Genomic DNA, 72,089 nt, shown 5'->3' on the forward strand with positions numbered 1-72,089 from the left:
ATCCGGCAGTGAGTATGAATAAAGAGGGAGGAATTCATCTTGGCTAAAGGACGAAAAACTGCAAAAGCTCCTAACTGGAAACCGGTTAAGGCGCTGGAACATGCTACATCAAACACTGCTAATTCTTTTCAAGCATTTCCAATGGGACGATGAGATGGATAATATTCCAGATCCAAAAATGGAAGAAGCTATGGTTGCTTTTGTGTAAAAATCTGAACTTTCACTCAAACATGCACATGAGCAGCCCTCTAGGACGTTTCCGCAAACACCTAGGGTGCTCAGCCCAGGAACTGCTCTACTGCATGACCCAGGAGCAAACTCGGACAACCTCAAAGCTCGGGTCATGGAGTCGATTGAGGCTGGTGAGGAGATAGGTTTTGGGGCTAGAGAGGATATGGAGATTATGTTGGAAAAGGCTCCTCATAAGCCCTTTGAGGCTTTTTGTCAAACACCTAAGGGTCACCTTGCTGCTGATGGCTCTGCTTTGTCCTCTGGCAAGGCCGTCGATGGAGGTTGTACTTCGGAAGACTCGATAGCTGGGGACAACAAAACTGCTTCTAATGGTAATGTAGTGACCGTAACTCGCGGCCGTGGGCATCCAAAGGGTGCTAACTCATAGAAGGGGAGTGTTTCTGATTCCTCTATAAAGCACCGGCTTAGGCATGTGATCAAGAATGGTATGTCTTCGGATATTTCTATTTTTCAAAAAGCAAAGGGCCGTGCCGCTGGGGTCATTTTGTAGGGTGCAGTTCCTTTACCGGTGGAGTTTTTGAATAAAGTGCAACAGGCTCAGGCTGGAGGTGCAATTCGGCAAAATTTTATGATTCATTCCTCTTTCGACGCAACTCGATCTATGTCGCCAGTGGTTTCCAAAAAACGGAGAGATATGTTCGACGACGAAGATTCCTTGGACGATCACGACTCTTTAAATATTTCCTCATAGTCTTTGTTTTGATTATTTTTCGGTTATCTGTAGTCCTTTGCGGGTTTTTTAGACTATTTTTGTTTTGCTTTTAAATGGATCCTTTGTGACCCAGCTCCTTGTCTGCGTCTGTGCTCTCATGGGTTTATAGGTCCTGTTTATTTCTTTTTTCATTTTTTTAATAAAATTTCTATTTCAACAGTGTTTTTCCCCCTTAAAAACACTTGTATATGTATATTTGTAAGTGTAATTTTTAGACAATGACCGACTCTTATTAATTTGGTTGAGTGAGAATATTGGCAATCACTCACAAGTCACGCCCCACCTAAATCTCACGAGTAGGGGTGAGCATCGGTTCGGTTTGGTGCAAAACCGAACCGATGCTCAAATTTAGCACCGAATCGCACCAATCATAGATGCCAAACCGAACCGAAACCGAACCGATGGCGAATTTCACGTCTGAAGAGGGACGCCGGGAAACTAGAAACTGGAAGAGGGCCGCCGGGAGAGGGACGCCTGAAACTGGAAACGTCGGGAGAGGGACGCTTGAAACTGGAAATTGGAAGACGGCCGTCGGGAGAGTGACGCACCGGAAGGGGAGTCTGGGCTGTTGGCGACGCGGAGGAGTGGCAGACGGCAGGCTGTAGCGGACGAGGACGGCAGTAGGCAGTTGCACCTGGGCAGGGGCTGTCGGACTCGCCTGGGCAGGGAACGACTGACGCAGACGGCAGCGGGCCTCGCGCCTGCATGCGCGCCGACGATCGCCGGACTACCGGAGCCGGAGGGCAGAACTAGCGTGAAGAGCAGAAGAGATGAGTATGGAATGGAAGGGAGAGAGCGGCGGGTAGGCTGGGAGGAGAAATTCAAATTGTGAATTGTGAATTAGGGTTTTACTTTTAGGTTAAAAAATTAGAAAAATAATTATATATAATAAAATATTATATGTATCGGTTCGGTTCGGTTCGGTTTAAAATCGAACCAAAAAATCAAAACCGACACCAAACCGAAAATTTTCGGTTTTTACTTTTTAAAACCGAACCGAAAACCGAACCAATAGAATTGGGACCGAACCGCACCAATCCGGTTCGGTTCGGTTCGGTTTTCAGTGTCGGTTCGGTTTCTGCTCACCCCTACTCACGAGAATGATTGCACTTTTTTTCAAATAGACATTTGGTAGTCTATGTTTGGTTGTCTGTAAAGTAGGGAAAATGGATTGTTTCTAACCCTTTTATTGGACGTTGAAATCAATGCTACAATTACATATATGCTTCAATAATGGAAATTTTTGTGGCTAAGATTTTTGGCTTAATTTGCAATGTGTGGCAAATAAAATAAAGGGCTAATTATCATAAAATTTAAAAGCTTTTCAAAATTTCGCCATATTCTCACCAATTTAAAAATTGACGTAGAAATACATGAATCAATAATTTATTCTTAATGTTCCCAAAATTAAAAATTCCGACGAGATGACATGGCAAACACCTATGACATGTCAATTACATACTAATCAGCTATGCCATGTCATTATTATTATTATTATTATTATTATTATTATTATTATTATTATTATTATTATTATTATTATTATTATTATTTTAATAATCTTATTTATTTATAATTAATTTTTTTTTAAATTAAAAATCACCTACCCTACCCCAAACACCCTGAAACCCCCCCTCCCAAACCCCTCACACACAGTCTATGACACAGAAGTGCGGCGTCCCTCTCTTCTTCCCCGGCGAAGAGCGTCGTCGGCGGTCCCCCCCTTTCACCCTTCGTTCTCTTCAACTAGAAGGACACGCGCACCCATACCCCTCTCCCATCTCCTTCTGTTCTTCCACCATCAAATTTGCCGACGCCTCTAACTGGCGAGGACGGACGGCGCCCCCTCCCTTTCACCTCTCAACCACCACCATTATCATCCCCTTCAACCTAGGGCATGATTTCGGAAGCCGCAATTTACGTGGCCTAGGGCGCGATTTTGGAAACTGCGATTTGGGGCCTAGGGCACGAGCTGTGGTGAGCGGCCCAGTTATGGAAGGAGCAACGACAACGGCGGAAGTAGGGGTGTTCTGGTTTAGCGGGAAGGCTTGGCGCTGATGACTCAGACGAGGGAGGCAGATTTCACCTGAAAAGAAAGAGGGGTCGGGATCTATGAATGTGTGTGTTGTTGTTGTCAATTGAGGACATGGGAGATGGGCGGCGCCACCTCTCAAGATACGTGTGGCAGCGGGCGGAGATGAGAAAGGGATACGGTGGGAGTCCACAGCTCGGCGGCGGTGGTGGTCTGGTGGCTGGAAGTCCAGAGCTCGGCGGTGGTGGTGGTCTAGTCCAGAGCTCGCCCCAATTTTTTTTCCTTTTTTTTAAATTATAGTTGGAAATCAAAACAACGTCGTTTTGATTAAAATCGTTTAGTTGGCGGGCCGACATCGCCACGCATGACATTCTGGTGTCCATGTCAGCTTCAACTGGGGGGGGGGGATTTTTTAATTTTGAAAACATTAAGAACAAATTCTTGATTCATGTATTCATACGCCGATTTTTAAATTGGTGAGAATAACGCAAAATTTCGAAAATCTTTTGAATTTTACGGCAATTAACCCTAAAATAAAATGTACATTCGGAAATGGAAATAAAATAATAACAATAAATTAAGAAGGAATCGAGGTTAATATTGGACATTATCTCTATAAGATAGTATTGCTTTGCTATATTGCTTCTAAGATACTATAATTTAGGGTGAATTCTATTACGATCAAAACCGTATGTTGAATATGAATGATTCTAACTATATATTCGATGATGATCGTATTCTAACAATACTGTGGGCTCTATTTACAGGCAGGAGCTCGAGTCTTATCCACCCAAACTTTAAAGTTCCCATTGCGATGTATATAAGCACATGCTCGAATTTGAATGGTGCCGAGTAGGTAATTGGGCAAGCCATAAAATGACTAACACCAAAGGCCCTCTAAGGTGCACTACAATGGTGCACACTTGATTGTTCTCTTCTAATGAAAAAAATATTTATAAATAATTTGAGACTACTTAATTTTTCTAGGGTGGAATAACCACAATTTTCATGTTTCAAGTAGCAAATATTAGACATTAATAGCTCATTCATTCCAACTCTAAAATAACCTAATAAATGTACTAAATTTATATAGTTGAAATGTAGATTTCAAATCTATCAATTAATTTTAGCCAAAAAAATAATAATTTTAACAACTCCCAACAAATTATCATAATTAATTACTATTATTTTATTAGCTATTTATTATTCCCTCCGCCCGTCAAATAACTTCGTAGGGGAGACAAGCATGAGTTTTAAGAAGAAATTATTGAATGTATTAAAAGTGGTGAAAATGTATTATAAATAGTATTGAAAAAATATTATATTAGTATTGAGAAGGTGAAAAGGTAAAAAGTAAGCGTAAGTGAGATATTATTAGTGATGAATAATGTACTAAAACAGAAAAGAAAATTATTTGAATGATGATCCAAAAGAAATAAAAAAATTAATTAAAATACGGAGAGAGTACTAAATTTTTCAACATAGCCTCCCGTGCACATTGGACCATTGAAATATAGATTTAAATACGTTATACTGACGTACGAACAACGACTATGATTATTTAAGACAAATATAATTATTGGTGAATGATATGTGACTTGTGACATCACATTTCATATTCTTATCGTCCAAACCTCTAAATGGTTGAAGTCTTCATCTCTTTGCTTTATCTATCATCAAATTCAAAAAGAAAAGGATGGTACTTTCATTAAAGTTACGAAAGAGAGAAAGAGACTATATATTAAAAGATATAGTGTTCCTACGTTTAATATATCAAAATTGATGCATTGAACTTTGCGGTGGTATTTCACTTCGAAAGTAATACAAGATATTGCCATTACTTATTTACTAATTATTTTATGGATCGAGAATATAAATAACTATTTAAAACTTTTGTTCGATTTTTAGTTTGGTTAAACATAACCGTTCATACGATAAATGCAATATATATTATAGTGTGCGTCGATTTATCATTATGTATAGGAAAATTTCTTTTTATCCCGAGTAACAATGTGAATATTTCGCATATTTTTCTGATCTTCCTGATACACCATATATATATATATATATATATATATATATATAGGGTTGAGTTCAACAGAGAATTATCTTTTTCGAGAGAACGAACAAATCTATATATTTTACGAACAGATCAACATAAGTAATGAACAGATGTATTTAATAAAAATATAGAAAAACTCGCCACCAGCAGGATTCGAACCCGGGACAAATTGTTGTTCATGCAGTACATTGATCTGTTCATTAAAACTATAGATCTGTTCGTTTTTATTTTGCGAATTCTCTATTCTCCACAATATTTAGCTTCTCTGTTGAACCCTTCTCTATATATATATATATATATATATATATATATATATATATATATATATATAGGGTTCAATTCTAGTGAGAAGCTGTAAATGAGATTAATGAACTTTTCAATAAATTTTTTGAACTTTTCAATGTAACTGACGAACCCACAAATATATTTAATTTGTTAAAAAAGATGCTACAGCCAAGAATTGAACCCCAGATCAACCGCAAGTTCATAAGAATTTACAGTAAAGTTCATCAAAATGTACTAACTTGTAAATTCCTTCTCACTTCTCAACACATTTGAGCTTCTCAATTGAACCTTTACCTATATATATATATATATATATATATATATACATATATATATAGGGGAAGGCTAAAATAAGAACGCTTATTAAAATATAAATTAAGAACCATTTTCAGCCCTTAGATCATCAAGATCTACGATTGATTCGTCACCTTGTTGGATATACTCATGGTCATGAGTTCGAATCCCAAAGGTAGCAAAAAATTATTTTTTCGATATTCATACCTTTATACAGTTTATTCATGCGTGTTATACATAAAATTCATGCATTTTTGCTGGTTCGTAATTCTTAAAATAAGGGTGGTTTATTGAATAACCGCCCCCTATATATATATATTTATATATATATATATATATATATATATATATATATGTTTTGAATACTCAAGACGTCATTGCCGCTTTCATTGGGTCTTGTTTTGATAGTGTTCTTTAAAAGATTGTGAAAGATAGATTCTCTCTTTTGTTTACAATAGTTGAGTTGTAATCTGCTTTGTTATTTAAACATTTTACTGTGACATATATTTATTTATTTGTTGGAGTTGAATGGTCACGTCCAAATAGTGTGGTGTATGCATTGCTAGCTTTCACTGTTGGTGAAGTTTTCGAAAGTTGTTTAGGTTGGGAAAGATGGTTCTTTTGTAAATCATTTGTACTTAAGTGTTCGTTTGGTTCAAGTAGAGGAATGGAAAGGGAATGGAATCAAATAAAGGAATGGAATGGTAACAATGATCATTACTTTTATTGAGTGTTTGGTTTAACAATGAAAAGGAATCATTAGTAAGGGATTCTCTTTCTTTTGTTTCCCCTCTATTTTGAGGGGTAACAAATTGGGTGATTGGGTTACCCTCAAGTAAGGGTAATGATTATCTCATTACCCAAACCAAACAACAAGTAATAGATTCAATTATTTAATTTCCTTTCCAACCTCTAAAAACACCCAACCAAACGTGCGCTTAATCGGAAACATATAGTCTAATAATTGATTTATTCATAGGATTTTTAATTAGCATAGACTCACGATTAAATGTGAAAACTATGGTTTGAACACCTACGTTAGGAGAATTTTGTGGGTTTTGTGCAAAATTTTCACTTGCTTATTGATTTCCCGAGAAGATGATCCACCGCCCTAAAATCTTTAGTCCTTGAACTTTTGTTTGTTTATTATCTTGAATTTATTTCTTGTTGTTTTAGATACACTACTTGATTACTTGAAATATTGGTTAGAATGTGTAGGATTTATTGCTTTTACGTGTATAACACATAATTCAAATGCCCTGCTAAGTCTTCTTCTTGAAAGATGATTTGGATTAACTCATCACACTACGATAGATCTCGTTCTCTTGCGAGCAATCTATATGTACACTTGAATTGAACAAGTCTACTCAAAATCGTCAGAATTTTTCAAAAAAGTGATCAAATGTAATCTAAATGGTTTAATTATTTATGCACAATAATTGAGTACAGGAAAAAGAAAAAAAGAAAAAAAAAACCATTAAGTCATGGCCTTACTGGTAATGATGATTGAAACTAGCAAACCACGTCAAACAATCTTTGACCACAACTTTTCTTTTTTGAATGCGATATTTGTCTCTTGCCCTCAATAATTCGAGCTTTTTATTAGTGAAAAATGGTACCATAATCGAAGTCGTCCTTTAATTAAAAAATTACATATAGAAAAAGAAATATTTAATTAATATAGTTGATTGACGAGCCCTACACTAAACATTAATATCTAGATATTAAACATGCAAATATTAGTTCAATTTTAGGTTTACGAAGTCATTAGGATTGGTCGCGATGCGTTACAGAATCCACTAATATATATATATATATATATATATATATATATATATATATATATAGGGTTGGGTTCCGGTAGTATCCAAGCTTATAATAGATCCGTAGATCCAAATCTAGACCACACATTTATGACATGTGGCACATCAAGATGGTGACACGTGGCAAGGCATTTCAAGGCAAAATCTGGAGATGGGTAAAATTGGAATGTAATTTTCGGATTTAATAATTAAAAAAAAATAGATTTTTTCAAAATAAATATATTTTAGATGCATAAAGTTTAATACAAAAATGCATGAAGGTTCATATAAAAATGCATAAAGTTTCATATAAAAATGCATAAGATTTCACCCCACCCCACCCCACCCCCTCACACCCCTGAACCCCACCCCACCCCTGCCCCACCCCCCCCCCCCCCAATTTTTTTTTTCAAAAACTGATTTTTTGATTGCTGACCCACCCCCACCCACCCCCCAATTTTTTTTTTCAAAAACTGATCAGAAAATCAGTTTTTGAAAAAAAAAATTGGGGGGGGAGTGGGTGGGGGGTGAGGGGGTGGGTGGGGGTGGGGGTGGGTCAGCAATCAGAAAATCAGTTTTTGAAAGAAAAAAAATTTGGGGGGGGGGGTGGGTGGGGTGGGGTGGCGAAACTACCAGATTTATTAAAATGAAATGCATTTTTTGTATAATTTAATACATTTATATGTGAAAACTTTATGCATTTTTGTTTGATTTTATATGCATGTGAAACATGCCTATTTTTGGGGGTGGTAATGGGGAGGGTTGGGGGGTGGTATGGGGTGGGGTGGTGAAAATACCAAAACTGTGAAAATCAAATGCATTTTTCTGTTCAAAGTCATGCATTTCATGTGAAAACTTTATGCATCTTCGTGTGAAACTATATGCATCTAAAATATATCTATTTTGAGAAAATCTAAAAAAAAAATATTTTTTTTAATTATTAAATCCGAAAATTACATTCCAATTTTACCCCTCTCCAGATTTTGCCTTGAAATGCCTTGCCACGTGTCACCATCTTGATGCGCCACATGTCATAAATGTGTGGTCTAGATTTGGACCTACGGATCTATTATAAGCATTGGATACTACATGATCTCATTCATATATATATATATATATATATATATATTTGGAATTGTACTACTTCGCGCTCTCTAATTTACTACAATTCTTTATTCTTTTAAAAATAACATGAGTTTTAATAAAATAATTGAATGTAATATAAATGAAATAAGAGTTCCACTTGTATTACAGTGCTAAAATTATTAAAGTGGAGTAAGAATCTCATTTTTATAAATTGTGTGAAATAATTTTACTAAAAATTGAAAGAGGTAAATATTTGAGAGACAAATTAAAATAACAATAAAAAAATGATAAAAAGGTAAAGAATTAGGGTACGAAGGAAGTATCTAATTTTGTAATTGCCAATTGAAGCTCGATGAGAACTCTAAAAATAGTCGTCCACAAAAAGTATACAATTTTTTGTGGGCACGTGTTTTAAGAAAATACTTCATCCGTTCCAACTTGTAGTATTCATATTTCTTTTTTTGGCCGTCTCATATTTTGATATCAATTTCTATTTTTAGTAAAAATAGGTGGGACACTTACTCCATTTTAATTACTTTAACACTCACACATAAAAGATGAGACTCTTATATATTCCACTCACAACACACTCAACCATTTTATTAAAATTCATGTCACTCTCAAATGGATACTAAAAGCTATGACACAGAATAATTGGTAGATATGTTTTAAATTAAAATTAGTGGTTGTGGTCGAATTGAATGTAGAGTATGCAGAAATGAGCGATTGTGGTTAAAAAGAGAAAGTGAAATTATATTAAAAAAAATGATAGCATACTCTTTATAGGCACTAAATCGAATAATTATTATATATTTTTAGTGGGTGGAGGTAATAAGAGTTCTATTTTCTTTTAGGATTGAAGTTTTCAATGATTTTTATTTTCTTACCAACAAGCTATAGTGAAACTTAGTGGTATAAATCAATTATTTTTAATGTTCTAAAACTATTTTAGTTTTCTATTTTGATTAGATAGTATTTTGTAAAAGGTCTTTCAATAAAGAACGCAGAATGGACAACGAGTTCTACTTTTATGAGTTTAGCTTTTTTTGTTGCTCATGAATTGAAAAGGAACGGAGATAAAACATTCTTTTCTTTTCCTCTTAGGGTGTGTTTACTTTGGTAGTAAAATTTTTATTTGAAAAAGATGGATAAAAAAAGGTGAGATAATATTATCTTTCTCTCATTTTTTTATCATGTGTTTACTTTGTTAGAAATAGATGGATAAACAAATTGAAATGTTGGAAAATATTTTCACACCCTCAACATTCGTGAGAAAATGAGTGAAAAGGGGCTATCCGAATAAATTTTCCAGCCTGACCAGAGAAAATTATCCATCATAGAAAACATGTGAAAATAATGGAAAATATACTTTTTCTAACATTTTCTATCAAAGACCCTTATAAATAATTTGTGATTATTAAAACCTTTTGTTAATTCTAAGTATATCATGATTTGAAAAGGTTGAATGATTTGAGTAGTGCCCTTTGTGGGCCTTTTTCTTGTTTCGAAGGAACAATTTGATTGTGCAGTTGCATGCATGGTTGTTTCGGATCATTTTTATTGTAAAATAATATTCTTAATTAATACTAAATGACTCACTCCTTTCAAAAAAAGATTTATATTAAATGACTCACGTCGCATTTATGGTATGACTCTAATTCATCATCAGTATAGTATTACTTTAATTTATAATTAAAATTATTTCTAATTATGAATTTTAGCTTTAAAATTTGAATTTAAAATAAAAAATTATTTTTAATTGTAAATTCTAGTTTTAAAATTCGAATTTACAATCAAAACAATTCTTTGTCGTGAATTCTGACATTAGAGTTTGAATTCACATCCAATAATAGTCTTGGTTGTAAATACTATATTTAAAGCTAAAATTCACAACCAACACTAACTATTCAGTTGTAAATTCTAGGTCCATAATCTATCATGTGAATACGTTGCACCTTTTACAGGATTTTCAGTTGATCGTCACTCATATCTACCAGGAATGTCACGACCGGCCTTAACTAAGGATAGCTAATCCGGGAAATCGTGACTAGGGAAGGGATTTAAGAAGCGGGGTTAGAAAGGGCACATTTGACTCATTTATAACTTGATTATAGACATTGATATCTAGCATTAATTCTTGAAATAAAATTTAAGACATTGAAGGATTGACGCATATAATTAAAAAGGATACTCGATGAACCCGAGTAAGCATTAGATATTTCTTTGAAGAGTAATTCACATAGTTATAGACTTGACCAAAACATAATCAGTGTTTGCAGCGGAAGACATAACTGAGATACATGTATGCAGACATATATCTTTTCTGAGCCTAATTTCAAATTGACAAAAGCTCCACTCAGCAACACTTCATCATCCATCACAGCTCAACCTGCACATTCATAAACATATGCAGGGCTAAGTACAATAGTACTTAGTGGTAGTTGCCAAAACTAAAATATAAACTTAACATTTTATTAACAAACCACAACATCATATAAGAGACGTGAGTCTTCTTTCAAATCTTTTGCTTTCTAAACATTTCCAAATCTATAAATAGCGTGAGTGCATTCTTCATCATCGAAAGTCCTATTAAGAAGCATCGTGTCGTGAGGAAGGCCTTCCTCAACGAGCACAGGCATCGCGCCGTGAGGGAGGCCTCCCTCAGCGGACACAGCATCGTACTGTTGAGGGAGGCCTCCCCCAACAGACGCTAGCATCGTACCGTTGAGGGAGGCCGTCAAACGTCTCATTGACTCACGGTCGCGTTGCAATATATATATATATATTTCCTTGGCAAGATAGCTATTTGCTCAGGAATCGAATTCGTTAACATCATCACATAAGCATTTGATAATAAGCATAAAGCATTAAAGCGTAACTTACATAGACGTTAAATAATAAGCATAAAGCATTAAAGCGTAACAAAGCATGAACCACATAGGCGCGTAACAAAGCGTAACTCACTTAAGCGTAAATCACTTAAAAGCGTAACAAAGCATAAATAATAAATTATAAAAATTTAAGTCGTAATTTAAGCGTAAATAGCATAGCGTAAATTATTAAAGCGTGACAAGTGTAGATAATAAAGAGAAATAAAGTTTTAACTCATTTAAGCATAATAAAGCATAACTCATTTAAAAATCAAATTTTGCATTTTAAAGCATGAGAGTTGCATAGTTCTTCAATAGCATTTTTATTTTACGCATAATAAATGCCCACCTGGTAGTCGAGACTCACGACTAAGCCTTAAACTCTTGTGCTTGACCTTTAATACGAGAAAATAAACAAGATTTTAATTCGAGGGAAATTCTCAAATAAATGCGAATGCATAAAATAACTATGCATGACTCTTATTCCGTTAATTATTATTATGAGATAATAAACCGAGAAATTTCTAATAATAATCCAACTATAGGATTAAAGCTCGTTTTATGAAATCAGATAGTAAATCTTAATAATCTACTCATCTTGAATTAGTCTAACTTACTTATAAAAAAAATCACTAATTAAATATAATTAGGATTAATAGTGGGGCCTAAATTAATAAGTCTCATTGGGCTTAACTAAATAAATTTCATTGGACTTAATCAATTAAATTGTAGGAGCCCAAATAATATAAATTCGAGACCCATTATTATTAAATAATAGGAGTCCAAATAATAATTAATGTGAACTGGAAAGAATTAATCTTAGTCCAATAGACAATTTAATCGGCTCAAATGACGAATTAACAGCTGGGCTGAACTAAACAAATCTGAAACATGCCCAATAAAATTAAATAAATTCCAGCCCAAGAACATTAAATAAATTCGGCCCAAAAAGAAAGCCCAAAAGATGACCCAATGAATTAATCTCCGGCCCAACAAATAAAATGAACTAGGCCCAATAAGAAAGCCCAAAATCCTCACACTATCCCTCAATCTCGGTTCTCTCTATTTTTTTCTCACAAATCACTCTTATCTCTCACACCTCTCTCTTTCTACCGACATCTCTCTCTCTCTTTAACCTCACTATCATCGGTTCTCTCTATTTATCGAGACTCCCCTCTTTTTTTTTATAAAGCAGCACACACTATCTCTTAATTTATCAACATTGCATCTCTCTCTTTCTCACAACAGTGCTCGGCTCTCTCTCTCTCTCTCTCTCTCTCTCTCACCATCCTCCCATCTGCCTCCCCCATTCTCGCGCCCGTGTCCGAAGGCAGACGGCCATGGAGGAAACGCCACCGCCGCCGCTCGCCTGCTTCGGCCGAGTTCAGCGGCGTCGGGTGCCGCCTTGCACCGTCCTGCCTCAAACCGCGCCGCCTCGCCTGCCTTCACCGTGAGCAGCCACGGGCTGCCACCACTCATGCGGCGCCGGCCGCCGCATCATCGTCAGCCCGGCATCGGGCCTCCGACAACCTCCCCCTCTTCTCTTCACTCATTCCCAAACCAAAACAGCAAAATGAAATTCTCGGATTTGTAAAGATTTGATTTTTGGTGCATTGGTCAAGGTATTTCTTTAATAGAAACAGTTGGGTATTTGGATTTCGTAAGTTAATCTTTTGTGAAAATCATGTTGGTGTAAATCATGTAGCATGAACTAGAGTAAAATGAGATTAGCAATCACCTGTGTTTTTTTGTGCTTGGTTGGCTGCTGTGCTAATGAATTCAGGAATGAATAAACTGAAACATAATTGTGGATTTTGCTTAACCATTGCAGGCTGAACTCAAGAAGAAAATGGAGAAGTTTAAGTTGAGCTTACCTCTTGGGGTCCAGATTGCAGCTGAAATAAACTCTCTATGATTTTTGGTGCATAAAGGAAGGAGGGGGAATCGTAGTTGGTGATTTTCAGGCTACTATGAAGCCCTCAATTTATAGGCAGATTAGGCCGCAAAACTTGAAAACTATTTACAGCAAATGTGGAAATTTTGCTGCAAATTTTTGACAAAAATGAAATTGGTTGGTGGCTGCCATAATTTTTTTTTTTGACTAATAGTGGAATTTCATGTGAGACTTTGAAAAGTGGAGTACTCATAGGGTGCGTCTGATCCTAGTTGTATCTTAGCATGCTTCAAATATTAAATTGTGACTTTTGCAGGGAAAAGAGTATGACCTTAGCAGAGTTAAAGAAAAGGGGCTGCTATGCGTGTACTATCTATATTTTATTTCTTGATTTTGTATACTCTATTGATAGTGTAGGAGCGTAGGGAGTGTGAAAGAAAAATGATGATTGTAAGTAAATAGAATTGAGGTGACTAATAAAAATCTCTTGCCTTGATTAATTAATCAAGTATTTGTAAAACAAATATTGGGTTCTACTAAATAACGACACTTCGTTATAACTCTCTACGAATTAAATATCTAATTTAACTCGTTCTTAAATTCGGAATTATATCACGACTTCCAAGTAAATAATAGAAATAATATTTCTATCGCATATAAATTAATAACTTGACTTCGCTAAGTCAGTTATTAAACTGGATAATAAATTATTGAATGCTTCAATAATTCAATTGCGATCATATCACGCAATGGCATCAAATTCAGATTTCTGAGCTGAATTAGTTGATAACTAAACACTGGATTTACCATAACTGAAGATGCAATATAACAATTATTGCAATCACTGATCTTAATAAAAATAAATAAATAAATAAAAGAGCGGGCTACTACAAGGAAGGAAATCAACCTGCAGACATTATGGCTCACAATGATCGTACGGAAGGATGGTGGCCTTTTGCTATTGATGATATTAAATCGGCGGTGGCCAAGGACATGTCCACGCACAGTCATGTGCGAACTATTTTGGGATAGTTGGATGTTTTGTGTGGTTCTTTGGTGTTTTCTTTGCGGCTGAGGAGTCATTGGCGACGGCGTATAACCGGCTAATGTCTTCTCTTTTGCAAGTGTTCTCTTGTTTGTTTCTTTTTTCGGTGTTCGTGCCGAGCTTCTTAGGGGTGATGGTTAAGCCGGAATCTCTGAAGATGTCTCTTCTCCGCTCATGCGCCGAGTTCTGTCGTTTTAGACGAGTACTATTTTTCCTTTTAAGGTTTTCCCCTTCCGGGTTTTCTTAAAAGGTTTTAATGAGCCTCGGCCCTTAGTTTGCTTTCTTGTGCTCTCAAGGGTTTTTTGGTCTTTTTTCTCTTTCTTTTATTTTAAGCCATATTTAATAATAATCTGTCATGTACTTTCAAGGATTTTTTTTTGTTGGTTATTTTTACTTTTTATTTTATAAAATCTTAATTCATCGAGTATTATACTCCGTCATTCCCATTGATAATGGTTCATTACTATTCGGCACGGCTATTAAGAAAAAAGAGTAATTAAAAGATAAAAATGATAGAAAGTGGTAGAGCCTTCAACTTTTTGTGAGACAAGGTGATTTTCTTTTTTGAAATAGGCCATTATCAATAGGACAAACAAAAAATAAAAGTGAGCTATTATCAATCTAACGAAGGGACTATATTTGAAATTTGTACTAGAAAATCTCAATTGCAAAAATTATAAGTATTTGGTTTTATTTGCAAAAGATTAAAATTTACAAAATAAGTATAAGTTCGTGATTAATTTTATAAATAACCATTTTAATATGAATATGTTCATAATTTTTTGTTAAATAAATTTTCTTATTTTATTTTGTAAGGCATGTTTTTTATAGAATAAATGATTCATTATAAATAATATTTTTAATACATTTGCACAAATTAATGACACTTTTAATATCGAAAAATACTAATATTTTCTCTAGTTCGCTAGCTTAGAAAGGACAGGTGGGTGGGTGGGTGGGTGGGTGGGTGGGGAGGGGGAATGTTGGGCCCACGCCAAATATTATTTAATAAAAGTAATATATACTCTCTTTGTCCCCCAAAGTATCTTCCTAATAGAGGATGATACGAGTTTTAAGGAAAAGTATTAAGAGTATTGTTGGGAACTTAATGAAATATCTTAATCCTAGTTTTGATGATACCAAAATCAATAGGTTTCACTTGTAATAGACTAGAACTGTTCGAACTCAAGTGTTATAGTTCTTTTTCTAGTTTAGTTGCTGTTCTGAAGACTGAAGATTGAAGATGCCAACTGATGTAACGATTAAGGCAAAGTCAAATACTGATATTTGACTTATTAGTTGAAGGATCAATTTCGAAACATTCTTCCTCGGACTGAACCTCTAAGTTTAAAGGAAGCCACACACTCCAGAAGTACAGCCGCATTAAATGCAGAGATCTCAGGATCGTTCTTTCTCTGCAGAGGTCATTCCTTTTGGTGATTACCTTTTCAGAGATGTCACATCTTCTGCTCCTCAAAGTAGCCGTTCTCACGAAACAAGGAACCTTGAAGATTGTAGCCTCAGCCCAAGTTCAAATTACTCTCTAACGGAAGAAATCTTGAAGACCATCTCCGCCAACGGATCTATTCAAGACGTCTCCTATAAATTGCGCTCGAGGATCACTTCAATCTTAACCGATTCAACAACATAAGCTGAAACATTGCCGAATTCGTTACTCAGCAAAACCAAACCTCCCTAAAGTTTGAATCGAAGAAGAGAATCACAAAGCCAAAATCAGTCACTGCTGATTACATATATTCTCTTAGAACTTAGGCAAATATCGTATATCCAAAGCCTAGGTAAAACTGAGTACTGCTGAGAACTTGTTCTTTGTGGTTTAGTTAGCAAGTTTTCAAACCTCTTTTCCACGGACCGAATTGAGAGTTTGTGTCGAAAAGGAGTTCAGGCCAGTGTTCTGTCTCCGTGAGATCTTAGTGCCCAGTGTGCGCTAGGAGTGAGAAATCCAACCCAGTGTGTTGGTACTGAAGAGCCTCTACTGAAGATAGGCTCTTCAGTTGTTTCGGTTTGTTGTGCACCCGTAAGCACACGTTCAGGTTTGCTGTGCACCCGTAAGCACACGCATCGGTTTGCTGTGCACCCGTAAGGACATGCCCAATGAAGTTGTTGGTCTGATCAACCAACCGTGGATGTAGGAAGTGTTTTCCGAACCACGTAAAAATCTCTGTGTTATTTACAACTTTCAGTATTTACCTCCTTACTTGTGCTCTTACTTTCTTAAACTGAAAACTGATTAATTGCAAAGAGAAACTTAACTGTTGACAACGTGATTAATCTCACAGGCTATTTCGAAACAAAAGTTTTTCGCTGCGTGTGTTATTAGTCTAACTGATCTATCTTTAGATAATCAGTAAGATTCATAACATCTCTCTGTTTAACAAACTCGGCTGAAGCCTTACGTGTATCAGTTAAAGTCTTTGACTTAACTGATAACTCTTTACTGAAGAGTATTTAGTATCAGTCGTCAACCTTGTTTTGATAAAATTCTTTCACTAAAATGGTTGAGTCGGTTTGTATTTAAAGTTTCTTTTTCGAAAAATAGCTTATAGGTGTATTCCCCCCCATACACCTATTCGAGACCCTCCGGACCTAACAAGTATTGATAGTGGAGAAAAAATGTTATAATTAGTATTGAAAGTTGTGAAAATGTATTATAATTAGTATTGTAAATGATGCAAGCTAGGTTGATAGAAAATTATTTGGGGAACGTCCCAAAAAGAAAATATATGAAGTTATTTGAGGGACGTAGGAAATATAATTTTTTTTGCATCGCACGAGAGGCATACTAGTATGTATATATACTAGTGTTGCCACCGGGCCGTGAACCGCCGGTTCCAATTCACCAAAATGGTGAACCGTAACTGGCCCTGGTATTCTGTAGGCGGATCGGTTTTTGGGCCCGAAATCGCCAGTTCCCGGGCCAAATTGGCGTTTCTTCGGTTCTTCCTTTTTTTGTATTTTTTTATGAAGTTAAATGACTTGTGTTGAAATTTCAAATTTTTTTACTTTACAAGTGTTGAAATTTTGAAATTACTTAAGTTAATTTAATAAAAATATAATAACTTATAAATAATTTAGAAATTTAGAAATTATTTATGTTGTGTTTTTTATGTAATTTATAATAACTTGTAATATATTTTATGTCTTTTTTTAAAAAAATTAAATGACTTGTGTTGAAATGTTGAAATATTGAAATACAATAAAGGAAAAGTATTTCTAAAATATTTACAATCAAAATAATGCATAAAAATTAATATCTTTATTGAATTCTATGTATGTACAAAAAAAATATTACAAGGATACAATCTTTAAAATTGAAATTACAACATTGAAGAAGTAAACTAACTAATACTAACTATTAACTAATTCACTATACTAATTCGAAAATAATTTTTTTACAAGGGAAAAAAATGAATAAAGGGTTTGAGCTCAATTTTAATATAAATATTAAAATTGAGTGGCCTATGTATCTTTATTGAATAATGAAGAATCAAAGCCCACGTAGTTCTCTTACCTTAACTTATCTAGTCGTAGGCCTGGGCATCAGATCTTTCAAACTCGGTGAATTCATCATTTGGGCTCTTGTCGGCTTGATCCCATTGGTTCTCTTAAGCTCGCAACTCGGCTTTGGACCAACCATCAAGCAACATGGTGACCTCCATGTTTCAAGGATCCATGTTGCTTCTTCTTTTGTCCAAGACAAATCCACCAAGGCTAAATGTTTGCGCGACGGAGACTGTGGAGGCTGGAACCGCGAATAACTCCTTGGCCATGGTGGCGAGTATGGGATATTCCCTATCGTGCAAGGACCACCATTTCAAGATGTCGAATTGTTCGCCACCTACACTTTTGAAAGCAAATGTACTAGACAAATATATATCTAATTCGTTACTAGTATGACTCCTTTGTATATTCATAAATGAATAGGCGGCTTGAGCGAAGTGGTTGGAAGTAAAAGCACCTCCTAAGGAGCCTACATGACCTTGGGAACTACTACAAGTACCTACATTTGAAGTGTATGATGGGTTTGCTTGCATATTTTTTTGTTCATATCCATTAAATAATGCTCTAATTGTGGTTTCTACTCTAAGTTTAATGTAATCTAAGTCGGGAATGTAATATGCCATACATTTTGTTACGTGGCGCACTAAGCACACGACACGTGACATAGGCTTTGCAAGATAAAATGCATGTAGGTTTAGAATAGAAATAATTTTTTGGAAATCGAAAAAGATAATTTTTAATTTTTTTTGTCAATTTTTTTTTTCCGCACGGCCGCCATAATTATGCATATTATTGAATACAAATATGTATATACATAAACACATATATGCATAATGTTACATACAAATATGCATACCACTATGCGAACACTAGGTGCCTCTCGCTACTGCTCGTCGCCGCCATAATCATGCATATAATCGACACAAATATACATATATGTAAACACATATATGCATAACGTTACACACAAATACCAAATCACTATGAAACCAGTCAGGTGCCTCTCGTCGTTGCTTTCGCCGCCCAACAGATTGCATAGTCCTATGCATATTTGTATGCAACGTTATACGTGTATTTCTTTACATATATGCATATTTATGTTCAATTATATGTATAATTATAGCGGCGGCCGCGCAATAAAAACAAATTCGACAATATATATATATAAATTTAAAAAAATATATATTCTTATTTTACCCTTGCATGCTCTTTGTGCGCCACATACATACATTGTGTGGTCCATATTTGAATCTATATACTATTATAAGAGTTGGGGTATATATCGATCCATAGAATCCACTTCTTATATATATATATATATGGTTAATTGCCTCTAAATTCACAAACTATAATTTAATTTTTATTTTTCCCCCAACGTTTGAACTTCATATTAAATTTCATCAACTATCGATTTTTCCCAATTTTCCCATGACGGCAATTTTCGGCCAAATCCGTACACACGTGGAATCAGAATTATCTGACGTGGACACGCGGTACTTGATGAAACGACATAGTTATTTATTTTACCTAAACGACATCGTTTCTTGCGCGTTCTTGTTAAAATAAAATTAGGTTCTCGCTCAAACCCTCAGTTGACGAATCTCTACGAAATCTGATAAATCTTGCAAGAATTGAACAAAATTGGCATTTACTTAAATTGAAGATTTCGCAGGTAATGATGGCGCATAATTGCTCGTTCGGCAGCTTCACCACAAAACACGATTTGGACAGAAATCAAGAAAAGATGTGTAAATGCCCATTTCCCGTCGTGATTTTGACGTTGAGGACGCCGGCCAATCCATTCCGATGTTACTATTGTTGTGGATACCATCCACTTTCAAATCTCATCCCGAGTACAACGTTAAGATCCTTATGACTACATCTCGAATCCTACCTCGCTCTTTTGCACCTCTTCGACCTTCGTTGCAACGTTACTATTATATTTCTACCGTTGCACACCAACCTTCGACCTTCGTCTCCGATCACCCAAAAAAATGGAAGAGAAACGGCGCTTGAATCTCCTCTGCTACGTATTTTTCATACCCTTAACACTGGAAAATTGTTTCAGCTTCTTCCCCGCGTTTTAAAACTCCCAAGACGAAGCGATGTCATATAGGGTTATGTAGCATACACTGCACACGTCGACGCCACGTTTTGCCATGTTTTAAGTGAATATCACCAAATAGGATAGTTCCGATACCGGATTTGGTCGAAAATTATCGTCATGGGAAAATTGAAAAAAATTGATAGTTGATGGATTTTAATAGGAAATTCAAAGATTGGGGAAAAAATCGGAAATTGACTATAGTTTATGAATTTAGAGGCAATTAACCCATATATATATAAATTGGAAAAAATCGATAGTTGATGGATCAAGCGAAAACTCTATTTTTCGGTGAAAATTAAATCCTATGAACAAACACATAAAATAAATAAATAAATAAATAAATAAATATATATATATATATATATATATATATATATATCCATAGGGAGATATTCATGTAAGAACCATCAAATATAATAAGAATGAAGAATCATTTTCAACGATTCGATCACTAAGATTTATGGTGGATGCATCATCTTGGTGAACGAATGCAACACTTGGGTTCGAATCTTGGAGGGAGCGATTTTTTTTTAGTGCAGTAAATTTAACAGCGGGAGCAATATTTTTCATAGCAAATGCAGTAATTTGAATGGTTCTCAAGTTCTTATGAAAATTGTAGTTCTCACAAGAATCACATCATATTATCTATATATATATAAAAGCTCAGCCTGAGCCATTAGGATCCATTTTGGCGGGAAAATGGTCCACCTCTTTAACCAATGTATTTATGTTTGTGAAGAAGTCTGCTGTGTAATTGTGCTAATATTCAAAGGTTTTTTTGTTAACCTATAATTGCCTTGATAATCACGATTTGAGCATTAAAAGCATCTGATTTGTAATAAACTTGGGCCCCAAACATGGAGCCAAAATTCAAATTTCAAAATTGTGTCTGGAATTTTCCTATAAATAGAACCAGAATCTCTTCATTTCCTCAGTTCAATTTCGAAAAGGTTTGTAAAAAAAAATTGCAGATATTTTGTTATTCTCTTTCAAAAATTTGTTTCTTTCAGAAAATGGTTTTCGTTTTAATCTCTTCATTTCCTATGTTCATTTTCAAAAAGGTTTTCAAAAAAATTTAGCTGGTAGTTTGTTCTTCTCTTCCAAAGCATCTTTTTTTTTATTTATTTTTTTCTGAAAGAATAGGGTTTTCGATTTTAAAATGCAAGATTCTAAAGTATATTTGATAGATGTCTATAATCTTTTGTGTTTGATTTTATTATATACATCACATAACATTGTCACTGTATAACATTGTTTACAGAATATGTGATCACAGTTTGTATATCATTGAAAAGTGAAATAGAGATCAGCTTGAAAAAAAAAAACTGAAATAGAGATTACAGTTTGTTTTATCACGTACTGTTCCAAATATTTCTGAAACAAGTAATTTTAACATTGAAAAGATAATTCTGAAAGAATTATCTGTTCACCTGTTCATATACCTTTTCTCCTGTTGTATTTGTTGGAAAGCTGAAACCTGTGTTACAAATACTCCCTCCGTCCCTGAAATAAGTTCCTCTTTTTCCTTTTTGGGACGTCCCCTAAATAAGTTCCTCTTTATTTCTTTCCATTTTTGGACAACTACCCCACCACTAATAATACTTTATTTATTCTTACTTTTCACTTTTTCACCTTTTCACCACTCCCAATACTAATTATAACATATTTTTCTCCACTATCCATACCTTTTACCACTTTTTCTTAAAACCCGTGCCGTCCCCAAAGAGGAACTTATTTTGGGGACGGAGGGAGTATTTCTATTATAGCTATAAATACAGAAAATGTTGTTTGTATACCTTTACTCCTGTTGTCTTTATTGGAAAGCTAAAACCTGTGTTACAAATATTTGTATTATAGCTTTAAATACATAAAATGTTGTTTGTATACTTCTACTCATGTTGTCTTTGCTGAAAAACCTGTGTTATAAATATTTCTATTATAGCTATAAGTACTTAAAATGTTGTTTTTATCCTGTACCTTTACTCCTATTCTCTTTGTTGGAAAGCTGATGACTGTTTCAAATATTTGTATTTTAGCTATAAGTAGAACAGATGCTCTATGTAAATTCTAAATATTACAAAATGTTGCAAATACTAAGTGAATATTTTTTTTTGCATGACTGCAGATATTTGAAGACATAATGGCACCTATATATACGAAGATTGTGGATTTGCATCCGTCTGTCACAAATTCAATGATAAAAGTGAGATGTATTCGTTGCTATGGCACTAAGTATGGAGTGGACCAATCATCTATTGAATGTATTGTCCATGATAGTGAGGTATTATATCAAGTAGCTAATGTATGATCTATTATATTAAAAATGCATATGGTCCAGCGGAGTTATTATTTTTCTTCTTAAGATGTGCTGCAGATAAAAAGTAATTAATAAACTTTCTAAAATTGCTCATAGATGTAGTTCATCAAGAAGTGATACTTTATGTCAAACATTTTGTGCTAATGTTACCTAACACTTACTGTTTAGCTTCAAAATATTTACACAAGTTAAAAAGATGCATTTCAGAGATTAAATACATTATGTGTAACATATACAATATTTTTCAGGCAAATGTGTGTTTAGATTAAGAAAAGTCTGAATTGGCAGTAAAATTTAAAATCTTCTAAACTGCAATACTGTACCCTCTTTATGATATTATACTTATAGTGTTTTTAGTTACATAGTTATATAGATTTTATACAGGTATGTGAAAAAAATGATATATTTGGTTAAAGTTATATTTACTACATATGTTATATGCTTCAGCTTTTATGTGTGTCCTAAATTGTGCATAAATTATTATAGGGCACAAGGATTCACTTGACTATACCACGTAGTCAGTGTGCTGCATTTAGAAATATCATGAAAGAAGATGCTGTTGTTCAGATTAGGCATTTCTTCGTCAGAAACAACAACTTCATCAGGAACAAGACTGTTAACAATCCATATAGGATTGTGTTGTTCCCAAAAAGTCAGATGTCAGCATGCATTGATCCTGAATTTCCTATTCACAAATTCATTTTCAAGGATTTCAAAGAGATAAATTGTCACAGCCCGACCTAACTAGGGATAATTAGGCCGAGTGATCCACGACTAGGGATGGGGTTAAAGAAGAAGGGGAAGAAAAGGGGCGTCATTTATAGCCGTAAAACTTACTCATCTTAATAAAACTCGTCATTTTTATTCATTAATACTCAATTGAAAACAGTCTATGAAAGACTGCATAAAAGTTAATTAATATCATTAATCAAGTTATACATCATATGCAACCATTCTCTTAAGACTCAAAGTATGACATAACATACTATAACATCAACAACATCTTGCAGCGGAAAGTAGCTAGACATATGTATGAAGACATATTCTAGACAGGTTAACTATTTATTAACAACCCTGGAGACTCCGCTCATTGCAGCACCATCATCACATCAGCTCAACCTGCACATTTAGAAAACATATGCAGGGCTGAGTACAAAAGCACTCAGTGGGCACGTATGCCTAGGTATAAAAATACATGCTTCAAAACTATAAATTGTCATGCCATCATAATCAGTACAGCAAGGGAGTTTTTCGCTAAAAAGGCCCAAGCTTACTAAGTTCATTTGTGATTCTTAAAGTTCGTCTGATCAGACTAAGTTCTTTTGTAATCTATCATATCTGAAACTGTGTGCCGGAGAGGTGGCCACCTCTCACGGTCACTTGACCGGCCAACCCGCTAGATGACTCACGGTCACTGGTGTACACTAGTCCTGGCAGGATAGCTATCAACTGCTCAGGACCCGAATTCGATTGCATCATTGGCAAAGCCAAAGCAGATAGATATCATACTAAAATTTAAACATTTTATGGCAAGACAACAGTTGTAATATTTTCCAGTTCAAAGATTTGTCACGAAATAACTTGTTCAAAGGTAGCATTAAACTCGTTTGATAGATATATGAAACTGAAATTAACAGTTAATTCATCTCATGCATTCGTTCGTATAAGAGGCCTACGACACGCAGGGGATCTCTATATACGTATAGTAAAAGTAATGCCCACCTCGTTGCGTCTCTGTATCAATGAGTAACGTCACTCTCTCCCTCAAGTCGTTACTTCCCAAAAGGACCTTCATCGTTATGAAGAATTGGTGAGAAGTTATAAAAGAAACCTCGATTAATAATCTAATCTCTTTTATGAAACATTAGTATCTCTAATGTTCATCTCTCTTGATTGTTAATCAATATAACAATTATTATCTCTCGTCATTACTCATTAATTATAACATCCTTATGTTATAATTAGCAGCGCTTCAGTTAAAAGAAATATTTAACACATCGAAAAGTCCACTTTCTTAGCAGATCTATTCGCTCTCATCTCGTCTAATTAACCGATTAGAAAGTTAAACTTTCCATTAGGCATGTATTTGAGTCACGGGTCAACAAGAATTGACTATGCTCAAATTCTAATTTCACTATTTCGGCATGACCTATTCATATATAATGTCAGCCACGAGATTTCAACGCGTGAATCTCACTACGTGAACTCGTCTCTCGACTCAAAACTTAACATCTTGACATCTTTTCAATGCAAACCAAACAATTCAAAATCATCAAAACTCTTTATCAGTAAACTATCATTTATACTCAACACCAATTGTTCGAGTGTCAGATACCAACATTTATGTGCGTTAATCATAACTCTCACAACTCACACCATTTAGTCATATCGTATCATCCATCAAAATAAATATAATCAAGTTGTTTTCTAGAAAGTTTTGCTGTTTTTGTGTCATCTTTAAAAATTCATAACAACCAACTCAATCATCATAAACTCTCATACCAATTGATCTCAAAAACTTCATGAAGTGTAGTTCACTCTAAAAATGGTAGTTAACCAAAAAGGTTAAAGGTTTTTGGAGATATTGCTCTTTTAGTGCAGGCTGTCAAAGATTGACAGTTTCTGCCAATTTTGTTTAGGCCATTAGAAACCAAGGCAAACCTTAATAAAATTCCATCAAATTTAATCAGCCAAAACTAAAGGTATCCTTGAAGATTTGGTTAAAATTTCACAAGAGAAAACGTTCATATGATCTGCCAAATAAACAATGAAACTCATACACTTTTACTGTTGGAAAAATATGACAGCAGAACAGGGCATTTTTGAAATAATAAACTGCTCTGTTTCAGAGGTCATAAAAATCGAAATCTTATGTTTTTAGAAAAGTATTGAAGTCTAGTTTCGTTTAAAAAAAACGGTGATGCAAAATCCTTCATGGATTAATAGATATAAACGTTTTTGTGAAGTCTACCAACAGTTGACAGATTCTGTCAAGGATTTTTTCAAAATATCTTTAAAATACCAAACATCATCCAAAAGACATGAAATTTTGCAGCGACGAAATACACATATCATAGATAAACATACTAAAATTTCAGAGCCATCAAGCAATGAAAACTCATCGAAACATAAGCTTGAAACGGCTGTAAAATTTTGACAGAATTCCAGTTTTAATTTCGTTCAACAATTATCATCCATAAATTGTAAATCAATTAGCATGCTCATGTGATATCGTAGAACACATATACGCAATAATATTCATTATGCAACGTCCCAAACTTCACGAATTTAAATAATCATACTCTAAAAACTTATACAATTTTCGTGCTTGGAAAAATACGAATTTAATATATATCGATTCTAGCATACCCTTAAGCACAAATATCAAGTCAAAACGATCAAACAAAAATCGAAAGACAAGCTAATATGTGAAAAACGGGGCTGCCCTCATGGGTTTCATAGCTACGGTTCGTTCCGTTCTTACTCCCTTCATTAAACATGCTCAACATCTACCCAAGAACAACATACTAAAATTTCACGACGATCCGACGTCGTTTCAAAATAAAGTCGAGAATCGACGTTTTTCGACGTCGACGAAAATCGAAAAGAAAACCATCAAAACGTAGGTAGAGATCTTACCTACTTAGATACGTGATCGAAAAGATGATCGGCGCTCGTCTCGGTGCTCAAATCGGAGGTCAAAAGCTCCAACACCAAAGAAAATGGTGTTATGCGTGAAGTGTGTGTGTGTTTTAGGTGTTAGTGTGTGTGTTGTGGCTGATATCAACGTGATATAGTGTGAGTGAGTGGGTTTGGGCGGTTGGGGGGTGGTTAGGGGTAGGGTAGGCCTAGATATTTAGTCGTTAAATATCTCGTTTCGTCTCGTCTCGTTTTAACGACTAACTACCCATACTCTTCGTTACTCGCCCTCTCAACTCCTACTCACTTTTATTACACTCGTAATTCTATATAAATATAGAAAATACAAGCTCGTTCTCGAAATTCTGATAAACGAGATTTACACGTTTATCGAGAAATCCCGATTTACTATTCACTCGTCGTCCAAAAATAAAAACTTTCATTATTGGACTCGTATCGAAAAACTAAGAATATTTCTCGACGACGTGCACGTAAGATTTTGAAAGTCGACAAAAAGACGAAATAGCAGTATTTTACTATTCATCGTCAAAAAGTCAAAATTTTCAAAAACGTCTTAACGGACTCAGATCTCACTTCCGAGTTCACCGTTCTCATTCAAATAATTATCTCGAATTATTCGAATGCTCAAACTCAATTTCGGATATAAAATCTCACATCATCCAAACATCATCAAAAGAACATCTCAACATCTTAAAAATAACAAGGGAACTTCATATAACTCCTCATCTCTTTACAAAGTAAATCAAACAAGGGATCTATACCCTAATTACTCAAACTTAAGCAATTAAACACGTCATCAAAAGCCCGGGTATTACATAAATGCTATTGAAGATGCTAATGAGGAAGTGCTGATTGGTAAATACTTATTTACAAATTCGTATGAATATGTAGCCCGTGCATCGCACGGGTTAAATACTAGTATAGATAAATGATCAAGTGAGAACTGAGAATCATAAACAAACACATAAAATAAGTACATGAACACGTGCTAGTCAGATCGTGAATAGTTAAATATAACACATCTACAAGATCTGATCATCTTTTATTCATGTATTTTATGTATTACTCCCTCCGTCCCACAAAAACATGAACGTTTTTCCATTTTGGGGCGTCTCAAAAAAATATGAACATTACTATTTTTGAAAATTATCCCCTTATTTTTCATCCCTCATTTTTACACTTATTCACAAAAAAACCATGACGGCCCACCACTATCTTTTCTTAATTAAATCATTAATCATTAATTAAAAATTAAACTTAACACATTAATCCACCTACCCTATTAATTACTAACACTTTCCATTAATCACTCAACCACCCATGTACATGTTTATAAGAATTTCTGACCCAAATCAAAACCCTAGCCGCAACCCATTCTTCATCTTCTCTATCTTCACAGACGATCTTTGTGATCTGGGACGATCTTCTTTATCTTCTCCACTGCTTCTCAAAACCCTTGCTCGATCTTGCTTCTGGGACGATGTTCCCCAAGATAAATTTCGAACCTTACTTTGCTTATCTAGGTAATACTGAATCGCCGGAGACGAGTTTCAACCCTTCCCTGGTTGATTCTGATACGGTAGTCCCGGAGACGGAGATCGATCCCAATTTTTCTGCGAGAAACGAGGGTGTAGACTCCTTCGAGCAATGTCCTGAATCGCAACCTCTTCATCTTTCTCTTATCGACGAAGAGGAAGGGGTTGCCTTGGCAGATGGTGAACATCCACCTGAATGGTACATGGTGGTCCCAGAGACGTCGGAGTTCTGTGAGTCTGGTGGCGTCGAGACCTCCACAGATAGGGCTATAAACAAGATAAGCTACTCGTGAGCTAACGTTCGATTCGATAAAAGCTCGATCGGTAAATTAATTAACAGCTCGCTTAGCTAAACAAGCTAAGCTTGAGCATGACGATACTCGGCTCGTTAGCTCGTGAACAAGCTCGTTAAGTAATTTATCTTAAAAACATAAGATTATTCATTAAATGTCTTACTATATTTTATACTATAATTAGTAATATTTGGATTAAATATCTAATTAACATCATTTATTTACAAGAAAATAATAAATATATTATATTTTTGTGAATAAAATAACTTATATATTTGAAAATTAATTTATGTATTAGGAAAATAACTAAAATTTTAAATAAAAAATTAAATTAAATAAGCTCGATTAGGCTCGGCATTGTATTCGACTCTATTAAAGCTCGATCGATAATTAAGCAAACAACTCGATTAGCTAAACGAGCCAAGTTTGAGCAAGACACTATTTGGCTCGACTCGGCTCGCTTACACCCCTACCCGCATATAGTACACTTGGATCTGAAATCACTCTATGCCCCGTAGGTCCTACAATTGTATCTGAGAATCGTCGATGCCCTGCAGATGCTACACTTGGATCTGAAATTACTCAATGGCCCGGAGATCTTGCAGTTGGATCTGAGAGTCCTCAATGCCCGACAGATACTACACTTGATGATGTGAGTCATCGATGGTCCGAAGAAAGGAAATGTCGATATCTCAGAGTGCTTCCAGATTGGTGTCTAAATGTTTTTGAACTCCTCTGAGGTATTGTTCTTCCATTTATCTGTTGAACCCAATGAGGTGATTCCTGATGGTTGTGAATGTGTGGTTGATTGTTGACTGCTATGACTGTGAACTCGAGTGTTGCCTTATGTGAATTTGCATGTCTGTTGAACCCGGTGATGGTGATTCCCGAGGGTTGTGAATTTGAGCCTTAATTGTTGCCTGCTATGATTGTGAACTCGATTGTTGTGAATATGTGGTTCATTTTTTTATGGTTGCGAATTTGTGGTTCACTCTTGATGGTTGTGAATTTGTGGTTGAGTGCTAAGGGTGACTGATGTTATAGCCACCACTAGGGGTTAAAATTCCTAGTTAGGAGGTTTAACATTTGGGGAGATTGTAAACAAAATGAAGTCTAAGATGCAAAATTAACTAGATTGAGACTTTAATTACAAAAAGGTTGCAAAGCCCTCAGTTCATGAATTCTAGTTCAACTAGAATTTACAAATCAAAATGAATTATCCTGAACTGATGTTTGTAATCTATAGAGGTTTAGTCACTGATGCGTCTTCGACTTTTGGGCCATTTGGCCCTATTTTTCTCTTTCTTTTGTTTTGTTTGAGTCGTCTAGGGGAGAAAACAGGTATTCAGGAGGAAGAAGGCTCAGTCAAGGGCATATGCACGAAATGTGGTCAGAATGGGCATTACAGGAACAAAACTATCCAAACTTCCAGAAGTGAAACTTACCAGGAAGAGAGCTCGGCGAAGTACCCCTCAGAACCATTCGAGGCGCAGGAATCTCCGAAGTGTACCACCTGGTGTGAGGCTAACCGAAGGAAGCAGTTGGTAAGGCCATAACAGCAGTCACAGTCAGCACAGATGAGCTACATATGAACCAGGAAGAGAGCTCGGCGAAGTACCCCTCAGAACCATTCGAGGCGCGGGAACGTTCGAAGTGTACCACCTGGTATGAGGCCAACCGAAGAAAGAAGCTAGTATGACCATTCCCGTCAACAGCAGTCAGCAGCTGGAGCTATATATGGAAAGACGTGTGGAGGAGATTGCCCGGAAGATTCTGGCGAATTCTAGCAATGGAAGGATCTGGAATAATGTGGAATCAACCCCAAATCCGCTGGAGATCCATTAGCTATCAAATCAAATCAAGGATCAAGCTAAATATGGAAGGAAATAATCTGCCAGATTTGGTCTGCCGGCTAGGGTTTACCGAACTGCTATATAAAGGCTGGCAGAGGGCAGTTTTACATAGAGTTAGAGAGCAGTTTTTTAGAGGAACGAATTTCTACACTTACACATCAGTTTTTAGTGCTCTTCTAGACTTAGATTTTAGTTAGTTCACCAAGAAAACAATTTACTTTGTCATTTTACATTTTTCGCACCAAACACTTTATTTGTTTTTCGTATTTCAATTCCGTTGTGACGAACAAAGCCAAGGTTGTTGCCTTAGGTATTTTTATATCAAGTATTTCAAATTTCCTTTCATTCATGTGTTTATTTTATTTCGCATTTACGTTTTCCAATATGTGTGAGTAGTTCCCTTGGTGAGGTTTAAGGGGTGGAAATAATTGTTGTCAATATGTAAACATTCGTGAGGCATTTGTTCTTTCGGTTGAGTCTCGTGGTTCCGGAAGGATCTGTTCGATATCATGGGCAGTAGAGGCCTAGCGGGAGACCCTCGTTCGGTAAAACGCTGTCCGTGTCAAGCAAAGGCCAGGGTGTACCAAGGAACAACAACCGGTATACCAAAGACCGAGTAGCTGAGCAACGTCAACAAAAGACGTTGTAGATCCGAAAGGTGGGGAAAGGATTGATGGGATACACTGTCCTTCCTCAGTCTTGGGCTTCTCTAGAGAATATCCATCAACTGTGACGAGGCATAAAGCCATGGTTATCAAACGAGGAAAGCAATCTCGGCGCCGTAGCATGTCTATGACTGGTCGGTCGACAAGACCGGAAATAGTTGAGTCCAGGAGGCATGTGTCACTCTAGTGCGGAGTTGGGGACCTCGGGAGAGAAGGTTGGTGAGGGTCATACTTGGTGAGTAACGGGTATGACTACTATCTAAGGAGGAGTGAAGCACTGCCTTGTGACCGGGGAATGTGTGACCTTCGGACCAAGTGATCACAATGGGATCAACCATCCTAAATGTGAAGTATAGCCTCTTGAAACGCCCCAATGTCTTTGGGCCACGCCTTGAGTCTATACGGATCATGGACGGATCATCAGTATGCCTATGACCGAAATAAATATTGACAATAGTTATGACCTAACCGAAAACCTTACCCCTTGTTATATTTGATCTTTGTTTAAGTTTACTTGTGCAGATAAACAGGTTGAGACCGTGACAACTCAATTTGTGCACCCGAAGAGTAAAGTAGTTCCTCACTCTCCGTGGGATCGACCCTATACTTGCTGCTAAGACTATTCTTTGGTTGCGAGCAATAGGAGCGTGTACTGTCCGTCTAGGGCATACACAATTATTTTGATACCGCGCGCCGGGCGACGGGCGCGCGTCCTATCAGTCACCTTTAGTCACGACCAAAATAATTCCAAACTGAGGTAAGATCATAGCTTGACCATGTATCTAGTTCAAGTTGCTTCAAATAATCAACATACTCCTGCACGAGACCCTCTTCAACTTGAATACTGTCAGGTAGTATACCTAGCCTTGAAAGTCTTGCTTTGTTGATGTGTGGAATCCTGTAATTGTTGCCCTCTTCACTTTCAAGATCTCTACATAACATCCTTGCAATGTGAGAAACACATTGTTGAGTATTTGTGCTGATAGTTCTTCAAATGAACTCCCTACATTTTTTACGAGATCATCCACATTCTTGGCTGGTTTATCATCTTGCAGACTTTGTATTGCCCTGAAAAAACCCAAATCATTTATGTTTGTATCTGGAGAATTCGGAGGTTTGACATATCAACTACATTCTGAATCCATCTGAATTTGCTGCAGCTATGAACTCTGCATTATTGCTTGAGATATGTGGTTTGGCGTTGTCTTGTGATGCAACCCAAGGTTCGTTGGTGCAAGACCCGGTGCATGTTCTTGTTGGGCCAATCACTAGAGCACGAGCCAAGAAGTTCAAGGAGAGCTTGATGAACTTAGTCCAAGAAGTGTGGGATCAAGAGTTGATGAAGAGGCCCATCGGAGATGGTGGAGTCGGCCCAAGCTTAATTAATCTCATTACGTGCGAGTGGGCTGAAGCTTGAAGAATTCATATGTTTTGAAGACCTTATGTTATTTATTTATTTTTGGATTTTAGCCCATAGTTTTCAGCTTTGTATTTCGAAAATAAGGGTCTTGTTTGACAGCCTTGTGATTTTTGAAAGGGATAATTGCATGAAAATACACGAACTTTAGTCGCAATTTCATTTTGCACATGACTTTTGAAACTTACATTCTAAATCATGAACTTTACATTCGTTCCAATATTTCCTTAAAATTGAGCTCCAGTCACCGGAGAGGTTGATGTGTCGCCTATGTGGCAGCCGGGCATGTGCCATTTAAACAGCCGGAAGTTTGCAGACATGGAAACGACGTCGTTTTGTAAAACGATGCCATTTAAACAGCCGGAAGTTTTTCTCTTCTCAAACCACAACCGCCTCTACCCCACAATTGCTGGAAACGGCTCACGCCGCCTTGACATCATTACAATGAGCTCTGAAAAAATCAGAAATCGTCACCGGCCGCGACGGCAGCAAAGTGGCTGGATTTTAATGCTAAGACTGTTGCTGCTGCTTCAATTACTGATTTTAATGCTAAGACCGTCCAAAAATCAACCGGAAACCACTACAATATCAGCGCCGGAGCTTGGAATCAGAATGGCGATACTCCTCTCACTCCCAAAATTCAGAGCAGTTGCCTATTCCTTCTAATTTCCGGCAAGGTTTCACGCAACCAATCCCCCATTTCTCCTCTAATTTCCGGAATCAAAATTGGTGATACTTCTCTTCGAAATTAAACTCACACACCCACACTAATACGACGCACAGTTCACGCCGTCGATTCCCCCTTCTTCTCCTTTGACGGCGGAGAGCGCCGCCGCTAATGGCTGAGATTGAGGGAGCTAGGGTTTTCGATTTGGGGATTGAGAAACACGGTATTAAAACGACGTCGTTTTGTGCCACGTCGTTTGAATTAATGATGTGTCACATACGCGTGGCATGTTTGAAGACACGTCATCTTTCCGGCTGCCAGAGCTCAATTTTAAGGAAATTTTGGAACAAATGCAAAGTTCATGATTAAAAATGTAAGTTTCAAAAGTCATGTGCAAAATGAAATTGCGACTAAAGTTCGTGTATTTTCATGCAATTAACCCTTTTTGAAATTATGGCTTCTTTTGCTTGTTAGTTAAGTTGTTTCCTTATTAGATTAGGTTTAGTCTTTGACTATATATAGGGCTTTTGTGTTGGCCGAAATTTTCAGCTTTTATCATTAATCAAATTGTGAGTTTTATTCTCTCTTGAGGGTTTTCGAATTCTTCTTGATTTTCCAAGTCGAATTCAATTATCCGGCGTAACGGCGAGTCAACCAACCCTCGTTGGGTGTCATTCATCATCCCCGAGTTGCTGCGTCAACATCACGTTGGGGTTTAGGGATTCGTTTGCCTAAATCATTCCGTGGGTTAGATTAAGAGGTTTTGGGATTCCATCCATAGTTCGTTCGTTTCAGTCTTCCGTTTGCGTATCGTTCGATTGGTCTGGAAATGATCGTATCATTTTGTAGAATTACTATGTTCTTACTTGATGTGATTGGCCACTTGGCTTTGATTGCTGGAATAATCTGCCCAAAGCTAGATGATGAATCTACATTCTGATAGTGAAACACATTACCCGATTTATGATGCATGCTTTGATGACATTTTTCGTTATAGATTGAATTGGTTTAGTTTCCAACGTCCCTTTATCTCTGTTCTTCGAATTTTTCTTTCCTGGCTACTTCATTATGAATGAAAAAATTCCAGTTTTTCCATCAAATGTGCATGCACCATCACCATCAAACTGTGGTCTTGACACAACACACATAAAGATTACTTTTGTTATAAACCTCTTTGATTGGCATGACCTATAAGGTTCATCTTCTGAGGATAAGAGGTAGTATCTGTCAGAGGAGGTTTTAGTCAAATAGAACCATTTCTCGTCGATGTGAATGGTATTGTGCATGTCTTCAAATGTAATTGCATTTCTTGCTTGGTTATCAAACTTTAAATGGCTCAAACTGAATTTGAGCCTTGGTAGTTTGTTAGCCTCAGAAAGTTGTGGTTTTATAGCATTCGTATGTGGCTTTAAATGCTTACTTTGTATCCATCTACCCAATGTTTCTCTGGAAACACCTATTTTTGGAGTCATCTTTCCTAATTGATGACCTTTCAAGAATTGACAATGACTTTACCTTCTCCACATCAAGTGTTAATCTATCTCGATGTTGTATACCTTTTTTCTTTGACTAAAAAATTACAGGTCCTCCACCTTGCATTTGCTGTTTTGCTTCAACCCAAATGTTGTGAGTGGTTGTTATGTTGAAACCGAACTTTTGTACTGCCTCCTCATGTGCTGCGTTGAAGAACTCCATTTTAGCTTCTAAGAATGAGGAATTGAGCTACTTGAGTTTCATCAGCTGTGGTGATATCTGGCTTTTTTTCTTGGATCTGCCATGAAGAACCTTGATGCTTTAGATAGGTGGTTTTTTGGAATCTAAAGATAAATTAAATTCTGAAATGAAGTTTATTTATTGTGTATTAGTCTAAAATTCGAATGTGATTTGGTGGGAAATAGATTAGTGTATGTGATTCCCTCCAAAAGATTACACTTTTTGAAAATCGTGTCTGTGGACTTCATTCCAACAATATAAACGTTTTATTTTTCCAATGATGTACAGTTGTTAATTTAAGCCTTAATATTCTCAATGGTGTACAATTGTTAGTTTGAGCCTTAATATTCGTGTATTTATTAAAGTGTTTGTCTGAAAATTTTGTGTATTAAAATAATCCAACTGGTTAAATTAATTTGAATAATTTAACCGTTTAAATTGAAGAAGATAATTAAGGAATTAAGAATCTATAATTAATTAACATAACACTCTATAAAGTAGGACCCTTTTTTCACTTACTTTAACTCTCAACTAACATTTTTTAAGACCCGTGCCACTTCCATTTGTTTATGTTTTTGTGAGATGGAGGGAGTATAATTGTTCACGGCTAGGGGTGGGACGTTACGGTATACCTTCCTAAATTTTTCATACTTTATACCTTATACCTTACCTTTAATTACCTCGCTATGGGGAAATCTCATACCTTTACCTTACGGGCGGGCCTGGCTATCTCTTGTTCATATATTTTATGTGTTTATTCATGGTTCTCAATTCTCATGAAAAGATGTGGTTTTTACTTGAACCTAACCCTATATAGATATAAGAGAGTGATTATGTTGTAAATCACCCTTCGAGTTCAAACTAGGAACATATTTACACCAATGATATAATCTATATATAATTTAACTATTGAGATTTCATCTTTGGGCAATCGCTGTGCAAATATCTAAATTCTATATAGAATACGTATGAATTCGTTGTGTAACTGTCTGAATTTCAGAAATTAAATTTTTTGTTCCCTATAGAATTCTTCGAATCCAATACCTTAAATTTATCCAATAAAGTGATAAATCAATCTCATATCTTAATAATCTAAGGACTGAATTATTTCTATTTTATATTTTAGAAAGAGTTTTTATTTATATCATCCCACACAAGTAAAATATAGTAAATTAAACAATGGATGAAAACAAAAATACATAAAAGTAAAATATATTTATCCACTTATTGTAATAGTTAACTATATAAAGAAAGTATAGATATTTAGAAAAATAAGAATAAAAATTTTAGATTATTATTTTATTTAAGCAGTAAAAAAATGTCAAAAAGATGATAGATAATTATAAATCACTAATTTGTGGTAACCATACAAGCACTACAACGATAAACACACAGAGCATTGAAGAAAACATATAGATGAGACCCCACTTTAAATTTGTCTCTTTATATTTTAACCTCATATTTCATATCACAAATCACAATATAATACCGAATGATATCATTATAAAATCTCTCGATCCCTATCTTAACAAAAATCTCTTGATCCCTTATATAGTTATATAGTGTCTATTAAAAACCCTAGCTAACTCGACTAAATATCTTGTGACATGACTCTATGTCGAGATTATTGGGGATGAATAGATGCCCATTTTTCAGTTTGCTCCACTTTTTAACAAACTCATGCCCAAATATGACTAGGTACCCACTAGCTTTGTTGCTATGATCATGTGAAATAATTGAATCTTGATTTTTTATTTTCTCTCTCTCTCTTTCAAGAAATTAGATAAAAGATTGCGGTTGGGAATTGCTGATAAAAGGAGATGATAATTGGGAATGATCACGCCACCCGATTTAGATATATAATACTATACAAATTAAATTGTTATTTTTTCTTCCATATGCATTGATACTATGTATCGTATACGTATATTATAATCACAATATTGTGATGCTTAATAGTATATATATTAAGTTAGGGCTGATTATACTTTTCTAACCATATAGTATGCCCAAATTTTAGAAATAGAACACATCGTTTGACTTCGACTTATTAATACTCAATAGCGATAGTATTTTGTTTTCAAATCTAAACAAATTCAGCTTTTCTAGTATTGGAAATTGGATAGTCGGTGGCAGTTTAAAATCCGCGTGGAATAAAATAATGACGTGTGTATTTTTAGGCCATTATTTTAATTCGAATCTATGTTCCATTCAGTTTTCTCGGTTTAAAAACAAAATATATTTCTTAAGTATTAATATATCAAAAATATGTTCTATTTATGAAAATTAGGCTAAACTTCCTATGTAAGTAAGTTATGAGAGTAGTGTAATTAACCCTATTACGTTTTGTATTAATGTCATGAAATGAAATTATAACTAGCTAGGTTACTCAGCCAGTTACATTGATTGATAATATGGATAAATAAATATAATTTAAATTAATCTACTATTTACTTTGATAAATTGATTAATTTTAAACTTATTTAATTTATTAATTATTCTTTAAATATTCACTTTTATGTTTCAATAACATCCTCAAATTTGATTAGATGATATTATCTTGTGACGGTGTAGTGGAAAACATAATGTTGAAAACACGCGGACAATTGTGCAGCAGCATTTGGTGGTGCACCATTATTGTTAATTTAACCTTTACTACTTCAATGGAAGTGACATTATATTAATGATTAGAGCATCTGTAACGGGACTCGCAAAACGGATGCGCACCCCGCTCGCGCGAGTCCCGTACCACTACCGAGGTAGGGAGGCGTGCGCCTCGGAGCGCAAGTGCGCGCTAAGTGCAGAGAAGGAGAGAGGAAACACGTGAAAGGCACCGACAAATATGAAAAAAGAAAAAAAAAATGAAAAAGATTTGGAGCGAGTGCGCGTCGAGATGGAGCTCGACTGTTGCAGAGTTCGATGATTCCGACGGAAGGTCCCACCTGCGAGCTCGGAGTCTTGGTTCGCGGTTGTGAATGTTCTTACTATCTCAATTAACACCATGCATCTTTAAAGCCTTTGCGTTGAAGTTTTATCACTTGCACACCTTTAAACAATCGCATTAATTGATAATAAGTTGTCAATTAACGAGAAATTATTTTCTCCAAATCTTTTGTGACATCTCTAATAACTAATTGTTTATTTTATTTTATTGCATAAATAGGAGAGAAGAAAATTAATCTGACATATCCACATCATCATTAGAAAATACAATTAAGGGAATACTACATGTAAAATTTTCTGCATTGCTTAATTGCTTTTCATTAATGAAAATTCTATTTTGTATAACAATATATAGAATTGCATGAAAATGTAAACTTGTAAATTGACGCGAACAAGTATCACTACACGTATCGATGTTCCCAAAATCAGAAATGCAATATTGTAACTTTGAAAAAGAGAATATTTTATCCTAGTATAGTATCATCAACCAATCAATATTATTTAGAAAAGGCTGCACTTATGTTTTTCTACCTAGGCTGGCTCCCCACGAAGTGTGAGTACCTTTAAACCAATCAATAATATTTTATCCAAGTATAGTATCATCAACCAATCAATATATAGTTGTTTGTCGTTTGTTAGGCATAGTACATAAGACTCGTTTCAAGCTTAAACTCGCTTGGAAGTTATTCATAGTTAGTTTCGTTCAAATTTATTTAATGAAGTTCGATTAAAAAAAATTAAATTTGAATTTAATAATATTCTACTCGTTAATTCGAGAATAATATTATTAAATAATTTAATTTAAAAATATAATTTATTACTAAGTACAATTTTATTTATATATTATAATTAGTAATAATTGTATTAAGTACCTAACTAACTCGATCTATTTATTATAAAAAAGTAATTACTATACTATGCTATTGTGAATGAAATAGTTTTTTTTTAATCTTAAATATAAATACTTCCTCCGTCTATAAAAAATGTTATATTATGGACGACACAAGTTTTAATAAAATTTGAGTGGAGTTGTTAGTGGAGTAAGGGACTCACTTTAAATATTAGTGAAGTTGTGTGGATCATACTATTATAAATGGAAGTCAACTCAAATTGTATTCACAAAGAAGGCTAAACAGGGATATCATTCATGCTACGCACAAAAAGGCGATAATTACTAAGGGTGTGTTTGATAGTATTGTTCAGATAAGTCAAGATAGATAAAATTTAAGATATGTATTAGATATAAAATGAGATTAATATCGTAACCTTGTGTTTGGTTGACAAGATATAAATTAGAAGATTAAAATTTAGATTAAGTAATCAATTACCATTCTAACCTTTTATATTAAATTAATTAATAAACTTAAATTAAAAAAAGAAAAATCTGGATGCCCTCAACCCAGAATTCATGGTACGGTTGAGATACCCCACCCCCTCCCACTACCCACAGCGCTGCACCGCCACATCACCCGCCCTGCACGACCAAGCCTCAACCCAAAATTGCTAGTCTCATCTAAATTGAGACATCCAAATAAGGAAACATGGCCTATTGAATTGAGATTGATGGAGTAATATGGTATCATTCTAAACTGAACTATTTTCGAAGCATCAATTATATTTGTAACTATAAGAAAATATTCTTTAAATCACAAATCATCGATTTTATATCAATTAGTATATCCTTCATTTATTTTTTGGGTTAATTTCATATAAATTATTGAACTTTCAACAAATTCTCATTTTGCATACGAACTTTAAAATCTTTATTAAAATTATTCAACTATTGATTTCTTCTCGTTTTGCATATTTGCCCATTTTTCTTCGTGTTGACATGGCATAAATATACTTGCTTGACATGAATATGCTTACGTAGCATAAATATGTCAGTGTGGAAAAATAGAACTGACGTTGAAATGTATAATTGGATGAAAATGACATCATTTCAGGCCCAAACTTTGGTCGAAAAATAGACAAATCTTCAAAACTAGAAGAAATTAATAGTTAAGTAATTTTAATAAAGATTTTAAAGTTTGTATGCAAAATAAGAATTTGTTGAAAGTTCAGTAATTTATGTGCAATTAACCCTTATTTTTTTTTACTCCGAAAACGTTGACTTGACTTGTTGAATGTTAATGTGCATTTAAAATTATTTAAAAAAAAATTGATTATGACACAATTAATTGGTAAGACTTTTTTGTTCCAATCAATAAATCACTACTACAAAAGTTTACATAGATAACAGTACATAGATAACGGTTTTTTTCAAAAACCGTTATGTATGAGCGCACTTTTAGGAATAGATAACGGTTTTCGAAAATCCGTTATCTATGTAGTGTTGTCTATATGCATAGATAACGGTTTGAACAAATGCGTTATGCTTTTGCGTTATCTATTAGTTGCATACATAACGGTATTACAAAACCGTTACGCCACCGTTATCTATGACCATCTTTTATAACGGTTTATTTATAAAGCTAAAGAACCGTTATGTATAAGAGTCATTTACAACGGTTTTTGAACCGTTATGTATGAGCGTCTCTAAAAACTGTTATGTATAATTTTTTTAATTTTTTTTTAAAATAATATTATATTATATTATATTATATTATATTATATTATATTATATTATATTATATTATATTATATTAAAAAATAACAAATAATTTGTTTATCCTAAAATCTGAATTTATTTCTAGTTATAGACTTTGAAAAATAAAAAATCATAACATTTTTTTATTTTATTATCACTTATATAAAATCTAAATTAAAAATCTAAATGCCAAAAATTGAATATTAAAAATATAAAAAAAAGAAAAAAGAATAGAATTTGCCTTCCTTATTTCACCTAAAATTTTCGCGCTAACACCTCCAAATCTCCAATCCCGCGCTGAATCCAAAATCAACAAGGAAGAAGGAAATAGATTCGCCTCTGCTCGCCGTTTATCTGCCTGTTGCGCCATCACCCCTGCAGCCCTGCTCACCGAGGCGCCGCCACCCCTGCAGCCCTTCTCACCGAGGTCACCGCCCTTTTACATCTGTAAAAGGAGGACGGCCGTTCGCCCTTCCTCTGCCAATCGCCTAGGGCTTTATCTGCCGCCCTCTCGCCCTTTCGCCTCCTCCTGTCGCTAGCGAGTGTACCTCCTCCGGTTGCCGAAGTCCTGCTCCGCCGCTTTGCTATCCACACCGAACTGCCTCAACGTGTAAGTATGAACATGAACCCAAGGCTTTGGTTTGTGGTTGCTAAAATCATTAATTTGGTTTTTTTACTGAGGCATAATTTTGAAGAATTTGATGTTCGCCAATCCAATCTGACACCTAAAATGTGATTCAGTATTTATTATTAAGATGTGAATATAATTCATTCGGATCCCCTTAGCAAAATGCCTTCAGATTTTCAGTTTTACTTTAGGCTTTAGATTGTTTGTTTAGGCGATTTTCCCAGTAAAGTTTATGTTAATTTTGTTTGGTTTAGGAAATTTCTGGAGCTTAAGTGCCCTAATCTTCACATTTGCCTTATCGCAGCAAGGAGCCCTCCCCATCTCTTCCTATTATGTCTTCTGCATCTGTTGTTTCTCTCTCTAATTTGTCTTCCTCTCTTCTGTCTTTGCCCTTTTTATTGACAGATTTTGGTTAACAAACAATGTTTCGAACGGTGTTTGTTAACTAGTAACTATTAATTGATAGCATCAAATAGAACTGATAAGAATAAAGTGATTGAACTTTTTTTCTTTCTCCCTCATGTTCGTGCTGTGTTATCTACCAATTTAAGCAAGGTATTACTTTGCATGCTTGTTCAGTAGATTCTTAGAGATTGGAGCAGTGGTCTATCTTTTGCTGTTGAAAAGCAAGAAACTACCTTTACGATTGGTTTGATGGGTTAGTTAGTTGTAATTCTAGCTCCACATAATCTTTTAAACACATTTGCCATTTTTGTGGAGATATCAGTAACTGTGGTTCTGACTTCTGAGATCATGTTAAAATCTATTTTCCTTATCCACGCTTTTACTCAATGTTTGTTGTTTTTTTTAAATCCAAGACATAGCTGAACTCATGCACTGATTTGAAGAGTGCAGAGCCATTAGTTTGATTGCTAATTGTAGCCATCTTGTTTGAGTTTAGAAATAAAATTTGAACCACTTTCCTTTTGATCTTATAGAGTGATAAGTTTATCATTTACATTTATGTTGTTTTAGGTTTGAAAGTACACGGTGATAGAGAGATTGACAAAGAGATAAGCTTCAAGGTGAGTTTTATATCCTCTTGCTTTTAGTTTTATACCATGGCTCAACTGGCAGCCATGGTTATGTAAATGCCCTATATAGATTTTAGAAGGAATCTAGGTGCTCTTAGTTTTGCACCATGGCTCAACTGGCAGCCATGGTTATGCATGAATATCATAGATAAGCATGTATCTAGGTAGTCGATATGGAGAGTAGGTTGGGGAATGGCTCGTTCCATTCCATTTGTTGCTGTGGTGATGGCTTGGAGCCGATTATATGTGCTATGTGTGTTTGTACTGTGTGTTTTGATGCTTACACTTTAGTTTAGTTTGAACATTTATCATGAACATGCTATAGATTGTAAAATATGGTGTTGTGGGCTAGCAGATATAAGGAGAAAAATAGCAAAATATATATTTTGAAACGAGAGAGGAAACACATAGATTGTGATTATTAACAGAACCAAATCAAATCTTAGTACTTAATAGTATCTCTCAACTACCAGTTTTGTACTGCACAGCAAATATCTGTGCAATATTTATCACTGGACTAATTACACTTCCATCACAAATCTGAGTCACAATACTAGAAAGTTAGAAACAGTAACTTTCCCGTTGATAGGAGTATTATTTTTCTGTTAAGACTTAAAATCATATTAGCATTAGATACCAATTAAATCAGTTGACTGATGGCCAATTACCCCTAAGTGGATAAAGGTACCCCTAAGATGGCCAATTACCCCTAAGATGGCCAATTAAATCATATTAGCATTAGATAAGAAAATGAGCAGTAATTAAATTGCCTCACTTCTCATTGTAATTACTATGATCCCCATCATCCAAACAATTAATTCTATTTTTGCTTATTCTTTTTCTTTTGTTGGTGGGAGTGCAATTAAGTGTGATCTGTTAATTCACCAAATTACTTTCCAGCCAACTCTAATAAGGAAACATATTATTACCTAATATTACAGCTTGGTATTGTACTTTCTAATATGCTCATTCTTTAGTGTATTCCCTAAGGATATAATCACAATGTATTCTAGGTTCCTTGTTCACCAGAACCTATTTTTTGGGTAACTTCTAGGTTCGGGTAAGAACAATAAGATCTCATAGGAATCTAATTTATATATCTTATTAATATTTAAAACTATTTTTTATGCTGAAATAGCGCAGACATAAATATTACACTATCTAATACTAATAAAATATAAATCCAATTAACTGAATATGATATTTGAAGTACAACTGGAGAATCTTAAATAAAATAATTTAACAGTTACTAATTATTACATACACTACTGTATAGGTTTATTATGTGGTTACTAATTAATTATTTGATATTCATTTAACGATTTAGGTACATTGCGTGGTTACTTACGGAATTGATAAAAATGAATAAATTATGGATGTCAAAGAATAGATTATCACAAGAGTATGAGGACGGAGTTGAAGCTTTTTTGAATTTTGCAGTCCAAAGTGGTTGTGATGCTAACTTAATCTCTTGTCCTTGTGCAAAGTGTGCTAACACTAGGAAGTATAAACGTATTGTCGTAAAGGGTCATATAATAATGAATGGTATGGACATGACATATAAAAAGTGGGTATGGCATGGTGAAGGGCAGACATCATCTCTATCAACACATGATACTAATCGGGTTGGACAAGGGAATACGGGATGTAGTGTTGAGGAACCAATAGATATGATTCACGATGCGTATGATGTCTATGAAAATAACCCAACCCATTTTCAGACGTTGCTTGAAGACGCTGAAAAACCTCTATATCCTGGTTGTAGTCAATTTACCAAGCTATCTGCCACTATTAAATTGTACAATTTGAAGGCGAAACATGGTTGGAGTGATAGTAGTTTCAATGATCTATTGAAATTGGTAAAAGAAATGCTCCCTGAAAGCAATTCCATGCCTTTTTCTTTGTACGATGCAAAGAAAACCTTAAGCACCCTAGGGTTAGATTATGATAAGATTCATGCCTGCCCCAACGATTGTATTTTATATTGGAATGAGTATTTAGATTCAAGTGATTGCCCTACATGTGGGATGTCAAGATGGAAGGTGAATAAGAAAGGTAAGGCTATGCCTGGAGTGCCGTCAAAAGTTCTGTGGTATTTTCCTCCAATACCAAGATTCCGAAGAATGTTTCGTACTCGGGAAATTGCGAAAGAGCTAGTTTGGCATGCAGATGAAAGAAAACGTGACGGTAAGTTGCGTCATCCAGCTGATGCACCGGCTTGGAGATTAGTAGACAACAAATGGCCCGATTTCGGCAACGAACCCAGAAATCTTAGATTAGCTTTAGCAACAGATGGTATGAATCCACACAATATGATGAATTCTAACTATAGTTGTTGGCCTGTTGTACTTGTCACGTACAACCTTCCTCCGTGGTTATGCATGAAGAGAAGATTTATGATGCTAACTCTATTGATTTCTGGTCCCAAGCAACCCGGGAATGATATTGATGTATACTTGGCACCCCTAATTGATGACTTGAAAGAGTTATGGGAGATAGGCATCCAAGCATATGACGCATATCGTTCTCAAAGCTTCACACTTAGATCTGTTCTATTATGGACAATCAATGATTTTCCTGCCTATGGAAACTTGTCTGGGTGTTCTGTTAAAGGGTATAAAGCATGCCCGATTTGTGCAGATCAAACTCATTCTAAATGGCTACCGTACAGTAGAAAAGTATCTTATACAGGACACCGACAATTTTTACCTGAATACCATCCATACCGAAGGCAGAAGAAAGCGTTTGACGGCGTACAAGAGTTGCGGCCTGCCCCAAAACCTCTAAGTGGCACAGAAGTTTTTGAAAGAATGCAAGCATGCAATTGTGTGTGGGGAAAAACAAAGGGCAGAAAAATATCAGATGAAGTGAATTCTAAGAAGAGAAAGAAAAAGGATAAAAAAGAGCAAAATGAAGCAAAAGAGTCAGATGTGCCTTCCGTAGGCAACTCATGTTTCAAGAAAAAGTCAATTTTCTATGAGTTAGAGTATTGGCAATATTTACATGTTCGTCACATACTCGATGTGATGCACATTGAAAAAAATGTTCTAGAAAGTCTAATCGGTACATTGCTGGATATTCCTGGGAAAACGAAGGATGGAGTTGCTGCGAGAATGGATTTGGTACACATGGGTGTGAGAAATGAGTTAGCACCAACTGTGGTTGGGAAGAAGACATGTTTGCCGCCTGCATGTTATACACTTACTAAAGAGGAGAAGCGCAAAGTCTGTACTTCATTTCTTGGAATGAAGTTTCCCGATGGATATTCTTCAAACATTAGTAAGCTCGTATCCATGAAGGATCTGAAACTTAGTGGATTAAAATCACATGATTGCCATGTATTGATGCAGCAATTGCTTCCAATAGCTATTCGTGGTGTTTTGCCTAAGCATGTGAGGATTGCCATTACTAGGTTGTGTCACTTTTTCAATGATATATGCAATAAAGAGATAGATGTGCCTAGGTTGGAAGTAATTCAAAAAGACATAGTGACAACTTTGTGCCTGCTTGAGAAATACTTCACACCTTCATTTTTTGACATCATGGTACATTTAACTGTACATCTTGTGCGTGAAGTTAAATTGTGTGGTCCGGTGTGGTATAGATGGATGTATCCTTTTGAGAGATACATGAAAATTTTGAAGGGGTATGTACGCAATCGTCATCGACCAGAAGGGTGTATTGCCGAGTCATATATTGTAGAAGAGGCTGTTGAATATTGCTCGGAATACTTAGCCAATACATACACTATAGGGATTCCATCTTCTAATCTTAAGGACAACCTGACAGAGTCTTCATCAAGAGCTACAGTAAAAGTAATCAGTGATGAAGAATGGAAGCAAGATCATCGTTATGTGCTAACAAACGATGCCGATATTGATCCCTATATTGAGTAAGCTTGAACTATTAATTTCATTTTTCAACTTAGTGAACAAAGGTCAGATCACTCTAAATCCAATAACTTCTATAGGGCTCACATGGCACATTTGACAACAATGTTTCCTAAGAAAGCTAAGATAAAGAAATGGCTTCAAGAGGAACACAATAGGCTTTTTATTACTTGGATGCGTGAGCAAGTAAGTACTCTATTGAAAATTATTACTGTTTATGTTATAAAAAATTAACTTATATTATTCTTTAACTTGTTTGTAGGTTGCAAATACAGCTATCGACTCTAGATTGAGATTTCTTTCTTTTGGGCCTAGCAAACGTGTAACACAATATGCTAGTTACACTATTGATGGTTTTGTTTTTAATACAAAAAACCGTGATGATTTTAGAGTGGCTCAAAATTCTGGAGTTAGCATACATGCAAGTGTTATGCAAGTTGCTAGTTCGAAAGATAAGAATCCAATTGTTTGTGACATGTTATTTTATGGAAGAATTGAGGAAATATGGGAGCTTGATTACACTGCATTTCGTGTTGTAGTATTTAAGTGTAGTTGGGTAGACAACAAAAGTGGTGTAAGAGTGGATGATTCTGGCTTTACCTTAGTGAATTTGAATAAATTAGGGTACAAGACAGATTCATTTATATTGGGTAATCAAGCTAAACAAGTGTTCTACATTCAAGATCCTGAGGATGAAGCATGGTCTGTAGTTCTTGCTAGTCCCAACAAACGATACACTGAAGAAGTCAATCGTGATAATATGGGAGACATTTCTGTCCAACTCCAAGGTTTTTCAAGAACAGTGCCTGTAGTTGATTCAAACAATGCGTCAGATGAAAATGAACCACCATGTGTGCGTGAAGACTGTGATGTTATTTGGGTTGACAATGCTAATATGTAGTTTGGTATGAGTTTTGCAATATTTATTTATTTTTTAGCACCTAATGATTATATAGTTATTTTTACATGTTCGTAAAATATATTTATGTACGTATTTCTTTTTACAGTTTAAGAATGTTAAGACATACACCGAAGCTGAAATCGATGATATTCGTGAGGAATGGGCAACTTTTGTGATAAAGCATGTGTTTGCTTGAACTTTAGGTATGATAGCGATATGTTAATGTAAATTTTCTTAGGTGCAAGCTATGGATAATTGAAAGCTGTTGCATTTACATTCATGAAATCCTTTAACTTAATGTTTTATTTGCATAAAAATTTCACACTTTGACTGCATGAAGTTGGTATTATGCAGGAATGGAGCAGATGATAGGAAAGATAGAAGTTCCCGGGAACTACAATCCTTATTTACAACAAGAAGACTACAACATGGATGGATAACCGTATAGATCTCTTGACTTGTGGTATATGTGCTTTATGAACTGAAAATATTAGTTTCTTCTACTCGAACTCGGAGAATGTTGACCTTGTCGTCTTGAACTGCATTTTGTCTGGCCTCGTTGCTTTAAATTACTCATGTATTGGACTGCATTTTGCCCTGTAGATTAACAGATCTTACTTTTGAATCTTTGATGATTGTTTTTGCAACTTCTGAATGTTAATATTATGTTCTCAATGTTATTTTATTATTTGAATTTTTTTTCTTTTGAGTTTTAGATATAAATAAAAGGCAAAATTGAGAATATGTAAAAAATATGCGGAAAACTGTCATCTATTACATGCAAAACTGTTATCTATAATAAAATAGACAACAAAAATTAAAGTCATACATAACGGTTAGTAACCGTTATGTAAGATAACAATAACGAAAATAATCCGTTATGTATCTGGAGACAAACCGTTATGTATGAAAGTCATAGATAACGGATGTAAGTGTTATGTATCACAAGGATAACAAACAAGAAACGTTATGTAAATTGCAATAAAACGTTATGTATAACAATTAAAATGTAAAATCATAACGGTTTTCCATGTCTTTCATAACGGTAAAAAACGTTATGTATGCAAGTCATAGATAACGGATGTAAGTGTTATGTATCACAATATAAAACCGTTATCTATTCCTTACAAAGATAACGGTTTAAACCGTTATAAAAAGTATAAAAAACTGTTAACTATGTTATTAGAAAAAAGAAATATCATATAATACATAACGGATTAATTCTCATACATAACAGTCGAAAACCGTTATCTTTTGCTCACAAAGATAACGGTTTAAACCGTTATAAAAAGTATAAAAAACTGTTAACTATAATATGAAAATTTATATATTATGGAATAGATAACGGATAAATTATAATACATAACAGTCAAAAACCGTTATGTATAATCAATATAGATAACGGTTATAAAACTGTTATGTATGTGTGGTTATACTGTTATCTTTTCCCTTCATAGATAACGGTTTTTAAACCGTTGTGTATGATACCTATAATAGATAACACCACTATACACAACGGTTTTTTTGCTCATAGATAACGGAAAAAATCCGTTATTTATGTGCTTTTTTCTAGTAGTGAATTAAGAGTTCGAATCACTTATTGTGTGTAAGTACGACCGTTTATATAATTCTCACATAAAATAAAAAAATAAAAAAACAAAAAAAACACATGCTCACTTACGCTGATTTAATGAAAAAAGGAAAAAGAATTACTCACCAAAACCAGTTAAAATTAATCATAAAATTAGACGAGACAGAAACTAAGCACACGGTTAATTACAAATCTGTAAAATAAAATAGTTACCACAATTAGTATTAAATTTTGTACCACAACTAGGTCCCCTGTCAAGCGGAGCACCGCCGCCGCTGCGGGGAAGCAAAGGCGTCGGAGAGCCGCGTCGGGGCTGAGGAGAGGTGGCGCCCACAACCCTAATGGCATCAGCTACCACTAACTCAACTTTGTCTTTTTTGCAACTTTCTCTAATCACATATTCAGCCACTATGAAGAAAAAAAATAACAAATGGAACCCACAAATATGAAAAAGAAAAAGACATTATCAAATTATGATTGAAGCCACCTGCAACTCGCAGAAAAATCAGAATATTCAATTAGATGCAGCTGAAGGCTTAATGCTCAAACACCGTCATATATATATATATATATATATATATATATATATATATATATATATATTTTGATCGGACAAAGTCATGTTAGATGTTAGTAGTTAGTTCCCCCATCCACTCCAAGAACCACCTTATCTCTCCATTCACCAAAATCCACCTTATATCTCCCCAATCTCCAATTCGCTCCCAAGAGGGATCGAACCCGGGTCACATATAGTGTTAATATATAAGAGTAGCCGCTTTTATATAGTAAAAATAAATTTTACCCACTCAAATAAAAACATAAAAAAATACCAACTTTTCGTGTTAAAAGATTAAATTACCCTTCTATATAAATGGGCAAACCCTAACCTCCTCTCATTCTCTCATTTCTCTCTCTCTCTCTACACGCTCTTTCCTCTCTCTCTCATTCGTCCCCCCACCAGCGCTCTATCTCTCTCTCTCTCTCTCTCTCTCTCTCTCTCTCACACAGAGACAATCGAGGCGGCGGATCGACTGGAGCACGGCGGTGGCGGCCATGGCGACATCGGCGTTGCCGCCGCGCATTCCTCTCCTCATCTCCAATCTCGGCGTCTCTCTCTCCTTCTTCCTCTGTCTACACGCACCTCCCCCGCCGTCCGCCCCCTCGCCGCGGTCGAGGCTCCGGAGAAGGTCATCGATCTCGGCGATCAGATCTCGAGCCTCACCATCGCCGACGATCAGAAGCTCGGCGATCAGATCTCGACGCTCACAAGTTCGACGTCTCCGCCGCGTCGTTCGCCCGCGTCGGGCGCCGCCGTCTCGCTCTTTCTCTTCTCTCTCTCTCCACTCTCACTCGCTCTCTCTCTCCTGCGACGGCCGGCGAGAAACGCATGCGCTGCCGTCGATCTCCCTCTGCCATCAATTTCCAGTTTACTTAACGAATGAGGCGAATGTGTATAATTTTCATGTGACTTATTTTAAAATTGTTGAATTTGAGAGGTGTTTTGGTGAATTTGAGTGAATTTGGTGAATTAGGGGATCAGCGAATTGTTGCAGATTGACTTGATCAACAATTTCTTCGAGTTAACTAGGAGATTATTTAGATTATTTGAGGAAAAATTGAATTCAATTTGATTTTAATAAAAAAAATTGAAGAAATTGATGAAAATCACGCAATTTTGTACAAATGTTCTTGAAATCACAACCATGTTTATGAATTCACAACTGAATTATCGGTGTTGGTTGTGAATTCACAATTGAAACAGTGTTGCTTGTGAATTCAAGTTTTATTGGTTGTGAATTCACAACTTGAAATAGTGTTAGTTGCGAATTCACGCGAATTCACAACTAACACTATTTATAGTTGTGAATTCAAACTTTAAAACTTGAATTCACAACCAATACTTGTTATTCAGTTGTGAATTCGAGTTTTAAAGCTTGAATTCACAACCAAAATTTATTTTGGTTGTGAATTCGTGGGTATTTGTAAAAATTTTATATGTAAGGGTAAAATGGTAAATGTAGGTATTTTTTTAAGTTTTTATTTTAGTGGCTAATTTTTAATTTTACTAAAGGAAAGTGGGTATTTTCAAAATCCACTCATATATATATATATATATATATATAGAAGGGTTCAACAGAGAAGCTAAATATTGTGGAGAATAGAGAATTCGTAAAATAAAAACGAACAGATCTATAATTTTAATGAACAGATCAATGTACCACATGAACAGCAATTTGCCAAGGGTTCGAATTCTGCTGGTGGCGAATTTTTCTTTATTTTTACTAAATACGACTGTTCATTACTTATGTTCATATGTTCGTAAAATGAATAGATTTGTTCATAATGAATAAAAAGATAATTCTCTATTGAACTCAATCATATATATATATATATATATATATATATATATATATATATAGGGGTGGGCTACCGTGAGAGCACATCTTAAAATAAGAAATAAGAGCAATTTTTAATGTATTAATTTTATGTAGAACATGTATGAATTCGCTGTATAAATGTATAAATTGTGAAAAATAATTTTTTGTTACCTTTGGGATTCGAACTCAGAATCACAAATCCATCCAACAGGATTACGAATCAATCGTAGATCATGATGATCTAAGGGCTGAAAATTATTCTTATTTTATATCTTAAGAAATGCTCTTATTTTAGCCATTTCCTATATATATATATATATATATATATATATAGAGAGAGAGAGAGAGAGAGAGAGAGGTGGGCTACCGTGAGAGCACATCTTAAAATAAGAAACAATAGCAATTTTTAATGTATGAATTTTATGTAGAACACGTATGCATTTGCTGTATAAAGGTATAAATTGTGAAAAATAAATTTTTGCTACCTTTGGGATTCGAACTCATGACCATAAATCCATCCAACATGATTACGAATCAACCGTAGATCATGATGATCTAAGGACTGAAAATGATTTTTATTTTATATCTTAAGAAATGCTCTTATTTTATCCCTTCCCTATATATATATATATATATATATATATATATATATATATAGGGTGTGGTTCTAGAGAGAACTACATTATTTGTGAGAACGGGAGAACCATCAAATCTAATGCATCCACTGTAAAAATTAATGCATTCGCTGTTAAAATTAATGCACTAAAAAAATTAAAAAAAATGCTCCCTTCAGGATTCGAACCCTGAATCTGCATTCATCCAACAAGATGATGCATCCACCGTAGATCTTGATGATCGAATGGCTGAAAATGGTTCTCCGGTCTTCTTTTATTTATGGTTCTTTCTTGAACCTCTCTCTCTCTCTCTCTCTCTCTCTATATATATATATATATATATATATATATATATATATATATATATAGGGGAGGGCTACAATAAAAACACTTCTTAAAATATAAATATAAACGTTTTTTAATGTACGAATTTTATCCAACAGGGTTACGAATTCATCCAACATGGTTACGAATTGTGAAAAATAATTTTTTGCTACCTTTGGGATTCGAACCCAGGACCACGAATTCATCCAAAAGGGTTACGAATCAACCGTAGATCTTGATGATCTAAGGGCTGAAAATCATTTATATTTTATACACTTAAGAGTGTTTTTATTCTAGCCCTCCCCTATATATATATATATATATATATATATATATATATATATTAGGGATTAATTATCAATAAATACACTAATTATAGTTAAATTTTAGTTTTTAATTAAATTTATTCGTTATAAAAGTACATAAATTTTTATATTTTTATAATTCGATCCGAGCCTAAAGTTCGTTGGTTAATAACTTAATTATCTCGAGTTCAATAAGTAATCCTAATGTACTAATAGAAAGTTATTGACTTTATCTTTCTAATGATAATTATTTAATTGGGGTTTGGTGTCATGAAACTCCATACTTTTTCTTTTTTGGACCACTTCAGATAATCAAAATCCAACAATATGAGTATCAACAAAGGGCTACCATCAAAAGATTTTCAATGGCACCTTCGAATTGTCCATAGATCTAAAAACAAATCAAGTTATTGGCCAACGAACTTTTGGACTCAGGTAAAAATTCAAAATTTTATTTTTTTAGCAAAAACATAAAAAATCAAATTTTGGGTATAATTTGTGTATTTATAAACAATTAACCCTTATAATTATATCTTTTTATTACTCCCTCCGTCCCGTTATTCATGCCACGTATTCCATTTCGGGTTGTTCCACCAATTATGGCTCGTTTCTATTTTAGGAAATAATAAGGGATAATTAATGTTAATTAAAGCACTAATTAAATGCCTAATACAAAAGATCAAAAATACATCTAACCCTAGAATGCGAAGAGACTCTCGACTCTCTCTCTCTCTCTGCGCCTCCACCCTCACCTTCTCCTCCGCCGCCTTCTCTCTGCTGGACGCCGGAATTTTGTTCGCCTCTTTCTCTCACTCCAGCCGTCTTCCTTACCTCCTTCATTGCGCCGCCTCCACTGTAGCGCCACATCCTATATAGCGCCACTTCCAAGAAGACGACCCCTCATCGATGCAGCCCGTGCCGCCGTCCGCCTCCACCCTCCACTGCCTTCATTTCTTGTCACTCTCTGCGCAGCGAGATTCGAGATCAGTTTACGGTGGAGAAATCAGATCAGTTCACCGACGTTCACCGTCGTCCCGCTGCCACAACGACTCTGTGGTGGCTTCGCAGAGGTGGGTGAGGCAGCTATTTGGTACATGAGCTTGTGGATGTGGTTCGAGACCAGTTCGTCGAACTTGCTCCTCGCTGACTACCATTTTTGTGGTGAAGAAATTTGGGTGAAATGCTACTGATTTGGGGGAAATTTATGTTGCAAATTTCCGGCAGAATTCGCCGGTGTCGAGGTATAATTTTGAAGGAAGGAAGAGAGTTGCTTCATTAACCATACTTTTAAGATCAATTAATAATAACATAAACATGTGGGGAGTACTAACTTTTCTCCTAATACAACTCTTCTTAATACCCGTGCTGAAAAGAAACGTGCCATGAATAGCGGGCGGAGGGAGTACTATATAATTTTTACATTTCGTGTTATCAGTGTTTGATATGTGTACATTTTAATGTAAGTTTTTTTCTTTTTTTTTGAGAGAAATTTAATGTAAGTTTGAGTTAATATAACACTACTTGAAATTTTGTTATGTATATTCTTTCTAATTATATTAGGGTTAATTACAGCGTATGGCTTGATTTTCACTTAAAGTACTTACAAAACTGGCTCGATTTTGAAAAATTGTAAAAATAGTCTGACTTTTTTGGAAATAAATTTTCGAAGTTTATGACTTGAATTTTGGATCAAATTAAATTGTAAAAATAGCTTGATTTTTGAAAAAAAAATGCAAAAATAGACTGATTTTTAAAATATATTTTCGATGTTGAAAACATATTTTCATGCATCAAACGGCATCATTTTGGTGTTTAAGTGAAAAATATATTTCCACATTTACATATAGAGGCGATTCTTGAGATAGTTATACAAAATAGTGAAAATCAATAGTTGTCCATCAATATTATCTCAATAAAATTTAGTTACTTTTTTGTTTTTCAGACGAAAATATCTCGTACCCATTTCAAATTTAAATATCTATTTTGAAACTCATTTTTCATTTCTCTCTTTCTACTTTTCCATCTCTCTTTTGACCTTGTCTTTCTTCTCACCGGCCGCCACTGTTGTCCTTAATTTGAAAATTTAGCAACGTTGTCGTCATCACCTACATTAAGTCATCCTCTTCTTCGATTCACCGCCACTGATAGCTAACGCTTCCGTCTAACCAGACGTAAACACCATTTGGCTCTCCAAAATTTGGTAAACTCTGCCGTCTACCATCATCACCACATCGTCACCTTGTAAATATGCAGATCTTACCGAGATCTACAAAGAAAATAAAGAATGTAAAGATTTAGTTCAAGCATTTAGTTGTATTTGATTATAATATGTGAGATATATTTCATGTTATTTTTCTCATTTGATTCGAGTTTTGTTTATGAATTGTAGTTAGATTTATTGGAATAAACTACTAGACTAAGATTTTTTTGGTTGGAATAAATTGCACCAGTTTTTTGGGGCGAATGACACGAATGTGTTTCTTACGCACCATTCGTGCCAAGTGTTGACACCACTGATTTTGAAACAAATGGTATTAATGTGTTCTTTTGTACCATTCTTGCCAAGAAATAGCGCGCAACAGTTGGACCGAATGGTACATATGAGGTTCTTTTATATCGTTCGTTTCAAGAGGTAGCACACAATATTCGAAATGAATTGTACAAATGAGGTTCTTTCATACCATTCGTCCCAATTGGTAGCGCAACACTTGAAACAACTGGTACAAATGACATTCTTTGGTACCATTCGTCCCAAGAACTACCGTGCAACCTCTTGGCACGAATAATACAAATGGACCAATTCGTACCATTCATCCCAAGAAGTGGCATGCAACACTTGGTATGAGTCAGGCACACTTGGTACGAATAACCCTCTTTTGTATTAGGTGTACCGTATATTTAAATTCAAAATACAACCAAACGAAATATCACGACTAGATTTGAAAAATAAGTTTTTTTTTTAAAACACAAAAATCGATTGGTTAAACACCAAATATGACCGAAAAAATATATTTGAATCCTCTAAATCGGAGGGGGTGAAGCACCAAAGTCGCCGAGAAAGTATATGAAAAAGAAATAGAGAGAAAGATAGCGTCAGATCTAAATAATCAGATGAGAGAGAAAGAGTTGTGATGTAAACATAAGGGCACTGTCATCTCTTTAACATAAAGTTGGCTAAAATTTATTGAAAGTAAATTGGTGGAGAACTATTAATTTCCATTGGCTTAAAAAGATGTTTCGCACCGTTAAATCAAATAAATATGATATCCACGTCAAATTTGAACCTCCTGATCATAATTGCAACTACCGCTCAAAGGTCGAGTTATTCTTACGAATTTTTAAAACGCTAAAGAGATTTGGACACCCGTTGTCCAAGACACTCGGCAAAAACCCGATTTTTTTGGTGTGTAGAGAGTGGACCGGTTTTTCGTGATTTAGTGTTTTTACTGTTTTATCCCTTAATTTTTTCCATTTATATTATATCCGAAATTAGTTGTTCTGTTTCCTTTTTTTTCGTCTAGTTTTTATCCTTTTTTTCTTCCATTTTGTTTCCTTATTTTTCGTGTTATTGTTACCTTATTTTTATGTTTTTATTTTAGAAAATTTTTTAAATTATATAATTCGAATATTAATTTTTTTTTTCGGATTTGTTTTTGATTTATTTGTTTTAAAATTTTATTATTGATTTGTTACCAATAATTTAGTGTTTTCTTGTTAAAATAATCCTAGATTTATTTCCGGCTATTTTTTTCTAAATTAATATATTGATTTTTTCTCGAAAATTATTATTTATTTGTTTTTTCTTAATTTGTTTCAACTAATTTTGTGTTTCTCCTAAAAATAATACTAGATTTGTTTTCGGATATTATTTTTTAATTTTTTCGAAAATTAGATTTTAAAAAAAAATAATATTATTTATTTTTATGTAATATTAAATTCTGTTATTTTTTCGGATATTTATTTTGCTAAAATTTTGTTATTTTTATTTGTTTCCACTAATTTGTGTATTCCGCTAAAACTAACCTTAAATTTGTTTCTATTAATTTAGAGATTCTAATTATGCTATAATTAATCCTAGATTTGTTTCCACTAATTTCTAATTCTGCTATAATTAATCATAGATTTGTTTCCACTAATTTAGGGATTCTAATTCTCCCAAAACTAATCCTAGATTTGATTACACTAATTTAGATATTCTCCTAAAAATAATCATAGATTTGTTTCAACATATATTTTATTTTTCGATAATTATTTTGTATTTTTCGAATTTTATGTACAAATATACATTTGTTCAGTTTGGAAACAATATTGTGTGTCAATTTTGTTTATTTAAAACGGATATAATTATGAATATAAATTAGGAACTCTTATCGTGTGCAAATATAACTTCACGAAATTAAAATTTGAATTTAAATCTGAACTACTATAGTGTGAGTGATGAGGTCGAAATTATTTTAATGAATTAAATAAAGTGTAATTTTAAAAACCGAAATACAAGAAAAAGGTGATTGGGGGAAATAATCGTAGATTTGTTTTCATTTATATATATATATTTTCCAATATTTAAAAAAAATCGAAGATGATTTGAAAAAAAAAACCGAAATACAAGAAAAAGGTGCTTGGTGGATTTGAACCTGAGACCTCAATAATATGTGAGTTATACTTTGCCACCTTATCCGGTAGTGGCAACCACATTAGTGAAGCATTAGAAATAAAAATAAAATGAATCATATGATGGGGCATCGGTCAAAAAAATAAATAACATATACTTGGATTAAATGTATTATAATAATGCAGTAAACGCGATATAATAATAGGAAATAAATTTTAATTAATTAATTGAAATAAATTAGTGAAGGTCGGAAAAAAAATTGTGAATACGATGTGATTTTGGTTGGAAAACTATATAACATATACTTGAAGACAATGTATTATAATATAGTATTAAACGCGATATAATAATAAGAAATAATTATACTCAATGAAATAGAGTTGAATTAATTAATTGAAATAAATTAGTGAATTTGAAAAATAAAAATTTAAAACTATATTACATATATTTTATTTGAATATATTATAATAAAGTATTGTAATCGATATGATGATAACAAAATGAACCACGATCGTGTGAGTAACGAAGTTGAAATAATTATACTCAATGAAAAAAAGTTTAATTAATTAGTTGAAATTATATAACAATATAACATGTTGGGAACTTAATGAAATATCCTAATCCTTGTTTTGATGATACCAAAATCCTTAGGTTTTCCTTGTAATAGACTAGAACTGTTCGAACTCAAGTGTTAGAGTTCTTTTTCTAGTTTAGTTAGTGTTCTGAAGACTGAAGACTGAAGACCGGAGGATTGAGGACTGAAGATTGAAGTTGCCGACTGATGTAACGAATTAAGGCAGAGTCAAATACTGATATTTGACTGAATAGTCCAATAATCAGTTACGACTGATTACTTAATGCGGGCCACGTAGATTTAGCGGACTGATACTAAAGTCAAGTATCAGTTAAACATTCGCATTAAATGCAGAGATCTCAAGGATCGTCCTTTCTCTGAGAGCCTTCCTTTTTGGTGATTACCTTTTTCAGAGATGCCCTATCTCCTGCTCCTTAGTAGCCGTTCTCACCAAACAAGGAACCTCAAAAATTGAAGCCTCAGCAAACTTCAAATCTATCTCTAACGGATGAATTCTTGAAGACCATTTTCTGCCAACGGATCTATTCAAGACCTCTCCTATAAATAGAGCTCGAGGATCACTTCAATCTTCACCGATTCAACTACACAAGCTGAAACGCTGTCGAATTCGTCACTCAACAATTCAAAGTCATTCTAAAGTTTGAATCGAAGAAGAGAATTACAAAGCCAAAAATCAGTCACTACTGATTACATACATTCTCTTAGAACTTAGGCAAATATTGTATATCCAAAGCCTAGGTATAACTTGTTAGGTCCTGAGGGTCTCGAATAGGTGTATGGGGGGGGGGAATACACCTAAAGGTTATTTTTAACTTAATCTACTGACCTCAATCAGAGGGATCTCAGTCAGAGATCAAAACAAAACTTTGCACGCAAACAAGGACTCCTGTTTTACTGAAATCAGTTTTGACCAACAGGGTTGACGACTGATACTGAAAGCTCTTCAGTAATGAGTTATCAGTTAAGTTGCTGGAACTTAACTGATGCAAGTAAGGGCTTCAGTCGTGTTTGCTAAAATAGAGATGATATCACTCTTCTTGACTATCAGAGGATAGTTCAGTCAGATCGATATCATACGCAGCGGAAATTAAACTTAGTTTCGTAATAGCCTCGGTGGAGCAGGTTGTTGGATTAAGGTTTCTCTTTGCTGTTAGTCAGTGTTCAGTTTTATCAATTGAAATAGCACAAGTAAGAATGTAAAACTGAAAGCTGTAAATAACACAGAGACTTTTACGTGGTTCGGAAAAACCCTTTCCTACATCCACGGTTGGTTGATCAGACCAACAATCCACTCCGCAAGTGCTTCACTGGTGCACTGCAAACCGTACCCGTGTGCTTGCCTGGTGCACACAACCGTGAACTGAAGAAAACCCTTCTTCAGCACCCACACAACCTCGCGTAGGATTTCCCTGCTAAGCACACCTCGTGCTCAGACTTTTCACTCAGAGTTCAGAGTACCTTCCTGAAGTCCGAACCACTCAAACACTCTTATGGGGGGGAGGTTTGAACGAGTGCCAACTATACTTACAAAGAACAAGTTCTTTGAAGCAAGTTTGACCTTTGGCTTCTGGGTAAACAGATATGTGCCTAGGGTATAAGAGAATGTATGTAATCAGCAGTGACTGATTTTGGCTTTGGAATTCTCTTCTTCGATTCAAGCTTTGGGGAGGTTAAGCTTTAGGCTGAGTAGCAATTTTGGCAGAGCTTCAGCTTATGTCGTTGAATCGGTGAAGGTTGAAGTGATCCTCGAGCGCTATTTGTAGGAGAACTCTTGAATAGATCCGTTGGCGTAAATCGTCCTCAAGATTTCTTCCGTTGGAGAGCAATTCGAATTTGGGCTGAGGCTTCAATCTTCGAGGTTCATTGTCTGTGTGGAAACGGCTATCTTTGATGGACAGGAGATGTGACGTCTCTGAAAAGTTACCACCAGATAGGAATGACCTCTGCAGAGATAAGATATTCTGAGATCTCTGCATTTAATGCGGCTGTACTTGTGCGTACCTGGCTTCCTCTGAACGTTGGAAGATCAGTCCTAGGAGGAATGTTCAACTGATACTTGACTTTAGTATCAGTCCATTGTGCGCATTAAATAATCAGTCTTCAACTGATTCTTCAACTGATACTTCAGTTGGTATCTGCAGTCTTCAGTCTTCAGTCTTCGTTCTTCAGTCTTCAGTCTTCAGTCTTCGACATCGCAAGCTAAACTAGAAACGAACTCTAACACTTGAGTTCAAAACGATTCTAGTCTATTACATTTAAGTCCTATGAATTTTGGTATCATCAAAACAAGGGTTAGGATATTCCTCAAGGTTCCCAACAATTTCCCCCTTTTTGATGATGCCAAAACCACACAACAGTTCTAGACAGCAAAAAGACTGAACTCACAGTACAAGTTCTAAACATGGGGTGAAAACAGTTCCCCCTTAACAATAGAACCTAAAAACTTGTACTTAGAGCAAGAACGAAAACAGTTCTAAAACATAACATAAAGAAGACAGAAAAACCATAATCAGAGCCTGGACAAAGAGTCATTGTCTTCAGGTTGAGATCAATAAGAAGTTCATTTCATTAATAAGGACTGATAAGCCATCAGTCGAGGTACAGAGCAAGACTTACATTGGAGTAAAAAGAAAAACAAAAACAACATGGGAAACCCATGGACTCCAGCAGTCTGCTTGGTTGCGCCTTGAACTTCTTGATCTTCATCTTCTGTCTTCGTGTCTTCATGTTCCTAAGCTTGTTCCACTCTCACTTGTGTTCCGTTGAATTGAGGTCTCTTCTGAAACGTCATCCTTCTGGTGATCCTTAGCTATCCCATCTACAGTCAAGAAATAGGGACATGAGTAACCAAATGAAAGGTTGCTCACTGACTCTGACTTTCCCAACTTTTCCCCTTTTTGGCAACATCAAAAAGAGAGATGACCATGGAAGCTGAGATCAAATGAGACTTCAACTCCAATTCTCAAGTTGTGGTGACGACTTGAGAAGGGGAGGAGTCCCGAATATGCAGAAGGAGGAGGACGTCAGGAGTGGGTGGAGAAGGATGAAAAAGGGGAGGATGGAGAAGGCGGGGAGACAGAGGAATGGAGAAGAGCAGTGTGAAGGAAAGGAAAGTATGCATAGCGTCGTTAGAGATAGACATGAGATGCAACTATACATACGATCCGGAGAGCGATGAGACAGACGAGGAGAGAAGAATTATAGGAGTGCGAGAGGGGGGGAGGAAAAATGAAGGAAATGCATGGCGAGGCGTTGATGAAAGAAATGGATCAAAACGCGTCTCGTCATACATGGGAGAGAAGATGAGGTGAAGATGGAGAATTGAATCAGTGGTAGTCGTGAGGACTAGCACTGTCGATTTTGCGCCGGATGGCAATGAGCTTCTGCTCATTGCTGTTGCACCACATGGAGGCTTCACCAAAAGGCGAGAAGCTTCCTGAGAATCAGGTGAAGTCTGTCCATTTTTAGACAGGAACTTCCAATCCATGTGCCGGGCATGAGGATGGAAGACGCTCGTTTCGCTGGATACAAGTGAGGGTAGAGCAAACTTTGACGCCGGAGAGACGTTGAGGTCCAGTGGAAGGGTCCGGTGAAGACCAGGTGTGTGAGCGTCATTCTTCCACTCCATGACTTTGCAGTCATAGATTTCTCCTTTAGTCAGAACAAATTTTCTCTGCAACTTTAGAAAAGATTGAAAATTTTTCTCACAGTAAAGGCTGTGGAGATTTGTTAGTTGATGCAGAAAAATCGTGAAGACAACATGGTATAAATAGACAAGATTTGAACCATGTAAGAAGATGAAAAGGTTTTTCGGAAACTGTGCCTAAAATGCAATTGAAGAGAAAATTCGCGTCCGCCGTCACTGCGAGGGACTGCGTCTTCAAAAAGTTGAAAGGCATCATTGCATTCTGTCATGTCAATGAGCTTTTCAAGAAATTTTATTGCAGAGGCAAAAAGGTTGGAAAGATTTTTGGTAAAAAGATCAGGACAAGTTCAATCAAAACAGATTTTCCCTTTATAAAAATCTTGTCCTTCTCGGATATTCCATTTACCAACAATTCCAACAATCAGTTAAAGTTTTTGAAAGAAACTGATGAGTTAGAGAAAAGATTCTGAACTAAAAACTTAAAGCTCTTAACTGAAATAACTGATTTTGAAAGGTAAGCATTTAAAATACTTACTGATCAACTGAACATCGTAGTCAGTTGATACCACTTGATCCTGGTTGTTTCATCAGGATGACTTCTTCTTCAGATGAGCATTCGGACTTCATTGCTTTCAACGTCGACGATCGTAGAATCAGCAGTTGGTTGACCACCAGTCAGCATGACTGTTTGAGAAGATCTTCAAACACATCATCACTCTTCAGGGTTGATGAGGCCGATATTTGCACATAGATCATTGAACCTCTCTTCTGGAAGAGCCTTGGTCAGCAGGTCCGCTCTCTGAATAGCAGTGGGAATCCATTCCGCAAAGATATCCTTCTTTTCGACATGATCACGAATGAAGTGATGTCGAATAGCAATATGCTTCACTCTGGTGTGATGAACTGGATTCTGGGAGATTGCAATAGCACTGGAGCTATCGCAATAGATAGGAACTTCCTTTTCGTCGATCCCATAGTCCTTTAGTTGATGGACTAACTACAGGATTTGTGAGCAGCAGCTTCCGGTAGCAACATATTCAGCTTCAGTTGTAGAGGTGGCGACTGAAGTCTGCTTCTTTGAAAACCAAGAAATGAGCTTGTTGCTTAGGAATTGACATGTTCCGGAGGTTGATTTGCGATCAAGCTTGCATCCACCGAAGTCTGAATCTGAATATTCGGTGAGCTTGATGTCGTCGTCTGCTGGATACCACAATCCTAAATTGGGCGTGCCTTTGAGATATCTCAGAATCCGCTTTGCTGCATCCAAATGAGCTTCCTTAGGATCTGATTGATATCTTGCACATACCCCGACTACAAATGCGATATCTGGTCTGCTCGCAGTCAAATACAGCAAAGATCCAATGATTTCTCTGTACTTCTTCGAAGAGACAGAGTTTTCTTCTGAACCTGGATCAACTTTCCAGTTTGTGTTCATTGGGATCTTGACTGACTTCATGTGCTGAATACCGAACTTAGTTATCAGTTCCTTGGCATATTTGGACTGACTGATCAGTATTCCTTCGTTGGTCTGCTTGACTTGCAATCCGAGAAAGAAATTTATTTCTCCCATCATGGACATTTGAAACTTGTTGGTCATGATGTCAGCAAACTTCTTGTACATGCGTTCGGATTTGGATCCGAAGATTATGTCATCGACATAAATTTGAACAAGCAAGAGATCTTCTCCTTCTTTGAGAGTGAACAGAGTTCTGTCCACAGATCCCTTTTTGAAGCCTTGTTCAACAAGATACTCCGAGAGAGTATCATACCACGCTCTTGGTGCTTGCTTCAATCTATAGAGCGCTTTCTTCAGCTTGTACACCTTTTCTGGTCCAGCAACCTCAAACCCTGGAGGTTGTTCTACATAGACTTCATCTGTGAGCACTCCATTGAAAAATGCACACTTGACATCCATTTGGTGTACCTTGAAACCTTTGTGAGCTGCGAAGGCCAAGAAGAGTCTGACTGCTTCCAATCTGGCAACTGGGGCGAACGTCTCGTCGTAGTCGATTCCTTCTTCTTGACTGTATCCTTTAGCCACTAGCCTTGCTTTGTTTCTCACAACGTTTCCTTCTTCGCCTTCCTTGTTCTTGAAAATCCATTTCAAGCCAATCACCTTTGCATCGTCTGGTCGATCCACAAGCTCCCAAACTGAATTCCGGTTGAATTCATTGAGTTCCTCTAGCATTGCGATGACCCACTGAGTAGACTTCAGAGCTTCTTCAATATCCTTGGGCTCTGTAGATGATAAGAAACAGCTGAAATTCTTATCTTCGTTGATGCAGTTCTGATTGATGTCGAAGACGAGGTTGCACATAGATCTCCGAGTCTTGACGCCATCTGATGGTTCTCCAATGATGTTCTCTTTTGAGTGGAGTTCAAACCATCTTCGATACTTCTTGATCTCTTCTGGAGATGGTGGAGCTTCTTCGGTCAGAATGGTTCTGAGGTGTTGAGCACCTTCTGGAGCAGGGGAGTGTTGAGTTGGAGCGGCTTCTGCGCGTTCAACTCGAACTTCAGCAACTGGAGTTCCCCCTTGACTGATGCCATCTACATTGGCTCCAGTCTGAACTTCAGACCTTTGGTTGATCTTCTGATACTGAAGCATCTCAGCATCTTCATCTTTGCCAGGTCCCCACACCAAGACAGTAGAGGGCTCAGTGTTGTGGATTTCAGCTTTGGAACCTTCAGTGTTCTGAACACACTTTTCAGCTTCATGTTCCCTGAAACAATCTTGATGAGGACTGGAATACTCATCAGCGCTATGCTTAGTAGTTTAAATCTACTTTACCTGATTATTGTTATTATTATCAAAGGAACTAACGAGCGCAGGTCTAATTAAAAAGACTTACTAACAAATGAATACGAAGAGTCAATCAGTCTTGGCCAAAGTGCAGAGCTGCGCAGCTAGAGCGGCGCAGACCAGAACAGGGCAGCAAAGCTGCGTGGCCAGAGCAGAGCTGCGCAGCCAGGACTTGGCAGCGTAGACAAAGAGCTGCGCAGCCAGAACTTGGCAGCGTAGACAAAGAACCAGACTTGGCAGCGTAGATAAAGAGCTACACAGCCAGAACTCGGCAGCGTAGACAAAGAGCCAGAACTTGGCGGCGTAGACGAAGAGCCGGACTTGGCGGCGTAGACGAAGAGCCGGACTTGGCAGCGTAGGCGAAGAGCCAGACTTGGCAGCGTAGATGAAGAAATGGACTCGGCAGCGTAGACAAAGAAACGAACTTGGCAGCGTAGACGAAGGGACCTAGCGGTGCAGACTCGCCTGCGCAGCTCAAGGAACTACTCAACACGGGCAACGAAGGACAGCGCAGATGGGTCAAATCAGGACTAAAGTGTATTAAGGCCTTAAAGGGCCTAAACCCAATTATCAAAGCTCATGGGCCTAAGGCCTTTAGGGTTTACTATCACATCTATAAATAGAAGGTTAGCATTAGCATTAGAGAGGATGATTTATTTCTGAGCAACACTTGTAATATGTAAATACTATCTCAAAGTATAGTGAAACCAACGAAGAACTCCCGTGGATGTAGGTCTTAACGGCCGAACCACGTAAATCTTGTTGTCTCGTTTATCATTTCTTAATTAGGGTAAGATTTTATGCTTCACCAACTGGCGCCGTCTATGGGAAATTGAGCTAAGGCGTGAGTTTCGAGGAACATTCTTCTCGATTTTCGGAATTTCCAGATTCAGATTTACTGTTCATCGGGGTTACTGTTCATCAAAAGAAAAAAAAGAAAAAGAAACACAAGTTCTGGGGAAAATCTACTGATTCCGATCCTCAAAATTTCCTTCGGGAACAAATCTTTGGCTGATGTTCGTCAGCCCAGCTCGATCTCTCGCTCCTCTTCAAAGATCTCAGTCCAGATTTACGGCCCCTGTTTATCATAGCCCCCATTCCAATTCTGGAGTCTCGAATCGCTGAAGACGTCTCCGACAATCGAAGCCCTCAACATAGATCGTCGATCTCTCGCTCATAGATCCAGATTGGATCCCCTTTCCAAGGTCAACCACCACGATTCACGGCCCAAGGGCGCTTGCTGCTTTTTTCTCTCTGATAGGTAGCTCCGTTGAGCCGGCTCGCCTAATCGGCACACGTCGCCGATCCACCGCCTTTTTCTCGCTGAAATTGGAAAGTGACTCGTCGACCATGGGCAGGGGAAGATCCCCAATTTCTTAACCAATATATATTTCTTAGCAATTTCGTGTAAATTCAAGTGAATCTTGATGATTCTTGTATTTCTTTGTGTTTCGCAGCAAATTACTGACAATTTTTGTGTCTGGATCCGACAAATACTAGATTCAAATCCAACCTATTGAGCTCTGATTTGGGGTCGTCACCATCTCCAAGCTGCTTTAGTTCTGATATGGGTCGATTTCCCTCTGATTCAAATACTAGATTCAAATGCGGCGCAACTCCGTCGATTTTCCCTCTGATTTTCTAAAAAACGGTTCAACGGCGCAGCCAACGCTGCTTCTTGCCCTCGCCGCGGTTCAGCGGCGCAGCCAACGCTACCGCCTGCCCTCACCGCGGTTCAGCGGCGCAGCCAACGCTGCCTCTTGCCCTCACCGCGGTTCAGCGGCACAGCCAACGCTGCCTCTCACACTCGCCGCGGTTCAGCGGCGCAGCCAACGCTGCCTCTTGCACTCGCCGCGGTTCAGCGGCGCAGCCAACGCTGCCTCTTTCCCTCGCCGCTGTTCAGCAGAGCAGCACAGCTGCCTCTCTCTCTCGTCGCGGTTCAACAGCGCAGCACCTCAGCTGCGCAGCCAACTTTGGCTCATCCATGAAAATCACCCGAAATATCCACCGCCTTTCTCTCATGGAAATCAGAAAATGACTCATCGACCATGGGCAGGGGAAGATCCCCAATTCTCTTACTCAATATGTATTTGTTAGCAATTTCATACAAATCTTGATAAAGCTTAATATTTCTTTGTACTTCTCTGTGTTTCAAAGCAGATCACCAGTATTTTTCTACGATCGAAGTCCGGCGAGCATCGTCGCCGCTCTTGAGTTTCCATTGCGAGAAATTTCAAATTCCTCCAATTGGAATCCTGCATCGAAGCTCGGGTTCGTCCTTCTCCTCTGGTAGCTGCGCAGCCAGCCTTGGCTGCCTCTCTCCTTTGTTCTTGCTCAGCTGCGCAGCCAGCTCGGGCACGCTCTTATCCTCTATGGTTACTCAGCTGCGCAGCCAGCTCGGGCACGCTCTCATCCTCTACGGTTACTCAGCTGCGCAGCCAGCTCTGGCACGCTCATTTTATTTCTAATTATGTTCTGATCTTGCTCTGTTTCTTATGATTTGCTTGAGACTGACGCTGTTGGGACTAATCGACATATGAGCATTTGCATTTCTTGTTCTTTGCCTTCTTGATCATGTTTCGAAAGCAGTCTACTATGATTGATTGTTTCTAGGGAAAATCCAGATGCTATATTTATATGACAATTTTTCTTGATGTCTTTTGAATTCACATGTTGAATAAACTACCATTTCTAATCTTGGATTCGCATGTTGGTGCTCGGCAGCCCGCCTCTCTCCTTTGTTGCTGCTCGGCAGCCAGCCAGCGCCGCCTCTCAACGGCGCTGCTTGTCTCCCTTGTCGCTGCTCGGCGGCATAGCCAGTGCCGCCTCGCGGCCTTGTCGAAGCCCGGCAGCGTAGCCGGCGCCGCCTCTCGCCCTTGTCGCTGCTCGGCAGCATAGCCAGCGCCGCCTCGCGACCTTGTCGAAGCCCGGCAGCGTAGCCGGCGCCGCCTCTCGCCCTTGTCGCTGCACGGCAGCATAGCCAGCGCCGCCTCACGACCTTGTCGAAGCCCGGTAGCGTAGCCGGCGCCGCCTCTCGCCCTTGTCGCTGCTCGGCAGCATAGCCAGCGCCGCCTATTGCTCTTGTCGCTGCTCGGCAGCGCAGCCAGCCCTCAAACGAGGGGACATGCCAATACCAGCTCGAGTATTTCAGAGAATCGACAGGAAGACCTCCATTTATCAGAGTTTTCTCAATTACTTTCGTGAAGGACTTAGTCCTCTATTTCAGTCTCCTAACTTTGCTTGTGATCTCGTTTGAATTCTTGTGCAAGGACATGATAATAACAGCTCAAGCACTCCAGAGCATTGATAGAAAAGCCAGAGCTTTGCAATGCATCGATCTCTGCCAGAATCGCAGTGTCGAGGGAAGGGCCCCAAAGCTCAGCTTTGTCATTACCGGGAAGGGAATGCGTCCTTAAAAACTGATATGTTCACTCGGATATTTGCTGTGTTCCAGCTCTGCGTGCTGTCTGTCGCTGCATTGGGGAATTTTCAACATTGTTCGGGTTTGCCCGCACAACTTACCTTCCAGCCTTGCTCGGGATTTCTCAACACGATAGAGGTATCACCGCTGCGCTGATGCGGCGCAGGGAGGATGAGGGATAGTTCATCAGCTGCGCCGATGTGCTAATGCAGCACTTCTGCTCAGCCCCATAAGTTTTATTAAATTCTTGATACGAAGAAACTTTCTGGTATGACAAGAAGATTAAGCACTACTGCTCAACCCGGGAAGAAGTTTCTTTTGATTATGATTTTCCGAGGGATTGAGCTTGATTACATTACTTGACATCTATGCTTTAATATTTGAATTTGTAGTTCAAATATCAAATTTGTTGTTCCTTTTATGGTACCTGCATTGGGAATATATACACGTATATGTACAGAATTTTGAACTCAATATTGCTATGATCTTCTGCTGATTTTGGGACCAATATTGCTAGACTTTACTACGATTTGGCGGTAATCTCAGGAGTCGGGACAGATGCTATAACTTTGCTATGATCTTAGGATTGATTCGATTCTAATTCTTGCAAACTCAGTCCTTTCTAGTTCTATTGTCACGATCAATCTGTTTGGGAGTCATTTGGAGATTAATTAAATTAGTTATGTCCGGAGTATCTGCCTTCTCTGTTAACGAGTTTACAGCCTTGGGAAGGGCTCTCATATGTTACTAATACTTTTGCTTAAGAATTCCTACGGCGCAGGTTAAACATATTTTGGGGAAAACATTTGAACAAATGTTGTTACACGGTATATTACAACACGGGAAACCCACTAAATAGTGATGATTCAGGTACTTCGCAGAACTAAAGTTTCTCATACATGATCTTAGTTATCGAAGCACGTGAGCATGATTGGGATTTGAAAAATATTCTACTTGAACACATTTTGGGAAGGGCTCTCATATGTTACTAATACTTTTGCTTAAGAATTCCTACGGCGCAGGTTAAACATATTTTGGGGAAAACATTTGAACAAATGTTGTTACACGGTATATTACAACACGGGAAACCCACTAAATAGTGATGATTCAGGTACTTCGCAGAACTAAAGTTTCTCATACATGATCTTAGTTATCGAAGCACGTGAGCATGATTGGGATTTGAAAAATATTCTACTTGAACACTTGGGCATACTAGTGATTTATATCATCTTTGATGGGACTTGAGAATTTGATACTAAGTACACGAAGCTGCACACCTTCTGCATATGTGCCTAGGGCTAGAATATGAATTGATTAAGTACATGAAGCTGCATACTTTCTGCATATTAACTAGTACGAAGCTGCACACCTTCTGCATATGTGCCTAGGGACTTGAAACATAATTTGAATAACTTCCTTCGGGACCGTAGTCATGTCAGCGCCGCCACTAGCATCACAAGTAAGGACACCAAGCACAAGTATACACATAGCATGTTTAGTTGACTCATGCACATGTTACTAAGGGGGGAATGGAGTATATGCCACCATGTGTGTTTTCTCGAAAAACTTAGCAAGATATTTGAGCCTTAACGGCAACTCAGCCGCGTAGCGGATATTAAAACCTTAAATGGTAACTTAGCCACGATCCAGAACTGTAAGCCTCAGAATATATCTGAGTTTTCTCAGCACAATTAGGACAGGCTATCTCAGCCTGCGCAGCTATCAACCTCAGAATGTATCTGAGCTTTCTCAGCGCAGCCCGTGTGGCCATCTCAGTGCAGTCAGAGCATCTATTTCAAGTACAGGGAAAACAGTTATCTCGGTCGGCGCAGAATGTCCGAGTCGTGGTCAGTTCACGGTGTCTATGCTCCGCGCAAAAATATTGTAAGCCGCGAAAGTTAGACAGGGTTCTTTGATCGTCTATGCTCTGCGCAAAAATATTGTAAGCCGCGAAAGTTAGACAGGGTTCTTTGATCGTCTATGCTCCGCGCGAAAATATCGTAAGCCGCGAAAGTTAGACAGGGGCATTAATTGCACAATTCAAGGCATTAATTGCAAAATTCAAGGCATTAATTGCATAACTCAAGGCATTAATTGCAAAATTCAAGGCATTAATTGCATAACTCAAGGCATTAATTGCAAAATTCAAGGCATTAACTGCATAACTCAAGGCATTAATTGCAAAATTCAAGGCATTAATTGCATAACTCAAGGCATTAATTGCAAAATTCAAGGCATTAATTGCAAAATTCAAGGCATTAAGAGAAAGGGGCTCGTGCTTGTTCTCTCGCTTGGTGCTGCTCGGCAGCGCCGCCTCTCTCACTTGTTCTCTCGCTTGGTGCTGCTCGGCAGCGCCGCCTCTCTCGCTTGCCGCTGCTCGGCAGCGCTGCCTCTCTCACTTGTTCTCTCGCTTGGTGCTGCTCGGCAGCACCGCTTCTCTCGCTTGCCGCTGCTCGGCAGCGCTGCCTCTCTAACTTGTTCTCTCACTTGTTGCTACTCGGCAGCGCCGCCTCCCTCGCTTGTTGCTGCTCGGCAACGCAGCCAGCGCCGCCTCTCTCCTTTGTTGCCGCTCGTGATTAAGATGGGCTGATATTATTGAAGATGCACTCTCAGCTTCAGAGCTCCTTGACATACGAAGATGTCGCCTTTCGAAATCTAAATCATGTCGTCGGCAACTCACACCCACCATTGAGGTGAACTAGCTGGGATGACAAAGTCTCAGTTTTTATGATCACCAAGCCAAACAAATTACTCTAGCGTCTCAACTCTATGGGATTTATTGATCTTGATACAACGAAGTTCCCAGCGCTGTGATGTTATGCTTTGCTCTTCACCAGCGCTGCGGCGCATTCTTTGTTCTTCACCAGGTCAATGCCATATACCGGTCCATCTCATCGCCTGCGCTGAATTTTCGGCGTTGATAAACACTAATACAAGAGGAAGCTAAGTTATCTACTTTCATTATGTTAATTCTTGATGAATTAGGGGATTATGCTTTGAAGTTTGAGAAGTTCGGGGAATTTCGCCGCCTAAGAAATTTAGAGCTGCCTAAGTACAAAGCTCCCGGAGCTGCCTTAGCACGAGCACAATGATAATAATCAAAAAGCGGCTCAACGAGCACGTTCGAAAGGGAGTTGCTTCACTCTTATTATTCTTGTTGTTATTCTAAATATTTTGAAAAAGTTGGGATATTTTTGTGTTGACAAATTGGCAGGGATGTACTATTCTATCATTAATTATTTTGCAAGCTTACAAGTACTCGATTCGGGATGAATTACAGGGCTAAAAAACACTTGGACCCTACTCGGGTGAGCAGCACAGCGCCGACTCTATATCACGCATCACTGGTTGAACAAAGAAGACACAGTTCAACCAGAGTAGGGGGGAGTAGCTGATGAGGACTGGAATACTCATCAGCGCTATGCTTAGTAGTTTAAATCTACTTTACCTGATTATTGTTATTATTATCAAAGGAACTAACGAGCGCAGGTCTAATTAAAAAGACTTACTAACAAATGAATACGAAGAGTCAATCAGTCTTGGCCAAAGTGCAGAGCTGCGCAGCTAGAGCGGCGCAGACCAGAACAGGGCAGCAAAGCTGCGTGGCCAGAGCAGAGCTGCGCAGCCAGGACTTGGCAGCGTAGACAAAGAGCTGCGCAGCCAGAACTTGGCAGCGTAGACAAAGAACCAGACTTGGCAGCGTAGACAAAGAGCTACACAGCCAGAACTCGGCAGCGTAGACAAAGAGCTAGAACTTGGCGGCGTAGACGAAGAGCCGGACTTGGTGGCGTAGACAAAGAGCCGGACTTGGCAGCGTAGATGAAGAGCCGGACTTAGCAGCGTAGACGAAGAAACGGACTCGGCAGCGTAGACAAAGAAACGAACTTGGCAGCGTATACGAAGGGACCTAGCAGTGCAGACTCGCCTGCGCAGCTCAAGGAACTACTCAACACGGGCAACGAAGGACAGCGCAGATGGGTCAAATCAGGACTAAAGTGTATTAAGGCCTTAAAGGGCCTAAACCCAATTATCAAAGCTCATGGGCCTAAGGCCTTTAGGGTTTACTATCACATCTATAAATAGAAGGTTAGCATTAGCATTAAAGAGGATGATTTATTTCTGAGCAACACTTGTAATATGTAAATACTATCTCAAAGTATAGTGAAACCAACGAAGAACTCCCGTGGATGTAGGTCTTAACGGCCGAACCACGTAAATCTTGTTGTCTCGTTTATCGTTTCTTAATTAGGGTAAGATTTCATGCTTCACCAAATCTGTAGACTCATCAAAGATCACATGAGGTGTTTCTTCAACACAAAGAGTTTGAGTATTAAACACTCGATAGGCTTTGCTTGAACGATCTGTTCCAGAGTATCCAAGGAAAACTCCTGGATCAGCCTTGCTATCGAAAGTGTTCAACCTCTTCTTATCATTGTTGTGTATGAAACACTTAGAACCGAAAGCATGAAAGTAGGCAATCGATGGCTTTCTGTTCTTCCATAACTTGTATGGAGTTCTTCCATGTCTCTGAGTGAGGAAGGAGCGATTATGCGTGTAGCATGCGTTGTTGACTGCTTCGGCCCAAAACTTCAAGGGGAGTTTTGACTCGGCTAGCATCGTCCTTGCTGCTTCCTTTAGAGACCGGTTTCTTCTTTCTGCAACTCCGTTCTGCTGAGGAGTTCTTGCTGCAGAAGTTTGATGACTGATTCCTTGTTCATCACAATACTTACGAATAACAGTATTGAGGAACTCAGTCCCACGATCTGATCTGATGCTGATGATGTTGACTTCCTTTTCAACGCTCAGTCTTCTCAGCAGCTTTGGCAGTTCCTCCAGTGTTTCTTTCTTCTTGAAGAGAAAGATAACCCAAGTATATCGTGAATAATCATCCACAACTACTAAGGTGTACTTCCTACCGTTGTAGCTTCTTGGAGTGATCGGGCCAAACAGATCCATGTGAAGTAGATGCAGAATCCTTTCAGAGGAGTGTCCTGACTTTGACTTGAATGACATCCGCGTCTGCTTTCCTCTGAGGCATGCTTCACATTCTTGCTTCTTCTGGAATACAATAGAAGGAAGGCCTTCTACCAGTTGATGTTTAGCAAGTTTGTTGATCGTCTTGAAGTTGAGATGGTTGAGTCTCTTGTGCCATAGCCAATTGAGCTCCGAGCTGCTCTTGCTGATGAGGCACGTTTTTGGTAGGCTGTCTTCCCAAGAAACGACGTAGAGACTCCCTTGTCTGAATCCTTTCAGAACCACCTTCTTTTGATTGTTTCTAACAGTGAATTCATCCTTCTTGATCTTCATTGTGAAACCACTGCCACAAAATTGACTCACAGACAACAGATTATGTTTAAGACCAGAAACAAAGCTAACATTACTGATACTGGCGTTACCCATGTTGAGCACACCGTAGCCTTTTGTTTCTCCGATTGAGTTGTCTCCGAATGCAACTTTGGATCCAGCTTTCTCAACATACTGAGATAGATATTCCTTGTAGCCCGTCATGTGCTTCGAACAGCCACTGTCCAGATACCACGTTCTGATTGAAGCTTTGGCCTCTTCCTTCTTTTTGAGTTTCCTGACATTGACCTGCAAGGAAGAGTTGCTTCAGGCACCCAATCAAGCTTTGGGTCCTTCGATGTTAGCTTGAGTTCTCTTTGGAACCCATATCTGCTTCAGAATTGGTCTGGCTGATCTCTTGTGCTTTGTTGAATGTCTGATTGACGTC

The 72,089-nt window shown here is 36.8% G+C and overlaps 1 protein-coding gene and 3 long non-coding RNA genes across 4 annotated transcripts; 2 read left to right on the forward strand and 2 right to left on the reverse strand.

The window, feature by feature from the left end:
* Positions 1-10,591: 10,591 nt before the first annotated feature.
* LOC130990236 (uncharacterized) lies at positions 10,592-13,406 on the reverse strand. Its single transcript, XR_009090873.1, has 4 exons — positions 13,270-13,406; positions 13,134-13,189; positions 11,745-11,790; positions 10,592-10,914 (listed from the first exon to the last, which is right to left on the reverse strand). It is a non-coding gene; the product is annotated as an uncharacterized LOC130990236 (long non-coding RNA).
* On the forward strand, positions 12,537-13,813 carry LOC130990237 (uncharacterized). Its single transcript, XR_009090874.1, has 2 exons — positions 12,537-13,017; positions 13,227-13,813. It is a non-coding gene; the product is annotated as an uncharacterized LOC130990237 (long non-coding RNA).
* A 9,360-nt stretch (positions 13,814-23,173) lies between these two features.
* LOC130990239 (uncharacterized) lies at positions 23,174-26,048 on the reverse strand. The gene is made up of 3 exons (XR_009090875.1): positions 25,920-26,048; positions 24,003-24,069; positions 23,174-23,399 (listed from the first exon to the last, which is right to left on the reverse strand). It is a non-coding gene; the product is annotated as an uncharacterized LOC130990239 (long non-coding RNA).
* Positions 26,049-42,816: 16,768 nt separating this feature from the next.
* Positions 42,817-45,174, forward strand: LOC130990582 (uncharacterized). Its single transcript, XM_057914804.1, has one exon. The coding sequence runs from the start codon at positions 42,817-42,819 to the stop codon at positions 45,172-45,174; it is 2,358 nt and encodes a 785-aa protein (XP_057770787.1).
* Positions 45,175-72,089: the final 26,915 nt, after the last annotated feature.

Source organism: Salvia miltiorrhiza, chromosome 6, assembly GCF_028751815.1.
Source record: "Salvia miltiorrhiza cultivar Shanhuang (shh) chromosome 6, IMPLAD_Smil_shh, whole genome shotgun sequence".
NCBI classification, from domain to species: domain Eukaryota; kingdom Viridiplantae; phylum Streptophyta; class Magnoliopsida; order Lamiales; family Lamiaceae; genus Salvia; species Salvia miltiorrhiza.

Bases quoted from the DNA above. Each gene is read 5' to 3' on its own strand.
- LOC130990582 (XM_057914804.1), top strand. From the start codon at position 42,817: ATGAATGGTATGGACATGACATATAAAAAGTGGGTATGGCATGGTGAA.